The 71404-nt window shown below is 45.0% G+C and overlaps 1 protein-coding gene and 1 pseudogene across 5 annotated transcripts; one reads left to right on the top strand and one right to left on the bottom strand.

Annotated features, from left to right (window-relative positions):
- Positions 1–25213: 25213 nt before the first annotated feature.
- LOC127492705 (U2 spliceosomal RNA) lies at positions 25214–25338 on the bottom strand (annotated as a pseudogene).
- Positions 25339–34746: 9408 nt separating this feature from the next.
- On the top strand, positions 34747–64716 carry CCDC126 (coiled-coil domain containing 126). Of its 5 annotated transcripts, none has more exons than XM_089315396.1 (5): positions 34819–34956; positions 42855–43003; positions 43174–43326; positions 49181–49554; positions 62929–64716. In XM_089315396.1, exons 4-5 carry the CDS (start codon positions 49317–49319, stop codon positions 63111–63113), a joined length of 423 nt encoding a protein of 140 aa, XP_089171522.1. In that variant the 5' UTR covers positions 34819–34956; positions 42855–43003; positions 43174–43326; positions 49181–49316; the 3' UTR covers positions 63114–64716. The 5 variants fall into 5 exon arrangements, with proteins under 5 accessions (XP_069915757.1, XP_089171522.1, XP_051708787.1 ...); XM_089315395.1 differs by lacking the exon at positions 34819–34956 and adding an exon at positions 41099–41214; XM_070059655.2 differs by lacking the exons at positions 34819–34956; positions 42855–43003 and adding an exon at positions 39431–41214.
- Positions 64717–71404: the final 6688 nt, after the last annotated feature.

Below are 71404 nucleotides of genomic sequence, written 5' to 3'. Positions count from 1 at the left end.
TTTGTCTATGGAAATTTCACAATCCAAATTGTCATATACTCGGTTGGTGTCATTTCAGTTTTCCAGTTACAGTTGAAGGGAATGCTGTGTTCAAAAGTAAATATGGGGGCCAATGCTGTGGCGTAAGAGGTTAAGCCACCTCTGCCTGCAGTGCTGTCATCCCATACAGGTACCAGATCAAGTCCCAGCTGCTCCACTTCTGATCTAGCTCCCCACTAATGGCCTGGGAAAGCAGCAGAAGATGGCCCAAGTGCCTGGGCCCCTGCATCCATGTGGCAGACCCAGAAGAAACTCCAGGCTTCTGGCTTTGGATCAGCCCAGTTCCAGCAGTTGTGGCCATCTGGGGAGTGAATCAGCAGATGGGAGCCCTCTCTCTCTGCCTTTCTCTCTCTCTCTCTGTGTCTGAAAATCTGACTCTCAAATAAATAAATAAATCTTTAAAAAAATCAACATCTGGAAACTTTTTTAAAAAAAAAGTAAGTATGTTCAACTGAGGAAAAGATCTCGCTTAAAAAAAAAAAGATTTATATGAAAGGTAGAGTTACAGAGAGAGAGAGAGAGAGAGAGAGAGAGAGAGTCTTCCATCTACTACTTACATCTGCTAGTTCACTCCCCAAATGGCTGCCAACTCCCAGAGCTGGGGAGATCTGAAGCCAGGAGCCAGGAGTTTCTTCCAGATCTCCCACTGGGTGCAGGGACCCAAGGACTTGGACCATCTTCTAGTGCTTTCCCAGGCACATTAGCAGGGAGCTGGATGAGCAGTGGAGCAGCCAGGACTTGAACTGGTGCCCATATGGGATGCTGGTACTACAAACAAGTGGCTTTATCCACTATGCCACAGCACTGGCCCCAATCCCCCTTGCTTTTAAATTACATCATAAGTACATTTAGTTATCCTACATTTTCAGACTGATGAAGTGAGTTAAAAATAGTCCTTTTTCATTTTTCCTTTTTTGGTTCTGCTCCCTGCTTCATAGTTTTGGTTTTAAATAAAGAATAATGACTATGTTCAAAAATCATTTTATAACCAAGCTTTCCTATAAATACCACAATTACAGGAAATTATTCTAGTGTGTTCAAAAAATATCCAAACCCTTTATCATGGCCCAATTATCTGGGTTACTATTAATACAGTAAAAATGCTTGAACAATAAAAGAATCTGAAAAATTCCCTTGGAAAATGTGACTTTGTTGAATAAAAGATATTTCTGACTCCTAGACTTAATCTATATTGTATATACTTCCTTGAATTCTTCAATAAGTATCTCTAAAACTCCCTCTCTTATTAAATACACAAACATGTAAAAGCTGATTAGATAAGGTTATTTGACCTAATTTTTTTTGAAAGGAATAAAATAGCCATTCTAGGAGCTGTGCTGTAGCACAGCAGGTTAAGCTGCCATCTGCCATGCTGGCATCCCATATGGACACCAAGTTCTGCTTCCATCCCTGCTCTCTGCTAATGCACCTAGGAAAGCAGAAGATGGTGCAAGTACTTGGGCTCCTTCACCCACACGGGAGACCCAGATGGAGTTTTGGCTCCTGACTTCAGCCTTTCTGGCCATTTAGGGAATGAACCAGAGCCAGTGAAGGAAGATTCTCTCTCTCTCTCTTTCTCTCTCTCTCTCTCTCTCTCTAAATCTGCCTTTCAAATAAATAAATCTTTTTTTTAAATAGCCATTCTGTATTGTTTACAAGACATGTGTTTTCTTATGTAGAGAATTGCATGTACTTATAAGTTATTTTACTCTAAAAAATTTTATGCTATAGCTAGAGAGCATGAATCTTACTGCAGAAGAAGTCAGTATTGATCTTGAGATCATTATTTCCATTATCTTCAGCCATTCATTGCATAAATGGTCACCATATACCTATTCTGCATCAATTACATGAGATACTGAGGCTACAGGAAGATGAATGAGCCAAAGTCAGCAGTGCTGTGGTTTGAGTGTGTCCCCAGGATTCACATAGTGGAAGCCTGGACCTCAGAGTGAGGGTGTACAGGTGGTGTAACCTTTAAGAGGTGGATGGGAGGTGATTCAGAGGTCACTGGGGGTGCTGCCCTCTTCTTGGAAGACCCTGGCAGTTCTTAGAAAAAGAGCAAGCCTGAGGCAGGTGTTGTGGCACAACAGGTTAAACCACCGCTTGGGTCGCCCACATCCCATACTGGACTGCCAGTTCAAATCCCAGCTACTACGTGCTTCTCATGCAGCTTTCTGCTGATGTCTCTGGGAGGTGTCAGTTGATGGCCCTGCTATTTGGGTCCCCACTTTCCATGTTGGAAACCCAGGTGGAGTTCTGGCTTCTGGCTTTGACCTGCTCTAGCCCCAGCTATTGTAGGCATTTAGGAAGTGAAGCAGCAGATAGTAGAACTGTCTCTCTCCCTCTGTCTCTGTCACACTGCCTTTTAATAAATCTTTTTTTTTTTAAGATTTATTTATTTTTACTTGAAAGTCAGAGTTACACAGAGAGAGAAGGAGGGGCAGAGAAAGAAAGAGGTCTTCCATCCGCTGATTCACTCCCCAAATGGCCGCAACAGCCGGAGCTGCGCCGATCCGAAGCCAGGAGTCAGGAGCTTCTTCCAGGTCTCCCACGCGAATGCAGGGGCCCAAGGACTTGGGCCATCTTCCACTGCTTTCCCAGGCCACAGCAGAGAGCTAGATCAGAAGAGGAGCTTTCGGGATGTGAACAAACTGGGCTGGGCTGAACCAGGCCAATGTCAGGAGCCAGGAACTCCATCAGGGTGTCCCATGTGGGTGGCAGGGACCCAAGCACTTGGGACACCCTTTGTTGCCTTCCCAGGCACATTAGCAGGGAGTTGGGTCAGAAGTAGAGCAGCCAGAGCTCGAACCAGCGCTCCGACATGAGATGCCATTATCACAGGCAGCAGCTTAACCTGTGCCACCACATCCGCCCCCAAAATATGTTTTTTAAAGAACCAGTAATAGGCCGGCGCCGCAGCTCACTAGGCTAGTCCTCTGCCTTGCAGCGCCGGCACACTGGGTTCTAGTCCCGTTTGGGGCGCCAGATTCTGTCCCGGTTGCCCCTCTTCCAGGCCAGCTCTCTGCTGTGGCCAGGGAGTGCAGTGAAGGATGGCCCAAGTACTTGGGCCCTGCACCCCATGGGAGACCAGGATAAGTACCTGGCTCCTGCCATCAGATCAGCGCGGTGTGCCGGCCGTGGCAGCCATTGGAGGGTGAACCAACGGCAAAGGAAGACCTTTCTCTCTGTCTCTCTCTCTCACTGTCCACTCTGCCTGTCAAGAAAAAAAAAAAAAAAAAGACAAATTTACTCAAGGGAAAGTAAGTTCAGAGATGGCTAAGTGCCACCAAACACATAGAGTGAACACGTGGCAGAGAGAGCAAGAATTCAGTTACCAGCTGGGTTAATACAGCATAAGCCAGGTAAGGGCCATGAGTGGGGGGTGGAACTGAGCTAACTTTGTGCAGGCTTTTCCAAACTGGATGGGCCTTCCTCTCTGCAGTGCTGTTAACTGGAAGAGAATGCAGAGCGCATGGGACCAAGCCAGCCTGAGATTGCAGGGGCTCGGGAGTCCCCTGGGAACCAGATCTGCTCTCAGGCAAAAAGCAAAAATTGCTCTGAGACCTGTGTCCTTGCTCTGTCAAGCCCCACTTCCTCATCACACACAAGATGCCACAATGGCCCTGTGTATGCTGAGCTCCATGTGGAGACACCGTGAAACCAGCCCAAAGGTCACCATGCATACTGAGCTCCACCCAAACTCTGCCCCAACTATGTATTCTATTAGGACACCATCTCCTACCGAATGTAAGGGCAGGGCGGCTTGGGTGGGGGCAGACACAGCTCTCTTTATGAAGGAAGCCTGCCCTCATTCACTTCTTTTTTTTTTTTTTTTTTTTTAAGATTTATTTATTTATTTGAAAGAGTTACACGGAGAAGGAGAGGTAGAGAGAGAGGTCTTCCAACCACTGATTCACTCCCTAGATGGTCATAACAGCCAGAGCTGTACCTATCCAAAGCCAGGATCCGGGAGCTTCCTCCAGGTCTCCCAAGCAGGCGCATGGGCCAAGGATCAGGCCATCTTCCACTGCTTTCCCAAGCCATAGCAGAGATTGGATCAGAAGTGGAGCAGCCAGGACTTGAACTGCTGCCCGTATGGGATGCCAGCACTGCAGGAAGTGGGTTTACCCACTACACCACAGTGCCGGCCCCCCTCATTCACTTCTAAACTTGTACTATCTTGTTAAATAAATCCTGCTTTCTTACTTGCACCTTATCTATATTTCTGCTTTGAATTAATCACTCATCCTGAGATAACAACTTAGAGTAAATCCAGCTGGGGATCCCTGGAGCCCATGTCGCAAACAGTAGGCTGAATTAAGGCCCTTTCCCACCCCTAAAATAGACAAATACAAATCTCTGGCACCTGTGAAAAGAGACTGTAAATTAAAGGATTATTTTCCATTTATTTTATTCTAATTTTTAAAAATATTAACATGTACTACACTACTTGGGCATTTTTATGGGGTACCGTGCAATATTGCAATATATGTATACATCATAAACTGATCAAATCAGGCAACTAGCATTTTCCATTTCCCTATCTTTTCTTTATGTTTGGGGGCCACCATGTCCTCTCTTCCAGTTCTTCACTTAAGGAATTTGAGGTGGTGATATTAGCCCTGGGTTACCCAGCAGGCACTAAACCACGGTGACCCATAGGAAAAGAGGCACTGGTGACTGAAGAAAAATGCTTCCCTGCTGGTTTTCAGAAATGGAAAAAGCAGCCCAGATCCAAGGAATGTGAGGAATGCAGCTCTGGATGCTGGAGGGGCAAGGAAACCCTGCTCCCCCTGAGCCTTCAGGAGCTCAGCCCTGCCAGCACCTCATTGCAGCCAGTACAACTGAGTTCAGGCTTCTGGCCTCCAAACTCTCCGAGGAAAAATGGGTTGTTTTAACCCACTAAACATGCACTAATTCATTACGGCAATCATAATGTACTCCTCCTCCAACCTAAACAAGTTGAACTACTTAGAACAGTTCTCAGAAGATGGACAACAGCAGGGTGCACAGAACAGTGGTCCTTGAGGGAGGGAAAGCAAAGGGGCCCTCCTGTTAAGACAGCTAGCTGTATTAGCTATATATATAATGTATATATTACTGTATTAGCCGATGAGTGTAAGAGTGGTCAAAGAAAATGAGAAGTTTTAAAGAAAATAAATTTGCGTGCAATGGAATGAGGAAACAAGTCCTGGAAGGGGGACCCAGCCTCTTGTCTGTCTCCCCCAGCCTGAGGTGTCCTTGCCTGGCCTTTATCAAAAAGAATTCACTTTATTTGAGGGAGTGATACAGCTGGCCCTACTGGACTGAAGGAGTCATTTGCTTCCCCAATAGATAAGAACCCTCATGGCCAGTACTGTTCAGAAGGGTTTGTTTAGGGGAATTCCACATCCAAACATCCCCCACTCAGACTTTCCCAGAAGAGGGGGAGGGAAGACCCATCCTCATGTCATAAAAACCCGTCTGAATGCAGACTGGGTATCAGCCCCTACTGAGACGCCTGCCTGGGCCATCAGGTGTAGCAGTTTCTGTCTCTTCACTTTTTCCAATAAACTAGGCTAACATCGCCTTCTCATCTGCTTGTTCGTCAGCCGCTTCCTTCCCCGTGGACAGAACAAGTTCCCCGGGTTTCAAATCAGCAGTAACACACAGTTGCCCCCAGATGATGGCATAGGAGTTTCTGAGCCACAGCACAAGGAAAGGGAACCTCAGCAGGGCCAGACCTTCTCGGCTGAAGAGGAAGAAGTGGGAGTTCAGGAAAGCTGGCACAGTGACCATCACCGTAATTAAAACAGCAACATTTCACAAAGGGACCACATCAAGTGCTGATAAGGATACATCAGCTGTTGGGAATACAAAGTGGCACAGCCCTTCTAGAACGTAGTTTGGTGGCTTCTTATGAAGTTAAGTCCCATGCATTCATCCTGGGACCCACCAGTGCCACTCCTGAGTATTTACTCAAGAGAAATAATAAACATATATAAATACAAAGTCCTATTCATGAATATTTATGTTAGCTTTACTCATAATCACCAAAAACAAGGCTAAGCTCCAATGTCCACCAACTGCTGCATGGAAAAACAAATGATGGTAACTCCATACAATGGCATGCTACTGGGCAATAAAAAAAAAATGAACTATAGCATGGACATTCCCTGTTCCTGCAAGGGTCACCCCTTCCTGCCCTGTGTCCTCAACCCAATAAAAACATCACAAAATGCTGAAAAAAAAAAAAATGAAATGAACTACTGATTCACCTACATCAATGATGAATCTTAGAGCTTTAAGCTAAGTGAGAAAGCCAGACACAGAAAACTCCCTCGTGTATGAGGCCACTTACAAGGCATTCTGGGAAGGGCAGAGTTTTAGAGAGAACCTGGATCCATGCGCGCCAGGGCCTGGGGAAAGGAACGAGTGATAAAGGGACACAAGGGAACTTCTGGGAGATGGATGTGTTCCTCAGATATCTTAATTACAGTAGTGGTTACACACATATGTATTTGTGAAAACTCACAAAGCTGTACACGTAAAAAGAATGCATTTACCTAAGAAGAATGCCTTTATACCTCTATAAATCCAACTTTAAATTTCTTTAACAAAAGATAGAATAAACACATTCTCATTTCCTAGGTGAAGATTTTTATGAACTTTACATTTTAAGTCAAATAAGCATGAAATATTTTAAAATAACTAGTCTAAGACTAGAAATAGAATGTGTCACTTCCAAAACTGTATAGGGAAAAGGAGAAATAAAGAAAAAATAATTTAAGAGAAAGCAAGAAAGGAGAAAATGCATAAAAATAGTATTGTGATAGTGTAATTTAAAATTAGGAAATATATATATATATATATATATATATATATGGTTTCCTATTTCCTGACACACAGCTTTGAAAGCCCTGGAGTCGCCCATGCACTAAGTGTCTCTGTAATGAAGTGAAAGATGGCTGGGACACCTGGATTGCCTCAGGATGGGGTGCTGGTTGCCTAGGGAACCAACCTTGTGGGACTTTCAGCTCTACCTTCAGAGAGAGGAGAGGGCCTAAAGGTGAAGTTGATTAGCAGTGGTGTAATCAATCATGCCCTTTTATAAAACCTCCTTTAAACTGCAGAAGGACAAGGTTTGGAGAGCATCCAGGTGCCTGGAGGGTGGCCCACCCAGAGTAGACATGGAAGCCCCCACACCCTTGCTGCTACCTCGCCCTGTGTATCTTTTGCATCTGGCTGCTCCTTTGCAGCTTTTAAAGTATCCTCTGTGTTAATAAACACATAAGCATAAGTAAAGTGCTTCTTTGAGTTCTGTGAGCTGCTCTAGCCAGTTACTCAAGTTAACCAAAAAACCTGGACAGGGGGTTATGGGAACCCCCGATTTACAGCCGATGGTCAGAAGCACAGATCACAACCTGGAACATGCAGACAGCATCTGATGTGCAGGGCAGTATTGAGGGACTTTAACCTGTGGGATGTGGTGGGTAGTGTCACAACCAAACTAAACTATAGGACACCTAGCTGGTGTCTGCGGAAAAACTGTACACTGTGTGGGAGGGGGAGGGGAGCCCCCATGTTGTGGTCACAAAATTTTCCAGTATTATGTATCAAATAGCAAAAAGAGCTGCTTGTTTTTAACTGCATCAAGCAAGGATTGCAATGGTTTAAAAATAATAGGATGGTTTAAGTAAAAATAAGATAGTGTAGGTAAAAATATATTAGTAATCACAATAAAGTAAATAAATTAAGCTCATCAGTTAGAAGGAAAAGAATCTCAGATTGGAGAAAAATAAAAGCATACAATTGCAGGCTGCTGACATACAGGAAAAGAAAGGTTCAAAGTAAAAGAATGCAGGAAAAATCCCAAGCAAATATTAGCCAAAAAAAAGTACACTGGTTGGCTAAAAAAAATTAAAAAAAAAAGAAAAAGAAAGTACACTGGTATCTTGATAGTTTATCAGTGTTATGAGATCATTATTTATTTTTTAGAAAGCTTTTATTTATTGCATACAAATTTCTTAGGTACAGCTTTAGGAATATAGTGGTTCTTCCCTCATACCCACCATTCTACCCCCAGAGATAATTACTTTAGAATCAGACAAAATAGACTTTTAAAGAAAAATTGGAGAGACTAAGAAATCTTCTTTCCACCCCCTGGTTCACTCTCCAAATGCTGATTAACAGCCAACATTAGGCAAAAGCAAGGAGCCAGGAGTTCCATACAAGTCTTCCACACAGGTGGCAGTGACCCAAGAACTTGGCCCATTACCTGCTGCCTCTCAGTGTCTGCATTGGCAGAAAGTCAGAATTGGGAGCCAGAGCCAGGATTTTGACCCAGTACAGGCTTGGAACACAGGCATCTGACAGCTAGACCAGATGCCTGTTCCCAAAACACACTTTAAAGGAAGGAAAAAAAATCCTTTGAAAAAAGTCACAACATAAGGGTAAAAAAAAAAAATTGCCCATTAGCTTCATTAGTTTATCAATCTATTTATATTTTATTTTTTATTATCATGGTTGAATTGTTTCAAAGTATCACATGTTATGGTGCTTCACACAAAAATATCTCACACACCTAAAAAAGGTTAAGAATGTTCTACTGAACAACAATAGCATTATCATGCAACAATGTAAAAATAACTCCCTAATTTCATCTCATATCCATTCAGTATTTCAATCTCTTCATGTTCCCAGAATGTCATTTATAGTTCATTTTTTTCACACATACTAGAATCCAGTAAAAGATCATTGATTGCATTTGGGTGTCTTATCTCTTAAATTTATTTTAATCTAACTATTACTCCTCTGCATTTTAATAAAATCCTATTTCTAGGAATCTATTCCAAAGATACACAAACAAAAAGCTTTTTAAAAACCTACATATATTTAACTGTCAACTATGCCTCAATAAAAATAGAAAAAATATGTATGTAAAAAATTGTTCTGGGCCCTACACTGTAGATAACAGGTTAAGCCACTGCCTGCCACGTCAGCATGTTCCATGGGCGTGGGCGCCAGTTGGAGTCCTGGGTGCTCCACTTCCGATCCAGCTCCTGGCTAATGTGCCTGGAAAAGCAGCAGAGGATGGCCCAAGTGTTCCGGCCCCTGTACCCATGTCAGAGACGTGGATAACATTTCTGGCTCCTGGCTTCAGCCTGACCCAGCCTTGGCCATTGCAGCCATTTGGGGACTGAACCAGAGGACAGAGGATCGATTTCTCTCTCTTTCTTTCTCTCTCTGTCACTGTGACCCAAATAAATAAATCTTTTTAAAAGTTCATAGAAAGCGGCCGGCGCCGTGGCTCAATAGGCTAATCCTCCACCTTGCGGCGCCGGCACACCGGGTTCTAGTCCCGGTTGGGGCGCCGGATTCTGTCCCGGTTGCCCCTCTTCCAGGCCAGCTCTCTGCTGTGGCCCGGGAGTGCAGTGGAGGATGGCCCAGGTGCTTGGGCCCTGCACCCCATGGGAGACCAGGAAAAGCACCTGGATCCTGGCTCCTGCCATCGGATCAGCGCGGTGCACCGGCTGCAGCGGCGGCCATTGGAGGGTGAACCAACGGCAAAGGAAGACCTTTCTCTCTGTCTCTCTCTCACTGTCCACTCTGCCTGTCCAAAAAAAAAAAAAAAAGTTCATAGAAAGCTATTCTCTTCAACACTATTTGTTACCAAAAAAGACTGGAAACAACTCATACATCCACTACTTGGGGACTGGTTGAATGAACATCTATACATGAATCCTGTTTATCTACAAGAATGAAAAGGATCTCAAATATTACTATGAAATGATTTCCAGAATATATTGTTAAATACACAAAGCAAGTTGGGGCCAATGTTGTGGCATAACAGGTTAAAATCACTGCCTATAAGGCCAGCATCCCATGTGGGTGCTAGTTTTGAGTCCCAGCTGCTCCACTTCCAATCCAACTCCCTGTTAATGTGCTTGGAAAAGCAATGGAAGATAGCCCAAGTTCTTGGGACCCTGCACCCATGTGGGAGACCCGGAAGAAGCTCCTGGCTCCTGGCTTCCACCTGGTCCATCCCTGGCTATTGCAGCCATTTAAGGGGTGAACCAGTGGATGGAAGATTCTCTCTCTCTGCAACTTTGCCTTTCCAATAATAAATAAATAAGCCTTTAAAAAATAAATAAATGTTATATATATATTTAAAGTCACAAAAAAGTATAGATTGGTAACCATTAGTAAAAAAGCAAAGCAATAATAAAAAGGAGACATCAATACAAATCACACATACAAATCTTATCTCTTAAATACAATTTAAGAAATAAGACAGTATTATATTATAAACAACTTTATGCCAATAAACCTGATAATCTGAAAAAAAAAACAGACAAATTTAAAGATCAACTTATTAAAACTAACACAGAAGTAAAATCTAGGAGTCAGTGCTGTGGTATAGCAGGTAAAGCCACCGCCTGCAGCACTAGTGTCGCATATGGGCACTGGTTTGACTGCTCTAGTTCTTCTTTTTTTTGACAGGCAGATTTAGACAATGAGAGAGAGAGAGACAGAGAGAAAGGTCTTCCTTTCTGTTGGTTTACCTCCCAGATGGCTGCTACAGTCGGCACACTGCGCCGATCCAAAGCCAGGAGCCAGGTGCTTCCTCCTGGTCTCCCATGCAGGTGCAGGGCCCAAGCACTTGGGCCATCCTCCACTGCCTTCCTGGGCCACAGCAGAGAGCTGGACTGGAAGAGGGGCAACCGGGACAGAATCTGGCGCCCCACCCGGGACTAGAACCCCGGGGTGCCAGCACCGCAGGCGGAAGATTAGCCAAGTGAGCCGCGGCACCGGCCGTGGCTGCTCTACTTCTGATCCAGCTCCCTGCTAATGCACCTGGGAAAGCAGAGGAAGATGGCCCAAGTGCCTGGGCCCTTGCACCTGCATGGGTGACAGGGATGAAGTTCCTGGCTCCTGGCTTTGGCCTGACCCAGCCCTGACCCTTATGGCTATTTAGAGAGTGAACCAAGTGTTTGGAAGACCTCCCCCGCCCACCTCTCTCTACCAGTGCCCCTCCTTCTCTGTAACCCTGACTTTCAAATAAATAAATAAAATCTAAATAGTTCTATGCCTGATAAAGAAAACAAGTCCATAATTTAAGACTTTTCCCAAAAGAAATAGCCAGGCTATATGGCTTCACTAGTGTTTTCTTCAAAGTAAAGAAGGAATGGCATTAATTTTATAGAGAATGAAGAAAGAACACTACTCAATTTATAAGCCAAACAAAATAAAACTTAAGACAATTATAGGGAAATAAACACTACTATTTTAAACTCTCTGAAAGAGGGGCAGGCCAGATACCGCAGCCCATGCTTGGAGGGCCTGGATTTGATGCCCAGCTCCAGCTCCCTATATCAGCTTCCTGCCAATGGAGACCCTAGGAGACAGCAAGACTTAAGTAGTTAGATCCCTACTGCCCATGCAGGAGACCTGGATTAAGTTCCTGCTCCCAGCTCCAGCCATAGCCCAGTCATTGCTGTTGCAAGCATTTGGAGATTGAGCAGGTAGATAGGGGCTCTTTCTGTCTGTCCTTCTCCCTCTCAAAACAAAGAACTCCCTACCACAAAACTGTAGTAAATTGATTCCAATAACATACAAAAAGAATAATACTTTACAATCAATTTGGGTTTACCTTAGGGCAAGGGAGGCTTAACTTCAATCAATGCAATTCACTGTATTAACAGAACAGAGGAAAAATGCACACTGAAGGGAATGTGGAATAGGAATCAAAAGCCCTTTATATCCAGATACCTGAGAGTTGTACAATAAATCTACAAGCAGAAATGAAAATGCAAAGCAAAAATCACATGATTATTTGCATTAAAATAGGTGGCAATTTAATTTAGAATGTTTTCAAAGTATAATTCTTCTATGGTTTGGACATTTCTTTATAATTAGCAATGAGTCAGGGTTTGGAAAACCAAAAGACTGGTCAAAGGATCATTCTACTAGTCCCTTTATTTTCTGGTTTGTTTGTTTGTTTGTTTTAGATTTATTTATTTGAGAGGCAGAGTTATAGATAGAGGAAGAGACAGACAGAGAGATCTTCCATCCACTGGTTCACTCACCAAACAACAGCCAGAGCTGGGCCAATCCAAAGCCAGGAGCTTCTTTTGAGTCTCCCATGTGGGCACAAGGGCCCAAGCACTTGGGCCATCTTCTACTGCTTTCTCAGGCCATCAGCAGAGAGCTGGATCAGAAGAGAAGCGGCTGGAATATGAACTGGCACCCATATGGGATGCCAGTGCCACAGGTGGAGGCTTAACCTACTATGTATGCCACAGCGCCGGGCCCCTATTTTCTGTTTTAAAGACTATATGCCGGCGCCGTGGCTCACTAGGCTAATCCTCCGCCTTGTGGCGCCGGCACACTGGGTTCTAGTCCCGGTCGGGGCACCAGATTCTGTCCCGGTTGCCCCTTTTCCAGGCCAGCTCTCTGCTGTGGCCAGGGAGTGCAGTGGAGGATGGTCCAAGTGCTTGGGCCCTGCACCCCATGGGAGACCAGGAGAAGTACCTGGCTCCTGCCATCGGATCAGCGCGGTGCGCCAGCCGCAGCGCACCGCCCGCGGCCGCCATTGGAAGGTGAACCAACGGCAAAGGAAGACCTTTCTCTCTGTCTCTCTCTCTCACTGTCCACTCTGCCTGTAAAAAAAAAAAAAAAAAAAGACTATATTTTGGGGCATGCATTTGGCGTACCAGTTAAAGATGTGCTTGGGATGCCTGCATCCCATACTAGAGTGCCTGTGTTTCAGTACCAGCTCCACTTCCAGTTCAAGGTTCCCACTAATGTGTACCCTGGGAAGCAGCAGGTAACGGCCCAACTACTTGGGTCCCTGCCACCCAGCTGGGAGACTCAGGTTGAGTTCCTTGGCTCCTGGCCTGGTCCTGGTCCACGCCTGACTACTGCCAGCTGTTGGGAAATAAAACAGCAGATAGGAGATCTCTGTCTCTTTTTGTTCTCCACTTTTCAAATGATTTTTTTTAATAAAAGAGGTTTTATTTTTATTTGAAAGGCAGAGCAACAGAGGGAAAGAGACAGCAAGAGCGGCCTTCTATCTGCTGGTTCATACCCCAAATACTATCCCACCCCCCAACCCCCCCCCCAAAAAAAAAAAAAAAAAACTACAAAACCAGGACTGGGCCAGGCCAAAGACAGAAGCCAGAAACTCCATCCAGATCTCCCACATGAGTGGCCAGGGCCCAAGCACTTGGACCCTCTTCTGCTGCCTCCCAGGGTGCATATCAGCAGAAAGGGAGATTGGAAGCTGAGGTGGGACTCAATCTCAGGCTCTCAGACATGGATGCCTGTGTCCTAAACAGTCTTAACCCACTGTGCTAGCAGGCCTGCCCCAGTTAAAAAATTTTAAGTACAAATATTATTGACCCCATTTAAGCCAAAAGCTATAAAGTGACAAACTCGGTCTGATTAAGCACAAGTCTGATAAATTAACCTATGCCCTCTAAAAGCTCTAACCCAATCATGTACTAGATATGGTTATTTTATTACCAGTCTTCTCCCTACTCTGAAAAATGCCTCTGGCCTGCTGTTTATGATTTAAAACAAAAGCTAAGACTAATAGTATATTTTGGATTTTCCATGTCCTTATTTTTCTTTCATTTTAAATAATTCTAATTTATTTGAGAGGCAGAGAGAAAGAGGAAAAGGGAGAGAGAGGGAGACAGTGCTTATCCACTGGTTAACTCCCCAAATGCCCAGGGCCCAAAGCCAGGAGCTGGGAACTCAACCCAGGTCTCCAATGTGGGTGGCAGGAACCACTTACTTGCTCCTCAGGGTCCATTATTAGCAGGAAGCTAGAGTCAGGAGCCAAAGCTGTGAACTGAACCCAAGCACTCTGATATGGGATGTGACCACTAGGCTAAACAATCCTTTCCTTACTTTTCTGTGAAAGTAGAGATTTTTACCACTTTGTCTCTCCCATGTGGGTATTAAATCACACTTCATGTTGCCCGCAGTATCCAAAATAATGACAGCAGAGAATAATGGAAAAGGTACGGGCTTTAGATATGGCCCACACCTACGGCTGAATGTTTTATCTACAACCAAAAAGCCTGCGTGAAAGATATATCAGCTGTGATGTATGCACACAGTGGGATAACCATGAGTTACTTAAAGATCTGCAAAAAATTTCATTATACCAAAAAAGAATATATGGTTTAATATTTTAAAAATAAATATATGGGGCCGGCACGGTGGTGTAGCAGGTAAAGCCTCCGCCTGAAGTGCCAGCATCCCATATGGGCACCAGTTGGAACCCGGCTGCTCCACTTCCGATCCAGTCATCTGCTATGGCCTGGGAAAACAGTAGAGGATGGCCCAAGGCCTTGGGCCCTTGCACCCTCGTCGGGGACCCGGAAGAGGTGCCTGGCTCCTGGGTTCAGATCGGCCCAGCTCTGGCCATTGCAGCCAACTGGGGAGTGAACCAGTGGATAGAGGACATCTCTCTCTCTCTCTGCCTCTCCTTCTCTCTGTGTGACTGTGACTTTCAAATAAATAAATCTTTATTTTTTTTTTAAGTTTTATTTTTTATTTATTTGAAAGACAGAGTTACAGAGAGAGGTAGAGACAGAGAGAGGTCTTCCATCTGCTGGTTCACTCCCCAGATGGCTGCAACGGCCAGAGCTGCACCGATCCGAAGCCAGTAGTCGGGAGCTTCTTGCAGGTCTCCCACGTGGGTGCAGGGGCCCAATCATTTGGATCATCTTCTACTGCCTTCCCATAGCAAAGAGCTGGATTGGAAGAGGAGCAGCCGGGACTAGAACTGGCACCCATATGGCATGCCAGCACTTCAGGCCAGGGCGTTAACCCGCTGCGCCACAGCGCCGATCCCTAAATAAATCTTTAAATAAATTAATATATGTATGTATAAAAGTACAAAGTAAAAAGTATAAAATGATTTAGAAACTCAATGTTTTATTTTGTTTTAAAGATTTATTTATGTGAAAGGCAGAGTGGCAAAGGAGAGACAGTGAGAGAAAGAGATTTTCCGTCTGCTGCTCCACTCCCCAAATGGCCACAACAGCTGAATCTAGGCCAGGCCAAAGCCAGGAGCCTGGAACTCCCCCCGCATCTCCCACATGGGTGGCAGGGGCGCACGTACGTGGGCATCTTCCACTGATTTTCCAGATGCATTAGCAGATGCTGCACTGGAAGATACAGATGCCAGCAGGGCAAGATGCACCTTCACTCGCTGGGCCACCATGTCAGCCCCTAACTCAGGCCAGACAAGCTGTGGGTACCCAGGTTTCATCAGGGAGCCAAAGTCCTTGCCTCCACAGAGCCTGGAACCCATGAAAGTCACTAATGTAATATCAAAGGCATCAGACCCACGGGGAAAAGCAGAAAGGGTGAGACACGAGTGCTCGCGCAGGCTGTTCTGGGAAAGTGGTCAGAGACGACTTACCTTACGCAGTGACATGTGAGCCGCCACACCTGAATGACACCAGGAAGGGGACCACGAAGACGTCCAGGAGTTAGGAAGGAGATGAGGTAAGAAATGAGGTTGGAAGGCAGCCAGGGGCAAATCAGGTCTTTACGAGTGGCAGTAAGAACTCGGATTTTATTTCAAGTGGAAATGGGAAGTCAGCACTGAGTGTTGGCGGGGGAGATCAGATACCAAAATGTCAACAGTAGTTATCCCTGGGTAGAAGGATTTCACATTTTTTCCCCACTTTTGCTTCTGTATAGTCTCCTTTTTTTCTGAGTAATTCCTATTTTCATCTCAAACAATAAACCCACCATTCCTCTAGCAAAAGTTCTTAAGAATCAGGGCTTTTGGGGCCGGCTCTGTGGCATAGTGTGCTAAACCTCTACCTGCAGCACTGGCATCCTATATGGATGCTGGTTCTAGTCCCAGCTGCTCCTCTTCCAATCCAGCTCTCTGCTACGACCTGGGAAAGCACCTGCGTGGAAGACCTGGAAGAGGCTCCTGGCTCCTGACCTCAGACTGACCAAGCCCAGGCTATTGAGGCCATTTGGGGAGTGAACCAGTGGATGGAAGATCTCTCTCTCTCTTTGTCTCTGCTCCCCCCACCTTGTGTAACTCTGGTTTTCAAATAAATAAATAAATTTTTTTAAAAATCCATATTTAGAAGCTAAATATTCTAGCAGTAGTGTAATACAGCAGTAAATTGCCTCTAACTGTTGATGTATGTACGCTCTGATACATAAATGCCATTTTGTTGTCACAGAACTACAATGAAACATGTAAACAAGTTAAGTTGAAAAGGAAATCTCTATTTAGGAGCAAGCATTTGTCACAGTGGTTAAGTTGCTGTGTGAGACGTCTACATCCCATCCAGAGTGCCTGGTTTGAGTTTTGGCTTCTCTACTTCCAATCCAGCTTCCTGCTAATGTGCAGCTAGGAGGCAGCAGGTGATAGCTCAAGTCCTTGCACCCTGTGAGAGATCTAGATTGAGTTCCAGACTTCTGGCTTTGGCTGTTGCAGGCATTTGGAGAGTGAATGAGCAGATCAAACTGGGACTTCCCAGGTCCCAGTCCCAGTCCCTCATGAACTTCTATTCTCTGGACTCGTTCTGTCTCTGTCTCTCTGCCTTTCAAATACAATGAAAAAAAAAAATGTATATATATATATATAAATACTTAGCCAGCCAGGTACTGAATCATGGATGGGTTTCTGAGAACTTCTGCTTTAAGGAAATCCAACTTTCCCCAAAATATTATATAAAGTTGACTTCTTCAACAAATGTTCACTGAGAGCACCTTAAATGCAGGCCTGGGCCTGGTGTAGGTGCTGGGAGACTGCAGGGAAGAAAATTAAAGTTGCTGATCTCAAACAGTGGGTATCCTGTGTTTCAGGCCATGCACAGGAAGAAGGAGGGAAACACCCTCTTAAAACATCCATCCTGTTTCACAAAAAGTATCCAGAAGACAGATTGAACTGTATTGAAAGAGGAAAAGTACTAGACAATATGTTAAAAGACCTAGTTCCTAACGTTGCCTCTGCCATCTGAATGCTGCCTTCTTGGGCAAGTCATATCACGACTCCGAGCATTCATTTCTTTGACAAAAAAAAAAAAAAAAAGAGATGACAATATTTTATGTATGTTTCTCAGGGTATTATAGCAATTAGGTGAGTTAATGTAAAAAATACTGTGAAAATTATACATATGTCAGCCTCTATGTTGTTTCTATTGATTGTATAGACTGTTTTGATTATTAGTTCCTATGTTAATCAGCTGTTGCTATAACAAAATTTGAGGACCCAAAGCAACTAACTACTTAAAGAAGAGATTTAGCTTATAGTTTTGGAGGCTGAAAATTCAAACAGCACGGCGTAGGCTCTGGTGAGGGCCATCCTTAGCTCTACACATCATGGTGGGAGACGGAGTGTGCATGTCTGTGTGTGTCTGGTTTCTGTGCTTCTTCTTATGAAGTCACTGGAATTGAGTCATGGGGGCTCTACTGGAAGAATTTTATTCAAAACTGTTCACTTTCCAAAGACCCCACCTGTAAGTTGGATTAAATTTTCCACTCCCTTAATCCCACTAACATAGGACTCTGGGAGTGAAACTCCTGAATGGGTTTGGGGAGATGGGAACGAACCATGTCTATCAGTTCCCAAGAGTCTGATCAACTAAAGAGCAAGTTTCCAAAGTGAACATCTCTCTCTCTTTCTCTCCATCCCCTGATCTCTGTCTCTGTCTCTCTCTTACGCACTCCTTCTCTTTCTCCTTCTTCGCCCCTTCCCTCCAGTCTGTTGGGTTTTTTTCCCAACAATCCCTTTCCTTTAAAAAAAAAAAAAAAGGTGAACAATGCCCTTTTGTGACTGAACTTTACCTACCTGACACCTGACTTGCTTAAGCACATTTCAAACATGGAGTAACCTTGCATTTCTGTGATACTGTACTTATCGTGGATGTATTATTCAGTACTATCTTGACCTGTTCATTAACTGCTTTCCTTGTTAGACTTGTTTTCTTAACCTCCTTGTGAAATATCAGGCATGGGCCTGTGCTGTGCCTGCCATGAGTTATCCAAGCCACCAGGCACAAACCTGGGCAGACAGTGCTCTCTAAGTCCTGGTTAACAGAGTGAGTGGATGCATGAGGTTGTTCATGCATCCTGTCTTATCAACAACTACTCGAGGAGCTAGTGGAGTTCACACCTGCCAGTTTTTCCTTCTTACCCTCCCTTTATATTCTGTGGAATCTGAGGGAGGTGTCTGACAGGATGTGGGTGGCAATAGATAGATCTAACCAGGACCAGAGGTTCAAGATCAAAGCTCTGCTCTGTTCTGTTAACAGAATTGGTCTGAGTGGTGTATAATGGGGAGAGTATCGGGATGTGTGAGTTTTATAGAATATTTTTTAAGATTTATTTATTTGAAAGGCAGAGTTACACATCTAGAGAAGGAGAGGCAGAGAGAGAGGTGGATCCTCCATCCTCTGGTCCACTCCCCAATCAGCCTCAAAGTCCAGAGCTACGCCAATCTGAAGCCAGGAGCCAGGAGCTTCCTCTGGGTCTCCCACATGGGTGTAGGGGCCAAAGGACCTGGGCCATGCTCCACTGCCTTCCTAGGCCTCAGCAGAGAGCTGGATCAGAAGTGGAGCAGCCAGGACCCAAACCGGCACCCATGTGGGATGCCGACACTGCAGGCGGCGGCCTCACCCACTGTGGCATACCACGGCGCCAGCCCTATATGTTTAAGAGACCATATGACTGAAGAAGCTCTTGGGATTGTAATAAATATATTAAAGTTAGGTAAGGCTTAAGCCTTAATATTAACACAACTCTGTACTATACAACATCTTGCAGGTAAAGTCCCTGCTTCTGGTGCTGGTTGGAATTCCAGCTGCTCCACTGCTGATCCAGCTCCCTGCTGATGGGACTGGGAAGGCAGTGGAGGAACCCAGGTGCTTGGGCCCCTGCACTCACATGGGAGACTGGGGGAGGTTCTTGGCCCCTGGTTTCAGCCTGGCCCAGCTCCGGCTGTTGTGGCCAATTGGGGAGTGAACCATCAGATGGAAGACTCTCTCTCTCTCTGCCTCTCCTCTCTCTGTGTATCTCTGACTTTCAAATAAATAAATCTTCTTTTAAAAAAAAGAATTGAATCAATTTAATCTAATTTAGAATATTTGGAAGATTTTACTTAACAAAAAAAGATTGGGGCTGGCACTGTGCCGTAGTGGGCAAAGCTGTCACATGTGACACTGGCATCCCATGAGTGCTGCTTTTAGTCCTGTCTGCTCACTTCCAGTCCAACTCTAGGCTAATGCACCTGGGAAAGCAGTATAAGATAGCCCAAGTACTTGGACCCCTGCCACCACCTAGGAGAACTAGAAGATGCTCCTGGCTCCTGGCTTTGGTCTGGCCCAACCCCAGCCTTTGCAGCCATTTGGGAAGTGAACCAGCGGATGGAAGATCTCTCTTTGTCTCTGTAACTCTGCCTTTCAAATAAATCTTTTTCTTTTTTTCTAAATATTTTATTTACTTATTTGGAAGGCAGAGTTACAGAGAGAAAGTGAGAGAGATCTTTCATCTGCTGTTTCACTCCCCAAATGGCTGCAATGGCTGGGCTGGGCCAGCCAAAGCCAAGTGCCTGGAACTTCATCCAAGTCTCCCACGTGGTGGCAGGGGCCCAAGCACTTGGGCCATCTTCCACTGCCTTCCCAGGCGCATTAGCAAGAAACTGCATTGGAAGCAGAGCCACCGAGACTTGAACTGGTGCTCTTATGAGATGCCAGCATTGCAGCCTGTGCAACGATGCTGTCCTCATAGAGGCTTTAATATCTAAACTGAGCCCCTTGTGCAAGGAAAAGAAGGACAATAAAGAGTTTTGAATGAGATGGCATTTATCACTTCATTTACTTACATGGGGGTGGTTTTGCATTTTACGAAGATAAACACGATGTAGGTAATTTTTCTAGTCAGACAAGTTACCAGGGAAAGTCACTATATTGTGCCTTCTGTTTGATAAAAATCCATCTCTCAGTGTGTGAGCATGACCCTGAGTCTCCTAGGAAGTTTAATGGCCATTACGTTCTTGATGACTTAAATGTTCATTGTTGCCTTTTTAAACTTATGTCTGGGAGATTTAATGAGTAGGACTTGGCTTTTGATAAGGAAAACCCATGTTTAAATTGGAGAAATATAAGAAGAGTTCCCAGCACAGGGGACAGAGAGTTAAAATACCTAATACCTGTTTTGATCCAAACTCTCTATTACACCTTCATAGTTCAGGAACTGCTTTTGTGGTTTCAGACCCTTCCTACACTCTGAAATCCCCCAAAAAGGGGTAGGTCAGGCCTCCTCTTCCCCAAGCAGGTCAGACTGCTCCCCACCAAACCCTTTGAACTGTGATGTGGAAAAATGGGACTGTCTGTGCAGGGTCAGACACCCTCCCACCCCCATGGACAGCACTTCCAGACCCGGGCCTTCCCAGCAGTGGTGGCCTGTACAGAGGCTCAGCACACTCCTCACTTGTCTGTCTCTTCTACTGTTATGCCACCACTTCAGGCTCTCAGGAAAGAGCCACCATCTCCCCCGAGCTTAATCCTGAGTTCTTTTCAAAGTCTCAGCACTACTTCCGGCCTGGGCATCCTGTTTAGCCTCAGAAACAAGAATGGAAGCAGGCCCTCCAACCCCATCTCCTCCTCCCTGTTCAGTTTCTAATGCTTTTCCTCAGAGATCACATGATTGACCTCAGCAATGTCTTTTTCTTTCTTTGATTTTAAAAATATACTTAATTTCTTTGAAAGGCAGATAGAGGGGCTGGCGCTGTGGCGCAGCGGGTTAACGCCCTGGCCTGAAGCACTGGCATCCCATATAGGTGCTGGTTCAAGACCCAGCAGCTCCACTTCCTATCCAGCTTTCTGCTATGGCCTGGGAAAGCAGTAGAAGATGGCCCAAGTCCTTGGCCCCTGCACCCACGTGGGAGACCCGGAGGAAGCTCCTGGCTCCTGGCTCCTGGCTCCTGGCTCCTGGCTCCAGGCTCCTGGCTCCGGATTGGTGCAGCTCCAGCCATTGTGGCTAACTGGGGAGTGAACCAGCAGATGAAAGACCTCTCTCTCTCTCTCTCTCTCTCTCTCACACACACACACTCTCTCTGCTTCTCTTTCTCTCTTCTCTCTCTCTCTCTCTCTCTCTCACACACACACTCTCTCTGCTTCTCTTTCTCTCTGTGTGTAACTCTGACTTTCAAATAAATAAATAAATATAAAAAAAAGAAAAGAAATGAAAGGTAAATAGAGAGACAGACTGCCCATCTGCTGGTCACTCCCCGAATGCCTGTTGGAACTTAATCAAGATCTTCTATGTTGGGGGCAGGGACCCAAGTGCTTGAGGCATCACCTGTTGCCTCTCAGCATGCGCACTAGCAGGAAGCTGCAACTGGGACTAGACCAGGACTCAAACCCAAGCTCACTGTTGTGGGATGCAGGCATCCCAAATGGTCTCATAACCACTAAGCCAAAAGCTCACCCCTGGCTATTTTTCTTGTTCGCTTGATTTTCTAGCCTTCCGGCTACCTCTCCTCCTCTTTTAAAAATTCATTTATCAATTTAATTGACAGGCAGAGAGAGAGAGAGAGAGAGATCTTCTGTCCACTGGTTCACATCCCAAGTGCCCACAACAACCAGGGTTTGGCTCTGCTGAAACCAGTAGCCAAGAACTCCATCTGGTCTCCCACATGGACGGCAATGACCCAAGTACTTGGCCCATCAGCCTCCCAGGCACATTAGTAGGAAATTAGATTGCAAGTGGAACAGCCAGGATTCAAGCCAGCTACTCCTATGTGGGATAGGGACATCCTAAGAGGTAACTTAACTAGCTGCACTGCAGTGCCCACCCCATTCTCCCTTTCTGTGTTGCTGAGGAAGATGACCCTGACCTCTGTGGAGCCTGGTGCTGTGTGGCTGTGGTTTTTCCCTTTGGTCTGGAAAGGCACGGCTTCCACTCTGGTTAAACACACTTGAGCAGCTGATTACATCTTTGATTCTAGCTCTCCCTTGACAGGTGAGTGGGAGGCGTATGGCAATACATCCCACTCCCAAGTAAATGGTTTCCAAGTTGAAAGTGCTGTAAAAAGTAATCCCAATTATTATTATGATTGTAATCTCTTGAGAACCTTCAAATTAACTTGCTCTTTGTCTACCAAGATGTGGGCTAGCACGGAGGTGATAGGAAAGCTTGAAACTAGCTTTAGAGGGGCCGGCGACATGGCTCACTTGGTTAATCCTCCGCCTGCAGTGCCGGCATCCCATATGGGTGCCGGTTCTAGTCCCGGTTGCTCCTTTTCCAGTCCAGCTATCTGCTGTGGCCTGGGAGGGCAGTGGAGGATGGCCCAAGGACCCTGCACCCGCATAGAAGACCAGGATCCTGGCTTCGGATCGGTGCAACGCTGGCTGTGGCAGCCATTTGGGGAGTGAACCAATGGAAGGAAGACCTTTCTCTAAGAAAGTAGCTTTAGATAAACCAGAGAAACCTCTGTCAGAGTCAAACAGTGATTATTAAGTATGAAGGGCCTTCAAAAAGTTCTTTTTGTGCATTATGGAAACCTGTGCACGAATTTAAAATATCGTTGCACCAAAATAAAATTAACTTTAAAAATATATTTTTTATGGCTGGCACCATGGCTCAATAGGCTAATCCTCCATCTAGCGGCGCCGGCACACCGGGTTCTAGTCCCGGTCAGGGCGCCGGATTCTGTCCCGGTTGCCCCTCTTCCAGGCCAGCTCTCTGCTGTGGCCCGGGAAGGCAGTGGAGGATGGCCCAAGTGCTTGGGCCCTGCACCCCATGGGAGACCAGGAGAAGCACCTGGCTCCTGCCTTCGGATCAGCGCGGTGCACTGGCCACAGCGCACCAGCCGTGGCAGCCATTGGAGGGTGAACCAACGGCAAAGGAAGACCTTTCTCTCTCTGTCTCTTTCTCTCACTATCCACTCTGCCTGTAAATATATATATATATTTTTTAATTTATGTATTTATTTGAGAGGCAAAATTACAGTCAGAGGGAGAGACAGAGAGAGAGGTCTTCCATCTACTGGTTCACTCCCCAAATGACTGCAGTGGCTGGAGTAGGGTCCATCCAAAGCCAGGAGCCAGGAACGTCTTCTGGGTCTCCCATGTGAATGCAGGGGCCAAGCACTTGGGCCATCCTCCACTGCTTTCCCAGGCCATTAGCGGAGAGCTGGATTGGAAGTGGAAATTGTGGGGAGCAACCCGGACTAGACTAAGTTACTGGAATTAAGACTTATTCTATGCATCTGCTCTCCCACAATATGGCGCTGAGAAGGGAGAAACAGCTTCTACACAGCTGCCTCCAGTTCAACCAATAAACTGTAGGACCTGCTCCTGATTGGAGGAGAGCAGCGTACTCGGCGTGTGGGTAGCAGAGTTGGGATTGGTGGAAGAGGACTATAAAGGAGGAGAGAGACAACATGCACCAGGAACATCTATCTGAAGGAACACCTGTGCAGCCCCCGAGAGAGCCGGCCGGCGGTGTGCCGCTCCCCTGCGGAAGTGGGGAATGTGGCAGGGGGAACCGCCCTTCCACGGAGGTGGAAGGGACGGTAGCCAACCCAGGAAGGGCCGAGCAGACAAAAGAACAGCGCAGGGTCCTGTGTCGTTCCTCCACGAAGACGGGGAGCGACAGAAATGTTAGTGGAGATCATAGTAGGGTTCTTGTCTTCTCATAAGAAAGAATTCAGGCGTGAGACAGAGAGCAAGGTAGCAAGGTTTATTGGGGTACAGCATCCATCAGAGAGGATGGGGGCCGGAGCCGCAGCTCACTAGGCTAATCCTCCGCCTTGCGGCGCCGGCACACCCGGTTCTAGTCCCGGTCAGGGCGCCGGATTCTGTCCCAGTTGCCCCTCTTCCAGGCCAGCTCTCTGCTGTGGCCAGGGAGTGCAGTGGAGGATGGCCCAAGTGCTTGGGCCCTGCACCCATGGGAGACCAGGATAAGTATCTGGCTCCTGCCTTCAGATCAGCGCGGTGCGGAGGCCATTGGAGGGTGAACCAATGGCAAAGGAAGACCTTTCTCTTTGTCTCTCTCTCTCACTGTCCACTCTGCCTGTCAAAAAAAAAAGAAGAAAGAAAGAAAAGAAAAGAAAAGAAAGGATGGGACAGAATCTGAGAGAGAGTGCCCAGTTACTCAAACTGGGAAAGCAAGGTTACGTGGTTAAAAGGAGAGAGTACACCTGGAGAGTACACCTGAGGCAGGCAGCTCAGCAGAGAGCTGAGAGCTGAGCGTGCGGTCTTTGTTCAGACTGGGGGTTTTTAAAGAAATTGGGTCCAGTTTTTCCCCTGCCTCTTTCCCATCCTGGACAAAAAAAAATTCCTCCCAGGTTTACTATTCAGTGCTATTAGGCTGGAGAGCCCACGTGGGCGGGCAGAGGCACTTCCCCTAGGGTGCCTGCCTTGGAGGAAGGCTGTGAGGGTTTTATTGCTCCATGTTATCAGGCCAGGCAGGGGTGAGGAGAGAGGATTGGGGGGGGGGCTTTCCTTGGGGGAAAGTTACCAGGGTTTGGGCGGGACTTTGCAGTGTAAATACTGGGCTGCTTCCAAGGTGAGCTTCTGCAGATGCTGTTGCATTCCTCTCAGGCCCCCCTCACACACACACACACATAGGCTAACTTCTAACTTCCCACCTAACAGAGCAGCAGGGACATGAACCAGCACCCATATGGGATGCCAGCACCGCAAGCAGAGGCTTAGCCTTCTTTGCCACAGCGCCAGCCCCTAAAAGCATATTTTTTTATAAAAAGAAAAAAAGAAAGAAATATTTTTATTTATTTGAAAGGCAGAGAGACAGAGATAGACAGAGAGATTCTCTATCTATTGGTTCACTCCCTAGGTACCTGCAACAGATGGCACTGAGCTGGGTGAGGCTGAAGCCAGGAGACTGGAACTCAGCTTGGGTCTTCCACATGGTTGGCAGGGACTCACGTACTTGAGTCATCACCAGCTGCCTCCCAGGATGCATTAACAGGAAGCTAGATCAGAAGTGGAGCTGGGACTTGAACCCAGGCATTCTGAGATGGATTTCCCAGGTGGCATCCTAGCTGCTATGCCAAATGGCTGCTCCTAAACTTAACTTTTAATTCCATTTTCTATGAACATTTTGGTATATGCAGTGCCCTGGCACTAGTGTGCTGGACAAGTAAGACAATTCATTCTATGATCATATATTTGTCGAGGGCTCCTGTCAGTGTTTGCAATAGATGTAATACAAGCTAATACAGGACAGAGGACATATCATATATTAAACCAATAAGAATAGATACTAAACTTGATCTTAGCCAAAAATCCAAAAAGCAATTACAGTCTAACACAAGAAGTAGGTTTAACATTCATGAATATTAGGTAGGGAGGTGCCTTTCTCCAAAGGGAGAAAGGAACCTCCACTGTGATACGGCCTTGACTAAACAAGTTCAAAGTTGGTGAACTCAAGGGGCTTCCATAGCCCAGACAGCTCATGGCAAGAGCCTCGGGTGATTGCTGACGTCATGAATAAGAGTGCCAATTGTTAAATCAACAACGGGAGTCACTGGGTACAGGCTCCCCACATAGGATCTCTGTCCTTAATGTGTTTTACTATGAAACTTAAAAACAACACTACTAGTCGAACAATACCCTATACCTTGTGCGGTTGTGTGAGTACAGTCTGTTGAAATCCTTGCTTAGTGTATACTAAGTTGATTTTCTTTATATGAAGGTGATTGAAAATGAAATTTGATGAAGAGCGGCATGGGAGAGGGAGTGGGAGAGGGGAGGGCCTCGGGAGGGAGGGAGGTGTGGGGGGGAAGCCACAACAATACAAAAGTTGCACTTTGTAAATTCACATTTATTAAAAAGAAAAAAAAGAAGTCTACCGCACAACCTCACCCACATATAGCACACTTTTTGACAGTTTCAACCCCAGGAACTTTCTCTCATAATTTTATTTTTATTTATTTATTTGAAAAGCAGAATGCCAGAGAAAGGGACACACACACAAACACCCACAGAGGAGAAAGAAAGAGAGAAAGAGAGAGGGAGAGAGTGTCTTCCATCCGCATTGTTCCCCAAATGCCTGCAACAGTCAGGGCTGAGCCAGGCCAAAGCCAGGAGCCAGGAACTCTGTCCTGGTCTCCCACATGGGCTGCAGGGACCCAAGCACTAGGATCATCTTCCATTGCTCCCCAGGTGCATTAGTGAGAAGCTGGATTGGAAGCTGAGCTCCCCCCATCCCCCATTCTTGTTCATTTAAACCATGACTGCTTCCCAAACACTGAGAAATACTAACATTTCAAGTGCCACAGTTCAGGCAGTCTTTGGTAAATCAATTTTATATTCCAACATGGACACCAGAGATAAATATCCTCTTTTGCTTTATGGAGGAGATGAGCCAGGACATTTATTTAAAAAGCAACAAATATCAGTGTCTTGTTTGTTACACTCAGCATCTATAGCTTAGAAGCCTTTGTATTCGCCAGGGGTGTGTGTGTGTGTGTGACAAATGATATTCTGAATGGGGCATGGACTCAGGAAGTGAATGCTGTCCTTGCTGGTTCCTGTGGCTGAATCACTCGTGAATCAGGTATATCGCACCAGATACCAGAGTGGGCTTTCCTGCTTACCTGAGCACTGAACGCTGAGGTTGAATGGGAACTTGTTGACTTCTAGCGTTTCCATTCTTCAATGTCATCTCCGTAGTCTCTTGTGTCCAAGTGGTTCCTAACAGGAAGTAAGAGGAAAAAGCAAGATATGGTAATTGTCTATAAAATATTTAAACAAACTCACTTAGGTACCAAGTCAAATATACAAAAGCAGTTTTAGCAAAAGATGAACTTAATGGTTAGGTTATAAATAGGAGCAAGGGACAGGGCTAACAAAGATAGCCTTGGGGAGATTTGCAGAAAATCTGTAATTTTCATGTTTATATTAGCACAGAGTGAAATAGATTAGAGGCAATTCTTGTTTCTCTTCCTCTGTCCTCCCATTAAGGCTATTGGTGTGGTTACATGAAGGGAGAAGTGATGTGTGTCAGGAATTTCTATGTATTGGAAAAAACCTGAACTTTTTGTGGGAATGAGAATTTGATCATCAGTCTTATTAAAAGGAAAAACAATGAAGGATGACAGCACCAGGATGCTGAAGTAGCCTCTTTGTGGACAATGTCTGGTTGTGTTGGGAGGTTTACTTTTCCTACCTATAATTTCTTACTTTTCTATACTTTGGTTACAATCACCAAAGAACTGTGAGTGTTGAAAAAGCAATCCAAAGTAGTTTCCTACTCTTCTCAGTCTCCTTTTACTTATTGATTTATTGTAAATTGACAATTATATTTGTATATATTTTGGGGGCACAAAGTGATGCTATAATTTGTGAATAATATGTAGAATAATTAAATAAACCTAACCAACATAAAATAAAACATTCCTGAATATTAGGTAACAAAACAGGCTCTTACAGACCAATACAGAAGCACTGCCCCACCTTAATACCTGGCAAGACTTCTCAAATTAAGTAGAAGTTGCTTAGTTTGCCATTTACAACCCTGCAAGTTCTTGGTCTCGCCTACCTATTTTACTTTCTCTTGTGTCTGTAGCAGGATTGTGTAGCCATGCTCTGCATAAGGACATTTTGGTCCATGACAGACTGCATATGAGACAGTGGTCCCCTAAGATTGTAATAGAATGAAAACTGCCTGTAGCCTAGTGATGTAGCTGTCATTGGAGCATGCTTCCCATGGGTTTGTGGTGATGCTGGTGTAAACTAACCTGCTGTGCTACCAGTCAAATAAAGAATATCCCGGCTCAATTGGTTAATCCTCCACCTGCGGCACTGGCACACCGGGTTCTAGCCCCGGTTGGGGCGCCAGATTCTGTCCCGGTTGCCCCTCTTCCAGGCCAGCTCTCTGCTGTGGCCCGGGAGTGCAGTGGAGGATGGCCCAAGTGCTTGGGCCCTGCACCCCATGGGAGACCAGGAGAAGCACCTGGCTCCTGCCTGAGGATCAGCGCATTGCACCGGCCGCAGCACGCCAGCCGTGGCGGCCATTGGAGGGTGAACCAAGGGCAAAAAGAAGACTTTTCTCTCTGTCTCTCTCTCTCACTGTCCACTCTGCCTGGCAAAAAAAAAAAAAAAAAAAAAAAATCCCACACATAATACTTGAGAATGATAATAAATGACCATATTACCAGTTTATGTATTCACTACCCTATACTTTTGTATCGCTACTTACACTGTATTTTTTATAATTGTACATCACATACAATTTTTAAAAAAATATTTATTTTATGGGCCGGCGCCGCGGCTCACTAGGCTAATCCTCCGCCTAGCGGCGCCGGCACACCGGGTTCTAGTCCCGGTCGGGGCGCCGGATTCTGTCCCGGTTGCCCCTCTTCCAGGCCAGCCCTCTGCTGTGGCCCGGGAGTGCAGTGGAGGATGGCCCAGGTGCTTGGGCCCTGCACCCCATGGGAGACCAGGAAAAGCACCTGGCTCCTGGCTCCTGCCATCGGATCAGCGCGGTGCGCCGGCCGCAGCGCGCCGGCCGCGGCGGCCATTGGAGGGTGAACCAACGGCAAAGGAAGACCTTTCTCTCTGTCTCTCTCTCTCACTGTCCACTCTGCCTGTCAAAAAAAAAAAAATATATTTATTTTATGTATTTGAAAGACAGAGTTACAGAGAGAAAGGTCTTCCATCCGCTGGTTCACTCTCCAAATGGCCACAATAGCCAGAGCTGAGCTGATCCGTGGCCCAGAGCCAGGAACTTCCTCAGGGTCTCCCACGTGCGTATAGAGACCCAAGGACTTGGACCATTTTCCACTGCTTTCCCAGGCCAAAGCAGAAAGCTGATTGGAAGTGGAGCAGCCAGGACTCGAACCGGCACCCATATGGGATGCTAGTGCTGCAGACCAGAGATTTAACCCACTGTACCACTGTGCCACAGCGCCGGCCCCCTAAACTGTATTCTTTGTACCTATAAAAAGGGCTGACTGTAAAGCAGTGTGCATGTTCTACCAGCAGCAACCTCGTGTGTCTTGTGTTTATTGTGTCTTTGATGGCTTCCCAGAGGTCACTGAGTGACCCCTACCACACAGGTTTGTGTAAGTGCACCCCTGTGGCATTTACACAGTGACATTGCCTTGCTGTGTGGTTCTCAGAAGAGACCCCTGCTGTTAAGCACTGCATGAAATTCTATCCCTTACCCTCCAAGTCATGTGCTCCTATGTTAGCTTTACAAACAACGAAATATCTAATTTTATTTTTGCTTGTGATCATTCATACTTAAAAACATAAAAATAAAAAACCAACCCCAGGTTCCAGATGACTTAATTTTAATAATGTATTTAATTGAATATATAAAAATATTATCAGTTAAACACACAATCAATATCTAAAAACCTTTAGAGATAGTTAACATTCTTGGTAATAAATGTTCGACATTTGGTTTGTATGTGACAGAGATGGCAACTCTTGATTCAGATTAGCACTACAAGTTCTCAAAAGCCAAATGTTGGGGCTGGCACTGTGACATAGCGGGTAAAGCCACCACCTGCAGCACCAGCATCCCATATGGATGCCGGTTCGAGTCTCGGCTGCTCCACTTCCAATCCAGCTCCCTGTTTATACACCTGGGAAAGCAGTAGAAGATGACCCGAGTCCCTGGGCCCCTGCCCCCATGTGGGAGACCCAGAAGAAGCTCCTGGCTCCTGGCTTTGGATTGGGTTAGCTCTGGCCATTGCGGCTACTTGGGGAGTGAACCAATGATGAAAGATCTCCCCTCACCCCCACGCTGTAACTCTGCCTTTCAAATAAATAAATCTTAAAAAAAAAGCCACATATCTTGTGATGACTGTATAAGAGGTAATCTTCCCCAGATCGGCCCATGTTTTATGCACATGGCCTCTCTTGTTTTTTCCCTTTGTGCCTGCTTACCATGCAGAGCTCTCCCACTGGATGCTTCTCCCATAAGGCAGACGCCATGTGGCTGTTTGTATACAGTTCTCCTCATACGCTCTGCCGTACCATATCATGACTTACTTGCTTCTGTGTCGGTAACACTTTAATGTGGTCATAATAAGAATAGCTAATATACCCTCAGGGCTTGCCATATGATAAGCAAGCACTGAAAAAAAAAAAAGCCTTTACACATCCACTCCTATTCTCATTTTATTAAATTTTTTTGAGATTTACATACATTTATTAGAGTCAAAGACCTCCAGCCAGAGCAGCATAGAGGGGGGCTTCCAAGAGAGGAAAAAAACCCTCTCGTTTTATTTTTTAAAGATTTATTTATTTATTTATTTATCCCATAGAATGACATATGGAGCAAGAGAGAGGGAGAGAGAGATTGGTCTTCCATCAGCTGGTTCACTCCTCAGTGGCCAAAATGGCAGGGGCTGGTCCAGACTGAAACCAGGTGCCTGGAACTCCATCTTGGTCTCTCACGTGGGTGCAGGGGCCCAAACACTTGGGATATTTTCTGCTGCTTTCCCAGGCACATTAGCAAGAAGATGAATCAGAAGCAGAACAGCCAGGACTCAAACAGGCACTCAAATAAGAGATGTTTCTGTTAGAAGCAGAAGCTTAACCTACTGTGCAACAACACCAGCCCCTCCTATTCTCATTTTCTTTATTTTTTGAAAAGATTTATTTATTCATTTGAAAGGCAGAATTATAGAATGGGAATGACAGAAAGAGATCTTCCATCCACTGGTTCACTCCCCAAATGGCCTCAACAGCCAGGGCTGGGCCAGGCAGAAGCCAGGAGCCAGGAGCTTCATTTGGTCTCCCACATGGGTACAGGGACTCAAGCACTTGGGCCATCTTCTACTTTCCCAGGCACGTTAACATGGAGCCGGATCAGAAGTGGAACAGCCTTGACTGGGACAGGCACCCATACAGGATCCCAGCATTGCAGGTAGCGACTGTAGTGGCCAAGCAACAAAGCTGGGCCCTCCTATTCTCATTTTAATTTTTACAATATCCTTATGAGGTATTCTCATCACTGAACTGAGGGTTAGAGACATCATGGAGCTCACCCAAGGTTGTGGAGTCTAGAATCTCAAGAAGACAAGCAGCCCTTAGATCATGCTCTTTCATTTTTAAATTGGGAAACATAGCACATAACAATACATATCCTAACGAATACTAGGTATTATAGTAGCTAATGAATTATTATAAAGCCCACGACTGTGGGGCCAGCACCGTGGCTCACTTGGTTAATCCTCCGCCTGCAGCTCCAGTATCCCATATGGGCGCTGGGTGCTAGTCCCAGCTGCCCCTCTCCCAGTCCAGCTCTCTGCTGTGGCCCAGAAAGGCAGTGGAGGATGGCCCAGGTGCTTGGGCCCTGCACCCGCATAGGAGACCAGGAGAAGCACCTGGCTCCTGGCTTCGGATCAGCATAGCGCCGGCCGTGGAGGCCATTTGGCGAGTGAACCAATGGAAGGAAGACCTTTCTCTCTCTCTCTCTCTCTCTCACTGTTTATAACTCTACCAGTCAAATAAATTTTTTTAAAGCCCACGACTGTGTAAATACCACCCAAACCAAGACATAGATTTGTAGAATTCCCACCATCTCTTCCCAATCTAAATTCTAGTCACATAGGGCTCTCTCATTACTTTTCTTCATAGTTTTTTGAAAAGATTTTTTAAGTAAGTACTTATTCTTTTTTCCTGTATTTTGAACCTTATAAAGATGTAATGACAGGGCCAGCACTGTGGCACAGCAGGTAAAGCTGCCACCTGCAGTGCCAGCATAGTCCTGGCTGCTCTCTTCTGTTCCAGCTCCCTGCTGTGGTCTGGGAAAAAAGTGAAAGATGACCCAAGTCCTTGGGCCTCTGCACCCACATGGGAGACCCAGAAGAAACTCCTGGCTCCTGGCTTCGGATCATCTCGGCTCCGGCCATTGTGGCCATCTGAGGAGTGAACCAACCGATAGAAGACCTCTCTCTCTCTCTCTCTCTCTCTCTCTCTGCCTCTCCCTCTCTGTAACTCTGCCTTTCAAATAAATAATCTTTTTTTTAAAAAAAAAAGATGTAATAACATACTATATGTGCTTTTGTGATACTTTTCCTTAACATTGTTTTTAGGATTCATTTATATTGTAGTGTAAAAATGGTTGCTTATCCTTTTTTCCATATTTCTATGTTAATTTATTCTCCCTATAGTAGAGTATGAGAATTCCCATTGCTCCACTTCTGGCCAACATTTGTAATTACCAGCCTTTTTTACTTTAGCTATTCTGGTGAGTGGTAGGACTCTCTCATTGTGGTTTGAATTTCCCTGTTTTTACATGAGGCTTACATGAAGTTAACGCTCATGTATTTACTGGTTATTTTGGTTTCTTCCTGGGTGAAGGAAGATGTTTTCCTTATGATTGCATCTCTTTTTTTTTTTAAGATTTATTTTTATTAATTTGAAAGATAGAGTTACAGAGAGAGGTAGAGACAGAGAGAGAGGTCTTCTATCTGCTGGTTCACTCCCGAGATGGCCGCAATGGCTGGAGCTGAGCTGATCTGAAGTCAGGAGCCAGGAGCTTCTTCTGGGTCTCCCACATGGATGACTTGGGCCATCTTCTACTGCACTCCTGGGCCACAGCAGAGAGCTGGATTGGAAGAGAAGCAGCCGGGACTAGAACCGGCGCCCATATGGGATGCCGGTGCTTCATGCCAGGGCTTTAACCCACTGCGCCACAGCACCTGCCCCTGCACCTCTTTATGTACCCTGAATACAAGACCTTTCTTGGTTATATGTGTTGTAATTGAACTTTGAGTTGTAGTTGTTTTTGAACTTTGAGCCTTGCCTTTTAACTCTTTTTTAAAAAGATGTATTTATTTGAGAGGCAGAATTACAGAGAAAGAAAGGGGGAGATAGAGAGACTTATTTTCCATCCACTGGCTCACTCCTCAAATGGTCACAGTGGGTGGGTCAGGCAGAAGCCAGGAGCCCAGAGCCTCCCTGGAGTCTCCCATGTGAGTGCAGGAGCTGAACCTTTGGACCATCTTCTGCTGCTTTCCCAGGCCATAGCAGAGAGCTGGATCCGAGTGGAGCAGCCGCTCTGCAATCATCGCCCATATGGGATGCCAGCAGCACAGGCAAAGGCTTAACCTGCTATGCCACAACAATGGCCCTGTGTTCCGTAGCATTTCCGTAGCATTTTAAATTAGCTGTCTAGTCTATGACAGGCAGACCTGCACACAGACACACACACCCCTAAGGAGATTTGTCTGGGATTGTTCGGGGTCTGTAGATAAATTCAGACACTTGGCATCTTTCAGTTTGGAATCCTAGCAGCTGTGAGCATACTGCCATCTTACTTATTTTTTGTCTTCTTAAATGTCTTTCAGTGTTTTCTTCATATGGAGTTTGCACTTCTTTTATGTATTCCAAGGTACTTGATACCTGTTTGGAGCTATGGTAAATGATACGTGGGGTTTTGTTTGTTTGTTTGTTTGACAGGCAGAGTTAGTGAGAGAGAGAGATAGAAAGGGCTTCCTTTCTGTTAGTTCACCCCCCAAATGGCCGCCACGCCCCGCGCGCTGCGCTGATCTGAAGCCAGGAGCCAGGTGCTTCTCCTGGTCTCCCATGCGGGTGCAGGGCCCAAGCACTTGGGCCAACCTCCACTGCCTTCCCGGGCCACAGCAGAGAGCTGGCCTGGAAGAGGGGCAACTGGGACAGAATCCGGTGCCCCGACCGGGACTAGAACCTGGGGTGCCGGCGCCGCTAGGCAGAGGATTAGCCTAGTGAGCCAGGAGGCTGGCCAAATGATACATTTTTAAACAGCTGTTTCTTTTCTGGCATACAGAAATAAATACTGACTTTTTTTTTTTAGAAAACTTTTATTTAATAAATATAAATTTCAAAAGTACAACTTTTGGATTACAGCAGTTTTTCTCCCCATAACCTCCCTCCCACCCGCAAACCATCCCATCTCCCACTCCCTCTCCAATCCCATTCTTCATCGAGATTCATTTTCAATGATCTTTATATACAGATCAACTTAGTATACACTAAGTAAAAATTTCAACAGTTTGCACCCACACAGATACACAAAGTATAGAGTACTGTTTGAGTATTAGTTTTACCTTTAATTTGCATAGTACAACACATTAAGGACAGAGGACCTACACGGGGAGCAAGTGCACAATGACTCCCATTGTTGATTTAACAATTAACACTCTTATTTATGAGGTCAGTGATCACCTGAGGCTCTTGTCATGAGCTGCCAAGGCTATGTAAGGCTCTTGAGTTCGCCAACTCCGACCTTTAAATACTGATTTTCAAAGACGCTGTATTCGTTTAAGCTTGTTAAACGTATTAATCGATACAATGTAGCTGTAGATTATTTTGGATTTGCCACATACGTAATTATAATACTCAAGATATGTGTGGCTTCCTCCTATTTCATCTGCAGAGCTTTTATTTTTCTTGCCTTACTCCACTGGCTGAGGCTCTTCAGTCGCAAAAACGGGCCTTCTCGTGGGCAGCGCCTTTGATCGCCGCTGGGTCAGGAGGCCTCAACTCCTGGGCTTTCGGAGGCCAGTTCCGCCCGGCGCTCCCCGCCGCCGCCTCGCGGTGCTCCCCGAGTCTCCGAGCCTCGGCGGTTGCCGCGCAACGGCGCGGCGCGGGCCCGGGAGGTGCGGCCGGGGGCACGTGCCACCTGGTCCCCGCCGCCGGACTACAACCCCCACAATGCCGCGCGCCCGAGCGGCCGGCCGCGCGGTGGGGGTGGGGCCGGGCCGGGAGGCGGAGCGGAAGCCGAGTGCGAGGGACGCGAGGAGTACAATCTCCGTGCGCTGGGAGCCACCCTCGTCCTGACTGCCCAGCCCCGGCCTTCCTGCATCCCGGCCTCGCGAGTGCGGGACGCGGCTGACGCATCGGCTCTCGCTGAGCTGCCCCGGTTCGGGAACCCGGCGGCGGCGGCGTCCGTGACGGGAAGCCCACTGGCCAGGTAGTGAGGAGGGGGCACGCGGGAGGTCTGGGCTCCAGGATGGCCCGGCTGCCCCCGACCGCGGCCGGCCCTCATCCCTGCCTCTCCGGCTCTGACAGCCGCGGCCCCGACCGCCGGGGGCCGAGACCCGGGTGCAAGCGGGGCGGGCTCGGCCGCGACTGCGGCAGCCGCGCTCACTTCTGTTGTTGACAGCTCGGCTCCGGCCGCCGAGGCTGGGGGCGCCACGGGGCCCCCTCCTCACGGCCCTTGGAGAACTCCCCGCCGGGGCTGCGGGGCGCTCGGAGCGGCCCGACTTCTCCGCGGGTGGACCGGACGCAGCGACGCTCGCCCGCGAGTTGGGATTCGGCAGCGTGCGCCTGCCCCGCGGCTTCTTCCCCGGGAGGGGGCTGCGCTGCCCGGGACTTGGCGTGGCCTGGGGACTCGGGGGCTTGGTGTGTCCTGTCTGATCGTCAGCACCCCGCTACTTCGCTGCCCTGGAGCGGCCGCAGAGAAGGCTTCAGCCGACGCCGCCGTCGTCCCTGGCGCCGCTGTAAGATGGCTGAGAATGTTCTTAGGAAATTGATGACTCCGCTCTTCTGCGGATCAGCCTTCGGGAATCTGGGCAAGGTCGGGCTCACCTCCCTGGCCCCTGGCCGCGGCCGCGTGTCCATCTGTCGCACCAGCACCTGGGTGTGCTGCAGACCTGCACCTGCGGCGGCCCCATCTCCACCCGTGCCAACTTTTTTTCTGCCTCTCCCTGCATTTTCTCCCTGGATCGTCCTTTTTTCCCTTTGGGGGTTTGTTTTCAAGCTGCGCTCTCCTGACACGTGGGAACCCGCTAAGGAATGGCTTGCGAAATCTCCCGGGAGCCCTGCTCAGCTTGGGTTGTTTGCAGTGTTGTTTGTTTTTTTTTTTTTTTCTCTTTGATTTTGGGCGATGAGCTTTTCTTCGATGAAATCTTTATGGTCCTGAATGGACATGTACTTTTCATTAAAAATGTCTGCTCCGTACTGCTTTGGGTTAGGAAACTGTCCTGGACAAGTGAAATAACATGCCCCGAATCAATGCAGCTTTTAAAGGTGCGGTTGGTTATAGAGGGGAACGCAGTGGGCTTGGTGGATTGATGTAGTCAGTGTCTTTAGTGACAGATGACTTTTTAAGAAATGCATGTGAGGAAGAAAAGGAGAAATCTAAAGAGTGTGTTTTATAGGATAGCAGAGCCAGAGTATGTGGGAAACGTAGTTACACTGTGGGAGAGGAGGTTGCTCTGAAGGCTTGTGATTCGCTGTGATATGTGTGGCCGAGATACTGGCCTTGAGGCCAAGGCTTCTGTGCAGGACAGAAAACTCCCGATCCAGACCCAGAGGCGGGCGACCTTTGTTCCTGTAACCTGAAGTTGCTTTCAGTCCTCAGTCTCCTTATCTCCTTACCAGTGAGCTGGTCTGATTCCAAGGACTTGCCGAGCTCAGACTTTGAGTGATAAGGGCTTTTAGAGATTCTTTGCAATGCGGAGAAGTAATTGGTGTTAACCCTTCTAGTCATCTCTTTGTGCCGCAGGGGTTTTTTCCTGCCCCAGGTCATGCAGGTCTCTCAAACTCCCCGGAGGAGAAACAGGCACAGGAGAGAGGCAGTCACTGGCTTCACCCCAGAGAACCGCACTGCTTTCTTAGTTCTCCCTCTCCCTGCTCTGATCTTTCTTCTGCTCTGAGCCCGCAGGCCTGTTCCGTCTGCCTCTTCCTCACTCCAGTCTGTCAATTCCCTATACCCATCTTTATGGTCGCTCTCTGCGAATCCTCCCTCAGCTGCTCCTGCCGGCTGCCCGCATTTCCCTGATCTCCCTTTGTAGGAGACCCCTGGCTAGGGTGCCCCGGGCTGGCCTAGTTGGCTGTGGAGGGAGAGGTGGGGTCATGTGGCACAAAGTGTGATTGGTTGAGGCTGTGGGCAGATCAGGCTCTCTCATTAAAGTGTCTAAGACTGCATAATATATTTTAGATTACACTTGTTTATTAAATTTGTAAAGTGTTTGAGAGGTAGAAAGACAGAGATCCTATCTGTTGGTTCACTACCCAAATGTCTGTAAGAACCAGGCTGGGCAGGAGCCAGACAGGAGCCAAAACACAGTGCAGGTCTCCTCTGTGGGTTGTAGGTTGGAGCCTAAGTGCCTGGGCCACCCCTGCTGCCTCCCAGGTCTGCACTGGCAGGAAGCTGGAGTCAGGAGCCAGAGCTGGAACCCGAACCCAGGAAGTGTTCCTTCTGTGTAACATTTTCTGTTTCTATTCCTGCCTTCCTTTATCCCTTTTCTTTTAGCTATTTTTGTAACCGTCCAGTGTTCTTGTCTTCTCCCAAATATGCCATCTAGAAATGACCCGGTCTCTTGAGATTCTTATTTCTGTATCTTAGCTGGAATTTCAGTGTGGCTCCTCTCAAAGCAGCACATCTTAAATCATGTACCTGATTACGGAGTAGATGGCTATGTGCTATGTTAATATTTTCCTGGTGGATATTAGCCTCAGGCAATAGTATGCAGAGAAAAGTATTTTAGGAATGAGTCTTCCCCCTGAAACTGCATTCCAGGGTCCAGTGTGTGGAGGACCCATTTCTGAGTCAGTTTTTGGAGAGGAGTGTCTGACCCTCTTGGCTGTGGTGAATGTGCTGTGTCTTTTTGTGGTAACTAGATGTGTCTCTGCCTGAAAGTCCTTTGGAGACTTGCAGGCAGTGGTTCTTGTACCACCTTTGGCTGAATGAGGGCATCTGTGTTCGCCAGCTGCTGCTGCTGCTGCTGCTGCTGCTGTCGATAGCTACTTTGAGCTGTAAGTCATAGCAGCACAGAAAGCAGGGCACTGGATAAATGCAAAAATTGCATCTGAAGCAGAGATTTTAAGATAGGATTAGGGGCGGGTGCTGTGGGGTAGCAGATAGGGCTGCTGCCTGCAGTGCCGGCTTATCATATGGGCGCCAATTCGAGTCCTGGCTGCTCCACTTCCAATCCAGCTGTCTGCTATGGCCTGGGAAAGCAGTAGAAGATGGCTTGGACCCCTGCACCCATGTGGGAGACCTGGAGAAAGCTCCTGGCTCCTGGCTTCAGATCAGCACAGCTATGGCCATTGTGGCCAATTGGGGAGTGAACCAGCAGGTGGAAGACCTCTCTCTCTCTCTCCTGCCTCTCCTCTCTCTGTGTAACTCTGACTTTTGAATAAATAAATAAATCTTTAAAAAAAATAGGATTAGCCATCTATTAATGTTTCCAATGATGCTCTGTAATATTTGCATAAAAATAAAAGGAACTACTTCATGATAGGTGTCATGAGATGCAAGAGATTTATATGAAGTCGCTATAGATTTGTGACTATCTGTGCATGTGTCTGTGTAAAAATAAGTCAGTAAATAAACTGAAAGAAAAGTTTGACAAAATATGTAGTATGTATATTCTAGTTTCTCTTTCATCTTGTTTTTATTTTTTAAATGCTTGTTTGTTTTTATTTATTTGAAAGGCAGAGCAAGAGAGAGAGAGAGAGAAATTGATCTTTCATTCCCTCATTCATCCCCAGAGGTCCACAACAGCCAGGGCTGGGTCAGGCTGCAGCCAGGAACCCGGAACTCTATCCAGGACTCCCATGTGGGTGGCAGAGACCCAAGCACTTGGGCCATCTTCCCCTGCTTCCCAGGCACATTTGCAGGGAGCTGGATCAGAAGCAGAGGAACCAGGCCCAGCACTTACACTTTGATATGGGATACATGCCTTCCAAGTTGTGGCTTAGCCTGCTGTGCCACAATGCCTGTCCCATATCTTGTTTTTCTGAAAAAGTGCTAGTTGCAAAATGTTACATTGATTTTTGCTTCCTGCTTTTGAAAAACTCTGGTGTCCTGGGCAGAAAGTGCAGACGCCTAATTCCCCCATTTGATGTTGGCTTCGGGTCAGTTTCCTTATCTTTGTCATGAAGGTGCTGTAGTTTAAATATTTGCTGGTTCGTTGTCTTTTCTCTGGTGATAATATTGGACTCATAGCCGTCTTTAGGGTGGCTGGGGGAAACCACTGAAACATTGCCTAAATATCTGGTTGTCTGTGTGGTGTGTTGGGCAAGTGCAGTAACCGAGCTTTGAGCAGCACTTCTGCCCAAAGATCTTGTAAAATGGAGTGGAGACAATGAGACCGGTAATAAGTATAAAAATGTAGAGAAAAGTTTACTCATGTCTGTTTTCTATTTTTGTGTTCCTTAACAAGGAATATTTTGGAGCCTGAAAAGATTGTATTTAAAAATTGGTTATAATAAGTTTTTGTTTTTGTTTGTTTGTTTTAGATTTATTTATCTGAAAAGCAGAGATACAGAGAGGCAGAGGCGAGAGAAGGAGAGAGGTCTTCCATCCGCTGGTTCACTCCCCAGATGGCCGAAATGGCTGGATCTGCTTCACTCCCTAGATGGCCGAAATGGCTGGAGCTGAGCCGATCCAAAGCCAGGAGCTGGGAGCTTCTTCCGGGTCTCCCATGTGGGTACAGGGGCCCAAGGCTTTGGGCCATCTTCCACTGCTTTCCAGGCCATAGCAGAGAGCTGAATCAGAAGTGGAACAGCCGGCAACCATATGGGATGCCAGCACTGCAGGTGGTGGCTTTACCTGCTAGGCCACAGCGCCGGCCCCAGTAACAGTTTTAATTTAATGCACTGGCAGGTTGATACCTAGATTATTTTTGTCCATGCTTCCTTCTCCCACTGCCCTCTTTATATTAGGAAATGCCAGTAGCACTGTGTTTTTCTGTGAGAAGACCGCTGTATGGCATCACAGCTGTTCCTGTTACCACACAGTGAGCTGCCGTTCTCATAAGGAAGGGGAACATGAAGTTTTTCTTTGCTTGTGGGTTTCTTTCTGTTCATTTTGGGCAGTTTCTGCAGCCCAGGTCATTCCATGCCGGGGCTGGGGACTTCTCATTCTCCTGTGTTTGTGCTGTGGAGAACAGGAGTACGGAATTTACTGCCTGCGCCCAGGATTCTGGTCAGGAAACAATTCTCCAGGCTCTTGTTGGAAGTAAATTGGAACCAGACTGTGCATTTCCTCTCCTTTGTCAAATCAACTACCACTTCCTCTGAGAGCTTCCTTGACCCCAGCGAAGGGTCACCTGCTGTTTTTCCTCACAGCACTTTTGTCAGGAGCTGAAAGTATCTTTTTTCTTTGCTTGCATATTGTCCTGGTGAGACTAGAGCAGTCTCTGGAAGAACATGACCCTGTCTGGCTGGCTGGCTGGCTTCACCTTTCACACTTTCAGTTCCTGGCACATAGTGGGTGCTTTCATAAATACCGTGAATAGACGAATGAACGTATGGCAGAATAAGTCCGGCTCTTTTGTGCCTGAATGAAGCTGCAGGTGGTGAGGTTGTGTTTCAGCCTGGGCTCGCGTGCACTTCTGGAAATGCCTCTGCCCGCGGGAGACCCTGTGTTTATCTCTGTTTTGCTTCGTTTCTTTTTCTGTTCTTGTTTTTGCCTTAAAAAAAAAAACACTAAAATAGTTTGAACTTTGTAATCTTTTGGTTTATGTGAGTAAAGCATATTTGGAATTTTAATTGGCCAACTTGGTAATTTAATTTAATAAGTAGGGTTTTAGCATCATTTCCCTAGACTGCCATGGCTTTTTTTGTTTTATATATATATTAATTTTTATTCTTTTACATTTTTTTTAAGTTTTGTTTGAAATGCAGTGGCAGGGGTGGGGGTCAGAGGCGTGCAGAGAGATAACATGGAGCTATCTTCCATCGGCTGGTTCAGGAGTATGGAACTCAGTCCAGGTCTCCCACTTGGATGGCAGGGGCCCAAGTACTTGAGCCATCACCTGCTGCCTCCCAGGGTGTGTATCAGTAGGAAAGTATATTGGAAGCTGGAGAGTTGGGACTTGAACCTGCCACTCATAAGGGTTGCCAGCATCCCCAGCAGTGACTTGACTGCTGTAGTACATCTCTACCTCGCGGTTATGTTTTGTTTTGTTTTCTTTCTTTTTTTTTTTTTTTTTAAGGAAAAAGGAACCAAAGTTCATTTACTATTATAAATCATCATTTACAAATACAGTCTTTCTAGTGGAGGTAAGGCAGGTAGTGTGGTATTTAGAGAAAAACAATGAGTCAGGACCTGAGTTCTGGAGCTGCGCAGGCTTTGTTACTAACTGGTTGTCTCCTTTTAGGTAAGACCTGCTCTGACTTGAGTTTCCTCATCTGAAATGTGAGGGACTGTCAGGCACTTTGCGACGGCTGCTGATGGCTCACCAGGCTCTGTGGCGCTTATGGCCTTGTTCTTAAGGTATGTTCTCTTTGCTCTGAAGGGACCTGGGGCTTAATCAGGGAGACAAGGCTCGCCCACAGGATTGGACAATGCGATGTCTAACATCATTTGGTACAAAGGACTGTGCTGTGGGAAGTAGAAGCTGACTGATGAAGCCATAATAAGGCAGTGAGAGTTTGAAAGCCTTCCAGCTGAGGGGACATTTTAGCAGGTTTGTCACGTAGTCTCCTTGGAGGCTACTTGGAAGGTGAACTGTCTTAAATATGCTGCTGTGTTGTCTTTTAGGGTTGAGTGACTCTTCAGTGACTTAATACCAATGAAATATTTCTTACTATTCAAAATCCTGAGTAGAAACTTTTCCAGGTCAGCATGCTCTTTTAGAGCTGTTATTGATAGAATGAGAGGATGTCAGGAAGCAAGCTGAGTAAATAAAAATACAGAAATGTATGGTTTAATTGCTACTGGACTGTGAGGCAGAAAGAGACTGGGTTGACTGGGGGAAGTGTTTTTGTAATTAATGAGAAATCGATTTGGTCTTTGGGGACTGGATTATGGAGGCCCATGAGAGCTAATCAGAAGAGTTTTATTTGGGTCTGTTAAAACATCTCACGTTGGGGCTGGCGTTGTAGTGTAGTGAGTCAAGCTACCTCCTGCAGTGCCAGCATCCCATAAGGGCACTGGTTTGAATCCTGACTGCTCCACTTCTGATCCAGCTCCCTGCTAATGGCCTGGGAAAAGCAGCAGACGATGGCCCAAGTGCTTGGGCCCCTGCCATCCACATAGGAGACCCGGATGAAGCTCCTGGCTACTGGCCATGTTGGGAATGAGCCAGCAGATAGAAGATTCTTTCTCTGTAGCTCTGATTTTCAAATAAATAAATACATCTTTAAAAACAAAACAAATTCTCACATTAACGGGGGTTATTTGAATTGTCGAGAATTAGTAGTATTATTGCTGAGTGCCTGACACTGATATTAATGTTCATATTATTGAGTAGTATGAGATGTCATTTAATCTTCACCTCTATTAGGCAAGTATTTTGGTCTCCATTAAGTACTTGTAAGTGAGGACATCAGGGCACAGGGTGATAGAATAACTTGCTCAAGTTTTAAAGATAACGTATGTCATTTCGTATGAAGAATGAGAGAGTACCTTGAGGCTGCCGGGGGTGATAAGAATGGCAGTGCTACCCTTTGAGCTAAGAACTAAAGGATGGGAAGAGACAAGACTCAGGAGGAGCATTCCACATTATATTGCAGCCCTAAGGTCAGGAAGAACTTTGTGTTTTGCCTGGTGTGGCTACGGTGTAGTGAGCAAGAGAGAAGAGGTGTGAGATTAGCACAGAGTGGAAGTGAGATGATGGCAAGCCTTGTGGGCTGTGATAAAAAGTTTGGATGTTATTCTGAGTGCAGTGGGCAACTGTCAGAGGGTTTTAAAGCAGGAGAACAATACGATTTTGTGTGTGTGTGTGTGTATGTGTGTGTGTAGTAAAACAATCGCAAAATTTACCGTTTTCTTTTTGAAAAAAGATTTTTGTATTTATTTGAAAGGTGGAATTAGAGCGAGCTCCCAGATGGCCTCAATGTCCAGGGCTGGGCCAGGCTGAAGCCAGGAACCTGGAGTCCAAGTACTTGGGCCGTCTTCTACTGTTTTCGCAGGTGTTATCAGGGAGCTGGATCTGAAGTGGAACAGCCGGGACTTGAACTTGCAGACATATGGGATGCCAGGTTCACAGGGAGCAGCTTAACCCACCCATGCCACAACACCAGCTCCTGAACCATCTTTAAGTGTATAGTTCAGCAGTAACGTTAAGTACATGCCAGTGTTGTGTATCTGTCACTACCACGTATCTCCAGAACTTTTTTTCATCATCCCAACATGAGATTCTGCGCCCATGAAATCATAAGTCCATTCTCCCCTCCTCTTAGCCCCTGACAACCACCTTTCCACTTTCTGTCTCTGGTTTTGCTTTTCTAGATGATCCATGTGAGTGGAGTCATACAATAATAGGTCTCTTGTGACTGGCTTATTTCACTTTGCATATGTCTCCTGGGTTCATCCATGTTGCTGAGTGGATCAGATCATCTCTTTTATGTTATGGATATCACTCTTTATGGATGTGTATATGCTGTGAGTAACGCTTCAGTGAATACTGACGTACAACACCCCTCTGAGTCCCTGCTTTCCATTCGTTTGTGTAAATGCCCAGAAGTGAAGTTCTGGATTAGAAGGTAATTTTGTGCTTAACTCTTTGAGGAGTCCCATACTGTTTTCCTCAGCAGCTGCACCTGTTTGTGTTCCCACCAGCAGTGGAGAAGAGTTTCAGTTTCTTCACATGCTTGCCAACACTTGCTTTGTTTTTAGTAGTCTTCCTCATGGATGTGAAATGGTATAGTGACTTTAATTTGCATGTCCCTAATGAGTAGTGATGTTGAGCATTTTTTTAATGTCAGAATATCTATTTCAATTGACTTTTTTAAAAAGATTTTTTAACGATTTAAAAGATTTTTTTATTTTTTTTTAAAGTCCCACAGGGGCTGGGACTAGGTTAGGCTGAAGCCAGGAACCTGGAACTCCATTCGGGTCTCCCACATGGGTAGTAGGCCCCCAGCACTTGGGCCATCTTCTGCTGCTTTCCCAGGTGTATTAGCAGGGAGTTGGATTGGAAGCAGAGCAGCTGGGGCTCAAACTGGTGCTCCAGTATGGGGTGAGCAGCTTAACCGGCAGCATCCCAGGGCTGGCCCTCGGACGTTTGTTTTTAAGAGTATTTTCACTGCTTTGAGGAGAGTGAATTGAAGGAGTTTGGAGAGTAGACTGGGAAGTCACCTGAGTAGCAGCTGTTGAAGTCAAGTTGGAGTGATGGTGCTCTCCAGATTCTTCACTTTGTTTATTTATTAAGATTTATTCACCTATTTGAAAGTCGGAGTTACATAGAGAGAGGAGAGAGAGAGAGAGATCCTCCATCTGCTGGTCCACTCCCCAGTTGGCTGCAATGACCGGAGCTACACCGATCCGAAGCCAGGAGCCAGGAGTTTCCTCTGGCCCTCCACATGGGTGCAGGGGCCGAGGGACCTGGACCATCCTCCACTGCCCTCCCAGGCCACAGCGGAGAGCCAGATCAGAAGCAGAGCAGCCAGGACACAAACCAGCACCCATATGGGATGCCGGCACCACAGGCGGCAGCTTTACCCACTAAGCCACAGTACTGGCCCCAAATTCTTCACTTTAATTCATCCTCCTTTATGCCTTATAGACTCCTTTTGTGTTTCCCATAGTTGGATGAGAACTTTCCCCTAGGAATCCTGAAAGTATTCAGTAATTAATGATGAGGGTTTTATTTTTTGCCTTAAAAACTCTAGAGTTGTTATGGTGAATTTGAGGTTTTGTTGATTATTTTTTAAGTGATTAGTAGACAATGTAATGGTCTAGAAGTTAAGATTAAAAGTTGTAGTCAGTTTTGATGGAGAGGGACTCTATAATAAGGACTATGCTGGGGCCAGGGTTGTGACTTAACTAGGTAAAGCCGCTGCCTGAGATGCCATCATCCACTATGGATGTAGGTTCGAGTCCCAATTTCTCCACTTCTGATCCAAATCCCTGCTAACACACCTGGGAAATCAGCAAGAGATGGCCCAAGTGCTTGGGCCCCTGCCACCCATGTGGGAAACCTGGATGAAACTCCTGGCTCCTGGCTTGGGCCTGGCTTAGCCCTGGCAGTCATAGCCACCTGGGGAGTGAACCAGCAGATGGAAGAACTCTCTCTCTCTCTCTCCCTCCCTCCCTCCCTCCGTCTCTCTCTCTCTCTCTCCTCCCTTCTACCCTCCCTCCCTCACTTCCTCTCTCTCCCTCCCTCTCTCTCTCTCTCTCTCTCTCTCTCTCTCTCTCTTTCTCTCTCTCTCTTTCTCTGTGTGTGTGTGTGTGAGATCTTAGTTACTTCTCCTGGCCTTGCTTGGAATTGCTTGTGGAAATGAACTGTTAGAACAGTTTGCAGGCCTTCTTGGGTTGCACCACGGAATTCTCCTGGGCTTTTGAACTGCTCAGCCCTTTGTCAGGCACCAGCTGGCTTTGTGCCATTGTTTAACTTGGAGAGGGCCCAGGGGTGTACTTTCTTCCATACCCACTTTATCCTTGCTGTCCTTTTGGAATTCCTTGCTGTAGAAGTGGGATTAAGTGCTCCTGACTTCTATCTCTTTGCTGTTCCCAAAAGCAAACCTGTCTCTGTCTCTCTCTCTCTCTTTTATAAAGATGTATTTATTTGTTTGAAAGGTAGAGTTACAGAGAGGCAGAGACAGATGCGGAGAGATTTTTCATCCACTGGTTCACTCCCCAAATGACCACAACCGCCGGAGCTGGGCTGATCCAAAGCCAGTAGCCAGGAGCTTCTTCCGGGTCTGCCACGCAGGTGCAGGTGCAGGTGCAGGTGCAGGTGCAGGTGCAGGGGCCCAAGGCCTTGGGCCTTCTTCAACTGCTTTCCCAGGCCATTGCAGAAAGCTGGATGGGAAGTGGAGCAGCTGGGACTCAGGCCAGGGCATTAACCTGCTGCTTTGCCTCAGTTTTCTCACCTATTAAGAGATAGCATATTATTAGCATGGGATTGTAAGGATAAAATGAGTTAATGTACATAGGTGCTCACAGTATCTTCTGTACAGACAATGATTGTGGCAATGGTGGTTGGCTGTCCTATAAATGAAGTACCTGTAAGAAAAAGAGGGCAGATTTGGTGCCGCTCACACGGGGTACCATAAAAAGTAGAAGTTCAGAAGGAGAAGAAAGGTCAGAGGAAGGGTGGGGGATCACCGCTCTTACCCAGAGAATGCAGGAGTGGCTGGTTTGGGCAAGATGCCAGTTCTTCACTCCCGCCTCACACAGGGCACCAAAATGTTAAAAAAAAAGAGGCATGGAACAGAGAAGAGACAGAATACAAACTCAAAGCCAGACTGAATTTATTCAGAGAAAATAAATCTACAGAGGTCGACGAACTGCCATCATGTTCACAGACTGCACACGTGGCAGAGGCCCCGACCCCAGCAGGCTGGGCCTTCTTATGTCTTAGCTGGGCTAGGGGTGGGGGGTGGGGGGCAGTAGGTGGAGATGAGCTTCTCCATACTGGTTCTTCAAGTTTGGGCCACCTGCTTCCAAACCTGAGGAAGAATGCAGGGGGTGGGGTAGGGAACAGTACAGGATGTGAGACTGAACTGGTCTTTTGAAAGAAGGCAGGGGTTACAAGCACCTAAGATGGCTGAGGCTTGTGTTCTTGTTCCATCAGTAGCTTCTTCACCCCTGGTTTTAAGGTTCTTCCTTTTGGTCTTGGAAGTACACAAATACACACAGTATTAGAAATATGAATATATATGGTATTAGAACTTTCTAAGCTGTCGTTTTAACCTTTATCTGCCAAAATACTTTGGATTCTGTGACCTCTATTCTCCAGTGATGTCACTTTGCTGGCTTTGTTGTCATGCCAACCTTATAACCAAGCCAGTTGTGACTGCTTCAGGACAGTCCCAGCTGATCCTTCTTCCTCTGGGTGCTGGGATAGGTGGTACAACATACAGGTCGTACTTGAGATGGAGGGGCCAGTAAAGATATATGAAGGAAGAATAAATTTAAATATGTAAAAAAAAAAGCTATAAAAAGTTTTGCTTGGAAATCTAGAATTCCATTTTCTGAACTCAAATTGCGTGTAGACTTTCAGGGAAAATGTGTTAGGGAGTGGGCATTCAGTCTAGCAGTTAGGATGCCAGCATCCTAACATCAGAGGTCTGGGTTTATCTCCTGGCTCTGCCTCTTGACTCCTGACTCCAGCTTCCTGCTGGTGCAGATCCTGGGAGGCAGTGTGTGATGGTTCAGATAGTTGGATTCCTGCCTTCCTAATGGGAGACCTGGATTGTGTTCCTCCTGGTTCCTGCCCTGGCTGAACCTTGGATGTTGCAGAAATTTGGAGGCGAGAGAGTGTGAACCAGCAGATAGGGGCTTGTTTCTAGCTCCATCTCTCAAATAGCCAAAATTAAAAAGAAAAAGAAAATATATTAGGATATGCTTACCTGATTTTGCTAATACATCAAAATTTAGTAATCTAATATGGATATTTATTAATGGTATTGTTTGCTTAAAGAACTTAAAGAACTAAAAGGGTTTATTCTGTATATGATAACTAAGGAAATAAGCAAATCTAGAAGGAAATTTGAGGAGTTAATTGCTAGTTTTTAATGCAACTATTCTGTTACAGTAAATAATATACCCAGCTAATGGTTTCTTCATACTAATCATGAGGTTTGGTAGAATATGTATACTTCAACAACAGTGTGTGAGTGATGTTCAAATCTCAGAGCCCCAGCATTTAGTAGAGGTGCATCAGGGACTGGGGAGTAGCTGGACAACAGAGTGGGAGTTTTCTTTTTCTTTTTCTTTTTTTTTAAGATTTATTTATTTTATCTAAAAGTCGGAGTTACACAGAGAGAGAGAGAGAGGTCTTCCATCTGATGGTTCACTCCCCAGTTGGCCACAAAGGCTGGCGCTGCACTGATCTGAAACCAGGAGCCAGGAGCTTCTTCCGGGTTTCCCACGTGGGTACAGGGCCCAAGGACTTGGCCATCTTCTACTGCTTTCCCAGGCCATAGCAGAGAGCTGGATCTGAAGTGGAGCAGCCAGATCTGGAACTGGCACCCATATATGGGATGCCAGCACTGCGGGCGGTGGCTTTACCCACTACACCACAGTGCTGGCCCCTGAATTGTTACCTTTATGCTGCACTATTTTCAGTCATGTCCTCTGCCTCTGAAATAAATAAAAATTAAGAAGAGAAAGAATTTCGCTTTGTTTGATGTAATCAAAGAATGTTCTTTACTGGGCACTTTGATTCATAGACATGATCTCTCTTCAGCTCTTTCTAGATTCCATAATTATCATTTTTATCTTTTTAAAATTTTTTGAAGTTTAATTTTTCAGTTTTCCCCTGAATTATACAGATATATAACTTTGTAATTTAAAATACAGAATTATAAATTTGGAAATACAGAAAAATATTCTAACCTCTTCAATTGTCATTGAATTATAACTGTTCATGTATATGTGGCATACTTTATAAGATAAAAACTTAGAGATTATAACCTATTTTTTGTCTTAGGTTAAACCATAAAGTTACCTCATTCCCAGTAGTAGTAGCTTTTAATGACATTTTCAAATGTTGACACAGACCATCTGTATTATACTAATTCTTTGTTTGTTTCTAAGATGTTATTTTATTTATTTGAAAGGCATAGTAACAGAGATATATCTTTCATCCACTGGTTCACTCCCCAAAATCTTGCAACAGCTGAGGCTGGGCCAGGCCAAAGGCAGGAATGAGGAACTCTGTCCTGGTCTCCCACATGGGTGGCAGGGACCCAACTACATTGACCATCTTCCACTGTCTTCCCAAGTGCATTAGGAGGGAGCTGGATGTGAAGTAGAGCAGCTGGGGCTCTAACAGGGGAGGGATGCTGTTGTCTCAAGTGCTGGCTTAATCGGCTACAACATTGGCCCCTATAGTAACTCCTCCTGGCATTCTCATTTTCCAAAATGTTTCATCTTTCCTCATGTCTAACTTTCATTTTGAGGAGGAGGAAGAATAGCTCCTCGGCATTTAAATTGGTGATGTGACTTGTATTTGAATAGACTCGGATCTCCTTTGTCCATGGTTTTAGTTAGAAATAATGAGAAGAAATCATTTAGAGTTTTTTTGACAATGGTGGCATTTTTTTCAGATATTTTTTATAAATTGACATTTATTTCTAGCTTAAATTTTGAAGAGATATATAAATGAAACTGAGAAAAGACCAGAAACTAATAAAAGATGAATCAGTAAGTCAATTTTTTCTTGGTGGAGGAGAAGATTGTCAAAGAAGATGATATAATTCCAAATCAAAAATACAGAATTTTTTTCTTTACCCTTGTCTGTTCTGTCTGTGATGTAGGTTGAGAGTAATTGCCTTTTTCTTCTCAGTTTTACAGAGTTAATAGAGTGGAGACAACCTTGCTGAAGATGAAGAATATACAATATTAGAGGAAATTTTTTTCTTCTTTCTTTCCTTTTTCTTGTCTTCAGTTCCCACTTTTCAATCAAGTCTGTTTCATCAGAAATGTTTTTTACAATCTCAAGGAAAAACATGTCCCAGAAATTAAGTTTACTGTTACTGATATTTGGACTCATTTGGGGCTTGATGCTGCTGCACTATACTTTTCAACAGCCCAGACCTCAGAGCAGTGTCAAGTTACGTGAGCAAATACTAGACTTGAGCAAGAGATACGTTAAAGCTCTGGCAGAAGAAAATAAGAACGTGGTGGATGTCGAGAATGGTGCTTCCATGGCAGGATATGGTAAGACAACTGTGGAGTGGTTCTGGTCCACTCTTCAGCCTTTCCCATGTAAATGTAGTCTTGTGGAATTGAACTCATTCCTTTTTGCATAGTAATTTTAAAAAGTAATTTTGTTGACTTCTTATTGTAAGAATTTTCAAATGCACTGAACAATAAAAATAATATGATTAAACACTCATATTCATCACCCAGATTTTACATTTATTAAAATTTTATAACATATTTTCTGTTTGAAGGATATTTAAAGTAAATTATAGAAGCTGTGATTTTCTTTAGTTAGATAGCTCCTTAAACATATCAAAATCTTTAAAAATGACCTTTTTTGGTATAATACAGTAGTGACCATTATCATACCTAGGTTCTATTTGAATTTCCCTGATTGTCCCAAAACAGTCATCATTGTAGGGCATCTGTTAATTCCCAAGAAGTAGGATTTGCCTGGATCTCCAGTGTTTATTGCTATTCTCCCTTTTATGTTCTGGGTTCTGCTGTGTTTGAAGTCCCTTACGCATGCCATGTTCTCCCTTTAAGACTTCAAAGAAAAATAAAACAGATAAAATTGGTTCTTTCTGGAACTGCATGTGTACATGAGTGTATGTATATTTTTATTTCAATGCTTATTCAATGAAAGGTTACACATCATCAATCAAAATGTATGGATTCTTACCATTAAAAGGGCAGTTCTTGCACTCCCAGCAGTCTTCAGAGTCCTGTTCCTCACAGCAGCCCATTTTGAAGTCTTTCCTCTCATTTGCTTGATTATTATGCATCTAAATTAAAATGCTCCATGAGCTACTTCTTGATTTTGTCCTTAGAGGCATTCTCTGTTAATTTCCCACTGTGCAGTAAGGATTAGCTCCCTTTTTCACCCAAAAATGGATTCTGCTTATCTCCTGGCTGCCTTGGCACATGCAGGTCCCTCTTGTCCTGACATTTTCCCTTCATAATTTTGGTTAGAATAATATTCAGTATGTGCAATATCATCATTAGGTTAAAAGTGTTCATTACTGAGCCATGGAATATATTCTGCTTACTTTTCCTTTCCTGTACAGTTGAATTTTTTCCCCTGGAGTTAATATGTATCAATATTTATCTGTGTAGTTTTCTACCCCATCTCTCCACAGTTATTTAAATATCCTCTCAGTATATTTAGACAAATTAAGTATTTCATGACTTTCTCTCTTTTTAAAGATTATTTATTTGAAAGTCATAGTTACAGAGAGAGAGAGAGGTCTTCAGTTCATTGGTTCATTCTTCAGATGGCCACAACAGCCTGGGTTGGGCCAGGTCAAAACCAGGAAATTCATCTAGATCTTAAACTTAGATTTACCCAGAGAGAGAAAAAAGTCAGTCTTCCATCCATTTGTTTACTCTCCAGATGGGTACAGTGGCCTATTAGGCCAGGCCAAAGCCAGCAACTTCATTCCGGGTCTTATACTTGACTTGGGTGGCAGGGTCCCAAGTACTTGGGCCATCTTCCATTGCTTTTCCATTAGCCATTAGCATGGATACTGGATTGGAAGTGTAACAGCTGGGACTTGAACTGGTGTCCATATGGGATGCCAGTATCACAGGCAATGACTTTACCCACTGCGCCACAGCGCCGGCCCAGACTTTCCCTGTCTTAAAGATGCTTTCCCAGGGGCTTCTGATTGACTCTATTGTAGACCCTTTGCTTTTTAGGTTTGCAGCAGTGAATTGTAGATTTCACTGTACTACCATCCTGGGGATTCCTGTGTGTTTTCTTGTGTTAAATTCAGTTTCCTAGAATTAAAAAAAAAAAAAAAAAAAAATTCCCTAGAATTCTGTAGCTTCTTCATTGGTTACCTACTGAAGTTAGGGGAATAGATCTTCTGGTAGGTTCTGAGAAAGGTGAAAATGAGTTTTAAGTCCCTGTATATTTGAAAAGATGTTTTTTCAAAAAATTATTAAAGATTTACTTATTTATTTGAAAGAGAGAGAGAGAGAGATCTTCCATCTGCTGGTTCATTCCCCAGGTGGCTGCAGCTGTGGGGGCTGGGAGCTGGGGGCTGGCAGGGACATTTCCATAGATGTGTGTTGACTGCTTACAGTGACTTCTGATATCAGACAAGACTGCCCTCACTTTGGGCAACGGCCTCGATTTTGGACATTTCATTCTCACTTCCACGTAGCTGGCTGTTCGCGTGGAGGTTCTAAATACCCCTCGTGTTTAATAATTTCCTAGAACAACTGCCGGAATTCACAGAAAGTATGCAGTTATATTACATGCAGCATAAGAGTGTTGTCTGAACCAGCCACAGAGAGACACAGGTAAGGTCAGATCTGGTGGGGTCCCAAGTGCAGTTTCCACTGACCTGTCCCTGCGAAGACAGGACACACAACTCTCCTGGGACATTGAGGCACATCAGTATATGACCATATGCAGAGGACTGCCAACCAGGGAAATTCCCTCAAATTCCAGTGTGCAGGGTTTTTTGTTGTTGTTGTTTTTTGTTTTGTTTTGTTTTGTTTCGTCTTTGTTTTGGGGTTTTGCAGTATAAGCACAGTTGATGGAATTACTGGCCACTCTGTCTCCAGCCCTCCTCCCCTCCCTAGAGGTTGCCTGAAAATCCCCAAGTCTCTGATCACATTGGTCTTTCTGGCATGGCCAGCCCCCATCCTGAGTCATCTCAGTAGCATAAAAATATCTAGGGCCTTTTCATTAATACAGACTGCAGGTGTGGTCCCGGGGCTTGCCATGACCAACAAAACCACTTATCAGTTAGGAAATGCCAAGCATTTGGCGATGCCTCCCGGGGGCCAGAGACAAAGACTAGGCAAATGCTGATTTCACAATACAGTATTCCCCCTTTACCTGCAGCTTTGTTGTCCACTTTGATTTACTAGTAGTCAACTGTAGGCCAAAAATATTAAATGGAGGATTCCAGAAATATAAGTTCATAAGTTTAAATGCCACAGTGTTCCGAGTAGCATGATGGATCTCACTGTCCTGCTGTGTTCTGCTCAGGATGTCTCTCATCCCTTTGTCCAGTATATCTGTTGTAGGAATGTGCTTCCCAGTTTTTATTCCAGGCTCTTGCCCCATATGAGGTAAGAATTCAAAGCAGAGACATATGCGAAGTGTAGTGATGAGGGCAAGGTTTATTTAAAGTGAGAGAGTGAGTATACACTCGGGCGTGAGTGTGGGTAACCCCATGAAGAGAGATACTGGCTGTTAGAGGGCCAAAGAGAAAGAGAGGGCTGCCCACAAGGAGAGAGCATGAAAGAAGGCCCAAAAGGGCCACCCCTGTGTCCAGCGGTCCTCTTTATGTGGTAGGGGGTGGAGCCTTAATCGAATACACAGATGAGGTGCTTCATGGTATCTCCACCTGGAGCTCAGCTGACGCAGGCTCATCACAACGCCTTCTCCCTGCTATGGGAGGAGACCTGGGTGCCTCTTGGGAAAGTGGGTGTACTGAATTGGCATGCAAGGAGGTGGCATTAAGATGCAAGGTTAGAGACAGAAAGTGTAGAAAAGTCTTCCACCTCATTTTTCCCTAACTTCCTGCCTACTCTGTTCCCTATATCATATCTGTGCTGTATGTGCTACTCGCCTGACGGTTGTTCATAGCTGTCCCAGTTGTGAAAGCGACAGTCCTAGAACGGAATTGCTTGTGGCCAAGGCACACTGACTTGGCCCTAAAACACAAGAGGAGTGAGTGATGCTGGTAATTTAGATTTGCCAAAGAGAAGCCAAAATTGCTTCCTGTAGGTGAAAAGGTGAGGATTCTTAACTTAAGAAGAGAAAAACATTGAGTCTGTAAAGATCATACTGTGCCTAACTTACAAATTAAACTTCATCAGAAGTATGTATACGTAATTCAAAACAGTATCGGCTTGCTACTATCTGTGGCTTCAGGCGTCTCCTGGGGGTCTTGGAACCTGTACCCCATGGACAAGGGGAAACTGTCATATCACTGGATTTTATTTTTTGGAGGTTATCTCCAAAATTTGGATATTTAGATCTTTCCTTGTGAGCTGGCCAGAGACCCTGGAGAAGTCCATACTTTGCTGGCAAGTGTGGAGTGTGGACCACTAAGTGTCTGGGTCCTGAGAGACAGGGAAAAGGCTAGGTGAGGAGGCTTGGTCTCAGGACCATTTTTCAGTGTGGTACCAGATCCTTAACTGCTTTATGCCCTTCGAGAATTAGACCTCAGATTTTCTGCAGTGGGGAAGCTTTTGGCGGGTGTCCAGAATTTAGGAATAAAATTGCTTCCTAGATTCCTGTTTTTAATGTGAGTTCCTCCTGTATCTCCATTTTCAGTAGTATGTGGTATAAAGTTCTTGTTTTGTTTTTTGGATTTTCTTACTTGAGATTCAGCCTTTTCAAAAAAGTCTGCTATAAATCAGTCACCATTCATCCATCCATTTTTCAGCTTCTGAAGTTTTGCTGTAATTATCTCTTTTCTTACTACCTTTGGTCTCACAATTTATGAGACAGCAAGAGAGAGAGAGAACTTCACTGTTTTGCTGGGGTATCCAGAGTCACCATAGGTTAAATGCCTGTGCGCAATTGATCTTCTTCTTCTTCTTCTTCTTTTTTTTTTTTTTTTTAAGATTTATTTATCTGAAAGAGTTACAGAGTGAAGTGGAGACAAAGAGAGGTCTTCCGTCTGCTGGTTCACCTGCCAAATGGCTGCAATGGCCGGAGCTAGGCCAATTCAAAGCCAGGAACCAGGAGCTTCTTCTGGGTCTCCCTCGTGGGTGCAGGGGCCCAAGTAGAAACTGCCTTCCCAGGCCACAAGCAGAGAGCTGAATCGGAAGTGGAACAGCTGGGACTTGAACCGGTGCCCATATGGGATGCCAGTGCTGCAGGCCAGGGCTTTAACCTGCTGTACCACAGCGCCAGCCCCTCAATTGATCTTTACCTGAGAATGTTCTGGATACTTTTTGCTTCTGCATCTTATGGTTTTCGTGAAGTGATGGGGACTGATCTGCATCAGCTCTTAAGGGTCAAATTTAGATGATTACAGATGAAAGAGTGAGTGTAAACTGAGATGAAGGTACAATATAGTTACAAATACAGAAATTCTATTGTTTTGCATTCAGTTTAGTCCAAGGACACTGACAGAAACAATGAAGAAGTGGATTCTTAAAGAAGAAATACTTGAAGGGCCAGCGCTATGGTGTAGTGGATAAAGCTGCCTGTTGCCGGCGCCGTGGCTCAATAGGCTAATCCTCCACCTTGCGGCGCCAGCACTCCGGGTTCTAGTCCCGGTCGGGCGCCGGATTCTGTCCCAGTTGCCCCTCTTCCAGGCCAGCTCTCTGCTATGGCCAGGGAGTGCAGTGGAGGATGGCCCAGGTGCTTGGGCCCTGCACCCCATGGGAGACCAGGAAAAGCACCTGGATCCTGGCTCCTGCCATCGGATCAGCGCGGTGCGCCGGCTGCAGCGGCGGCCATTGGAGGGTGAACCACCGGCAAAGGAAGACCTTTCTCTCTCTGTCTCTCTCTCTCACTGTCCACTCTGCCTGTCAAAAATTAAAAAAAAAAAAAAAAAAAAAAAAAAAAAAAAAAGCTGCCTGTTGTGCCAGCATCCCCTATGGGCATCAGTTCAACTCTCGGCTGCTCCTCTTCTGATCCAGCTCTCTGCTATGGCCTGGGAAGGCACTAGAAGATGGCCCAAGTCCTTGGGATCCTACACCCACGTGGGAGACCTGGAAGAAGCTCCTGGCTCCTGGCTCCTGGCTTTGGATCGGCTCAGCTCTGGCCATTGTGACCATTTGGGGAGTGAACCAGTGGATGAAAGATCTCTCTGTAACTCTTTCAAATAAATAAAAATAAATCATTTTTTAAGTGAAAATCAGACCTACCCACACATGCTGTTTTTTTTAATATTTATTTATTTATTTGAAAGAGTTACAGAGAGGAAGAGACAGAGGGAGAAATAGAGATCTTCCATCTGCTGGTTCACTCCCCAAATGGCCCCAAGGGCCAGAGCTGGGTCAATCCAAAGCCAGGAGCCAGGAGATTCTTCCGGGTCTCCCATGTGGGTGCTGGGGCCCAAGGACTTGGGCCATCTTCTGATGCGTTCCCAGGCAATAGCAGAGAGCTGGATTGGAAGTGGAGCAGCCAGGACTCGAACCCATATGGGATGCCAGCATTGCAGGCTGGGGCTTTAACCTGCTGTACCATGGTGCCAGCCCCCACACAGGCTATTTTAAGAATTGTGTTTCGAAACTTATATATGGTGGAGATATTTCTGTGTCAATTATAGTGCATCATTTAATGGCCCATGGTACTTAAGCAATTCACTGAAACTTTTTATATTTCTGATTATAAAAATGTTTATTGTAAGTATTCAAATGTTATAAAATATGTAGCACAGATAATTAAGAGTAGAGCAGAGAGTACTTCTGTAATTTGGTAGGGAACATACTTTTTTAGGGCTAAATAGTAAACATTTTTGACTTTGTTGATTATAGGATATCTTCTGTAATCAATGGACACAGCTATCTTCCAATAAAACTTTATTTACAAAGAGGCAGCTAATCAGCTAGTTTGCTAACATGTGTGTATATGCATATACCAACATACTGCTTTATTTAAAAAAAGGGACTGTATTAAGTATACTGGTTTCTAACTTATTTTTCATTTAATGTGAGTGTATTTCCATGCTATTAAGTATACTTGTAGTAGCTTATTCTTTTTAGCAATTTGTTTCATTTGATGAATATGCCTTTCTTTCACTTATTGTCTGATGATGAATTTGATGCTAGTCTTTTAATGTTTACTCCGTGCTGCAGTGTGGTTGAGTGTGTGTATGCATGTGAGAGAGATGAGGGTTCTTCGAAAAGTTTGTTGAAAGTGGAATTAAAATGCATTTATTTTTTTCCCAAAAATTTTTAACAAGTTTTTTGCAGTTTTTTCATAATAAGAATTATCCACAGGCCAGCGCCATGGCTCAATAGGCTAATCCTCTGCCTGTAGCGCTGGCAACCTGGGTTCTAGTCCCGGTCGGGGCGCCGGATTCTGTCCCGGTTGCCCCTCTTCCAGGCCAGCTCTCTGCTGTGGCCCGGGAGTGCAGTGGAGGATGGCCCAAGTGCTTGGGCCCTGCACCCCATGGGAGACCAGGAGAAGCACCTGGCTCCTGCCATCGGATCAGTGCGGTGCGCCGCCTGCAGCGGCCAGTGGGGTGAACCAACGGCAAAAGGAAGACCTTTCTCTCTGTCTGTCTCTCTCTCACTGTCCACTCTGCCTGTCAAAAAAAAATAATAATAATTTACCACAGACTTTTTGAGATACCCTCATCTGTGTCAGTGTAGGTGAGTGCATTTCATGTTTTTGTGATTCTGTCACAGGAGAGACAAAGGTGGAACTTTTGGGTCAAGGATATATATAAATTAAGTGAAATTTAATAGTATTTGTCAGATTGCCCTACAGAATGCATCCATCCATTTACATTCCTCTTTTTAAAAATTATTTTAGTTTTTTAGTTAAAAGGTATAGAGACAGAGGTCTTCCCATTCACTCTCCAAATGTCCTCAGTAGTTGGGAACCTAGAGTACAATCTGGGTTTCCTGTGTAGGTTCAATGTAAGCAATTCTCGGAAAATGTTATTTTTTGTATTTGTAATATATACTTGAGCCATAACTGCTGTATCCCAGGGTGTGCATTAGCAGAAAGCTGGGATTGGAAGCAGAGCCAGGACTCGAACTCAGGTGCCCTGGGATGGGATGCAGGTGTCTTCACTGTTGAGCCACGCTCCTGGCCCTGTCCTGCCGCCACTTTACATTCCTGCCACTTTCTCACCATGGGAAGGTGCCAGGGAAATTTTGAGCACATAGTGCATTCATTAGAAAAGAGGAAAAAATCTCAGATCTAAAATGGAAGTTCCTACCTTGAGAACATAGAAAATGAAACCCAAAGCCAGCAGAAAGAGGGAACTCTTAAAGAGCAGAAATCAGTGAAACAGAAAACAGAGAAAACCAGGGACACAAATAGCTTGTCCTTTGAAAGGGTAAAAAGAATTGACAAACTTCTCACCAGAATGAAAAAAATACAAATTGCCAATACTGGGGATGAAAAAGCAGACCCAAAGGTACGGGAGATACTACAGACAGTGGTACACATATAAATCTGGTAACCTAGGTGAAATCAATCAGTTCATCAAAAAACAAACTCCCACACTTCACCCAATATGAAATTGATAATTTGAATAGTCCTATAACAGGGAGATAGAATTTGTAGTTAAAAAAATCCTCCCTGTACCCCCACACCCAAATCTCCAGGTCCAGATGGTTTTGCTGAAGAACTCTATCAGAAGTTTAAAAGAGAATTAACATAGTACTCTGCAATCGTTTCCAGAAAATAAGAGAAGAAAGAATACTTCCTAGTTCATTTTACGAAGCTGGTATTACTTTAAAAAAAAAAAAAAAAGGTTTATTTATTTATTTGAAAGGCAGAGTTACAGAGAGGCAGAGAAAGAAAGAGAAGTCTTCCATCCATCTGCTGGTTCACTCCCCAAATGGCCCCACTGGGCCAATCTGAAGCCAAGAACCAGGAGCTTTTTCCTGATCTCTCACGGGACTTGAACTGGCGCCCATATGGGATGCCAGCCCTGCAGGCGGCAGCTTTACCTGCTATGCCACAGCACTGGCCCCTAGTATTACTCTTAAAACTAAGATAATATAAGAAATAAATGCTACAGATTGATCTCCTTTTTGAATACAGATGTTAAAAACCTTAAGAAAATTTTGACAGCACCGTTGTTACAGTAACCATATAGTTGTTTCTCATTCGTCCCGATTTTTCCTTTAATTGTTCTCCTTAATCCAGTAATTTTGCCTTAATGTCTTAATAATTCATGTCTCACCTCAGCTTGGTGTCACACTTCTGGTTTTGTTTTTTTTTTAAAGATTGATCTATTTTATTTGAAAGAGTTACATAGAGAGAAGGAGAGGCAGAGAGAGAGAGAAAGAGAAGACCTCTAAACCTCTTGGGGTTTTAGTTTCATTTGATGTTAATGTGCTGGCAACCCCCCACCACACACCCACTCTTCTATGCAGGCTTATCTGGCCAAGGTTGCTACTTCTTATATAAAAGGAGCTGACTGCAGGAATGAACAGAAATTCAATATGTATATTTTAGTCTTACTGTTGAAGGATTTAAAAACATATATAATTCTCTTGTTTCAAATATTTTATTACAACTCGAGTGAATTATTGGTCTTTTATCATGAAAAATTTCTAAAAAATGTTATGATAAACATCATATATCCGTCATCTAGATTCACAATTTAGTAACATTTTTTAAAAACTGCTTTAACATTTTTAAAACATCGTTAAAAATTTGAGTGGGGTCCATGCTGTGGAGTAACGGTTAACTCGCGGCCTGCAGTGCCAGCATCCCATATGGGCTGCTCTGCTTGTGATCCAGCTCCCTGAGAATGCACCTGGGAAGGAGCTGAAGATGGCGCAAGTGCGTGGGCCCTTGCCACCTACACGGGAGACCCGGACAAAGCTCCTGGCTCCTGACTTCCGCCTGGCCGTTGTGACCATTTGGAGAGAGAACCAGCAGATGGACAACCTCTCTCCCAATCTCTCTGTAACCCTGCCTTTCAAATAAATAAAAAATAAATCTTAAAAAAAAAGTATTTGTTTAAAAAACTTTTTTAAAGAGTGACATCCCATCTACTGATTCATTCCCCCAGTATCTGCAATGACTGTGAGTGGGTTAGGCTGAGGTGCAAAGCCTCGAGCTGAATCCAGGTCTCCTATGTGGGTGTCACTTGAGCCATCACAGCTACTCTCCAGGGTCTGCATTAGCAGGAGGCTGGAGTTAAGAGCCAGAGCTGGGTACTGAACCCAAGCACTCCAATATGAGACACATGGGCATCTTAATCCATGTGCCACAGTAAAGGCCTGCCCTTGCCAGCATTGTTTTTCCTATACCGGTTGACTGGTCGTTATGCAAAATGCTTGGGAACAGAAATATTTTGGATTTTGAAATATTTGCCTATACATTAGATATCTTGGGGGTATGGGACCCAAATCTCAACATGAAATTCATTTATATGTCATAGATACTTTGTACACATAGCCAGAAGGTAATTTTGTACATTTTTAGTGCACCAGCATTTTGACTGCAACCCATCACATGAAGTAATGAGTAGAATTCCCAGCATGTGCTGTCATGTTGATACTCAGAAAGTCTTTGATTTGGGCTTTTTGGATTAAGGGTGCTAAACTTGCAGTTACTTTGTCTTTATATACATATATACAAACACTGCTGTGTGTGTGTGTGTGTGTGTGTGTGTGTGTGTGTGTGTGAATATCATTTGAAAGAAATTGTGAGTGTCAGAGTTCATCCTTGGAATGCTTCTTTCTAAAGCATTTTTCCTGTACATTGTTTTCCTTGCATAGTCCCACTGCACCAGAATATTTGGGTGCTCATGAGAGCCACTGCTTGCGTGGTTTGACTTCCTCCACAGTTTATCCCTCATTATATTACATTCATGTTGTTAACTGAAATAATCCATCTTTTGAGAGGATCAAAGGTGAGAGATTATTCCAAAACCAAAGTGAGGGCATAAGCCTGGCACAGTCTGTATTGGGTGCTTCACAGCCTTCTGTTTGTCACAGGTTTGTGTGTGTGTTTTTTGTTGTTGTTGTTGTTTTTGTTGTTGTTTTGACAGGCAGAGTGGACAGTGAGAGAGAGAGACAGAGACAAAGGTCTTCCTTTGCCGTTGGTTCACCCTCCAATGGCCTCCGTGGCCGGTGCGCTGCAGGCGGCACATCGCGCTGATCCGAAGGCAGGAGCCAGGTGCTTCTCCTGGTCTCCCATGCGGGTGCAGGGCCCAAGTACTTGGGCCATCCTCTACTGCACTCCCGGGCCACAGCAGAGAGCTGGCCTGGAAGAGGGACAACCGGGACAGAATCTGGCGCCCCAACCAGGACTAGAACCCGGTGTGCCGGCGCCGCTAGGCGGAGGATTAGCCTATTGAGCCATGGCACCGGCTTGTCACAGGTTTTATACTTTTCTTTTTTTAACTTTATTTATTTGCATGCATCTCATATATACTTTTCTTACAGGGCTGGTAAAACATTGATTCAGGGCAAACAAGACAGATGTGTGCTATGGTTATCAGTCATATTAAAAATCAAAGAAGGACACCTGGTATAGTTAGAGATTTCGTTATTAAGCTGGTGTGCTGCTGTTATTTATAGGCAGGGAGAGGCGAACAGTGGGGTTCTTGGTCATTCAGATGATGAAGCGGTTAACCATTTTTCCTTTAGTGGCCCTACACTTATTTACTCCTAAAGGGCAGATGTTTCCTTTCCTGGGTCACAGTTCAAGTTTGTTGAAAGGTCAGGCTGAATCCGTGGAGTGGACTTCAGGATGTCTTCTCAGCAGGAGGAGCGTCCCGGTTGACTTAGGCCTCTGTAGTCACCTTTTCCATTCTGAAGTACACAGTATTTTTCTGTTTTGTTTTTGATAAACATATTGTAATTATCCTCTACCACTATCCACCATCACTACTCTCTCTGCTATGTTTTTATTTACATAAAAAATTTTTGGAACAAAATTTGCCATTTAACCATTTAAAAGTATACAATTTATTGGTATTAATAACATTTTGCAATGTTGTATAAGCATTACTGTGTTTTGCCAAAACTTTGCATCACTCCAAACAAGAAACTGTAACTATTAAGCAATAACTTTTTTAAAAAATTTAAAATATATATATATATATATATATATATATATATAGCTGGGTTAGCCAAACAATAACTGTTCCTCCCCGTGCCCTTGTTAAGCCCTCATCTATTTTCTGTCTCTATAAATGTGTCTGTTTTAGTTACTCGATGTCAGTAGTATCATACAGTGTTTGACCTATTGTGTCTGACTTACTTCACTTTGCATACTGTCTTCAAGGTTCTTCCATATTATAGCTTGGATCTGAACATCATTTCTCTTTATGGCTGAATACTACTCCATTGTATATGTACAGAACATTTTATTTATCTCTTCATCTCTGTCGATGGGCACTTGGGTTGTTTCCAGCTTTTGGCTATTTTGAATAAAGCTGCAGTGACAATTGGTGTAGTATCTCTGAGTCTTTGCTTTCATTTTTGGATATACAGCTTGGAGTGGACTTCCTGGGTTGTATGTAATTCTGTATTCCACATCTGAAAGAACTGCTAAACTGTAAACAGTAGCACCATCTTATTCCCGCCAGTAATATGTGAGGTTTTCAATGTTTCCATATCCTGCTATTTTCCCCATTTGATTATAACATCCTATAATGAGTGGTCTCATTTGCTGGTAGTATTTGGTGTCTTTTCTTTTGCATGTTGCCTATTTGCATATCTTCTTTGGAGAAATATCTTTTCAAGCCCTTTGTCCATTTTAAAAATTAGATGATCATTGTTTAAAAAGATTGTTTTGTTTTGAATTGAATGAGATCTAGATAGTAGGTCTTTATCTGATATAGAATGTGCAAGTATTTTCTTCCATTCTTTAGGTTTTCTTTTTATTTTCTTGATACTATCCATTGATGACTAGAAGTTTTTATTTTTTATGAAGTCTGATTTATCCTTTTTCTTTGATTGCTCCTGCTTTTCTGAGTAACAGAAGTTACCTGAGTTAACAGGATCATCAGCAAGTTTATCTGTTGTTAGATGATTTTTCTTCAGGTGATCATAAGTTAGGGCTTGTATTACTCTTTTAGTCCAAGATTTAAAAAAAAAAAAACACTAATTATAACTATTGAATGCTTGCTATGTTTGAAGTGCTTTAGGGAAACAGGAAAAAAGAGAATTGTATGGAAAAAATGCTAGGAATTTCATTCTTGCCAGGTAGATACCACTGAAGCCTCTTAGCCTTCCAGAGGGATTAGAAGAGACAGCCTGTCCCATCATTTCTCTGCAGAGTTTTCCGTCAGAACTGCCACTGGTACTTCTGCACTGGCTGGGTTCCTGGCATTTGCCCTGTTTCTGGGATCTCCCCACACTTCATTCTGTGAAGCTGTCAGGTTTCTTGTTTCTGCATTTCGTTAAATCTCTTCTTAGCTCATCTAGCTTTTTATACAGTATTCTTTACAAACTGCTTAAGAAACTAGGTAAATGGATTCCATACATAGGGACTGCTATTTTGAACCAGAGTATAAATGTGTTCTACTGCACTTGGAAAGCGAGAATTTCTCCCACATCTGCAACTCTGAAATTTCCTTTTGGAAATCTGATTAAAGTCATCAGTCCTTTTCTGCGTGTGGACGCGCCCAGCGCTCGCGCGGATTTTCTCTCAGATGACCCACTCATCATCTGCCTCCCCACCCCCAATTATAAAAGCGCAAATATTGAGTACCCTGTCAGTGTTTAATACAATGTACTCTGACTCCCCCCCGCCCCCAGCGGATCTGAAAAGAACAATTGCTGTCCTGCTGGATGACATTCTGCAACGCTTGGTGAAGCTGGAGAACAAAGTTGACTATATTGTTGTGAACGGCTCAGCAACCAACACGACGAATGGTGCTGGTGGGAATTTAGTGCCAGTCACCACCAATAAAAGGATCAATGCATCGGGCAGCGTGAGATAGCACTTGAAGATTCCGTGTGCTGCTCCATCCACTGTGGGCTGTATCCTGTCGCAGAAAAGCTTTGTAATCGCTGGTAGCACAGAGTAAGACTTGACAATTAAAAGCTCTACGTGTTTCTAAGGAACATGCTGGATTCATGGAACTCTAATTCTGTATATAAAGTTTTCAGTGTTGTTAGTTTGCTTTCAGGCAAGTCTCTTCAATGCTGTATTATATCCCTAGAGGGAATTTGACAACATGGTTGATGTAGGAAGCAGATAGGTGATCTTTGTATAAATCTTGTTTTTGAGATCAAACAGAGACAAAAACACTGAAAGACATGGATTTATTTCTGTAAAATATTTATTTAAGTATATGACATGTGTTTCAGACCAGTTGAGAATATGGTTATTGACTCATTCTGTCATTTGTTAATAGATGTAACAGACTAAGGCTATTAGAACACGTGCTTACGTCTAGTACTGTATTTTGTTACTTAGATTATGAGCAGAAAAAGGAAATATAATGTTGAAAAGGTTTTGAAATCATGACCCAAAGAATGTCTTCACTTGCACTATCCTTCAAAATAATGGAAGTTACTTAATGTATATTTTAAAAAATTACATTTGCAAGATTATAATCTTGTAAAGGGTAGCAGCCACTGTCCGAAGAGTATTAGTATTCTAAAAGTTGGGGCAATTTAATAACATTAATACAGCAATCTAATCTCATACTTAAAGTTTTCTTACTTAACATTGTGAAGAATAAGAGATATTTTTATGATGAGATTATAAATAACTAAAATATTCATGATTTTTCATATTCATGAATGTTAACTGAAAAGTTTAACTCCTTGAGTATCTGTGCTGTCAGGAAAGCACATTTCCATATTTGGGTACATTTTGCTTTCATTCTGTTGGTTGGGGAGGAGGGCACTGAGATTTTAGGGAGACCAGGACTCTTAGGACTTGATCAAAACGTATATAATAAAAGTATTTGTACTCCATTAAAGTGCTCGGGAAATGTTAATATTATACAAGAGTGTCCAGCTTTATGAAATTTTGGATATGTATTACAGGTCCATTAGATAACTCATTTTATACAATGACCACTTAAAATAATTAAGAACATTTAAACTATAAATTGTGAAGATTAACTGTCTTTTCAGGAAAACAGCTACTGTATATAGCACAAGAAATCCTAATCTTGGGTAATTCCAGTATAGAACACTCTATTTAAAATTTCCTTTAGCAAATTTAATTGCCATATGGTGCCCTATATTTCATAGTATTTATTCTCTATAAAAACTGCATAAGTGCAGCTAGCTTCTAGATTTAGACTATATTGAATTTAGTTTTGGATATTGTTCATTATTATAATGTGCTACCAAATGTAGTAGCAATAATTACAATATTTTATTAAAATAGCTATGAGAAAATATTGTTTCATGAAAGATGGTTTTCCAAACTGTCTTCTCTGTACTCAACCTTTATGTGAAGAAATCAATTATGTACTGTTGCCAGTAAAGTTCAGAGTAATTGTTGAGTCTCTCTATTAGATGTTTTTATTTTTTTGTTTTTGTTTTCAGGGATCAAATAAAAATATATTATTTGTATTCAAAAAATGTGTTTTTCTTTTATGATATTTATACATTTAATAAATGATAAATGATGAAAAGTAGTAATAAGGTAATTGTGAGTTATGTTTCATTAACTCCAGGTGACTTTTTCAAGAGTGATGTTGAAGGTGCTGTGGATTGGATGTGATTAGTGTGCTCAACTCTTGTTGAGAACTGGTCAGGCCTTTAAGGGATTAGGTGGTGAAGAGCCATTGCTGCAGAGGTAACTAGGTTACCTCCTGTGAGAATGAGCTCTGGCTCCTGTGGGACTGGATTAGTTGCTGTGGGAGCAGGTTGTAACCGAACAAGACTGCCCCTCGTGTTCTGTCTCTCCCACACCACCCACCGCCCTTTCACTCTCCTGCCATCTTAGGACACACACAGCCCTTGCTGTGTGGCCCCGATCTTGGACGTCCAGCCTCCAAACTGTACACCAATTGTCTTGTCTTTGTAGGTTACCCAGATTCAGATGTTTTTGTTTTGTTTTGTTTTGTTTTTGTTTTTTTGTAGCAGATGCAAACAGACTCAGGTTTCCAGCATGCCTGTCCTTTGATGTCTAGCCCGGGATAGGAGAGTAGGGTAATCTTAGTTGGGACAGTAAAACAGAGAGTATCATTAACAAGTCTAAAAACTTTCAAATACTATCAGAGTAATTTTTGGATTTACTTCACTCTACTGATTAAAAATAATTTAAATTTAAATAAATTTAATTTAGTTTGGGGATAGCTTAGGTCTCGCTAGTGTTTAAGAAACATGCGCTTGGCTGTGGAGATGGGGAAACTGTTGAGGCCCAGGTGCGGTCTTTCATGGACCATCTTCTTTCAAATGTTCAGAATCTGCCTCGTCTAATTATGTCCCAGGAGCCTCTGATTTGCAGATTGGGTTTAAGTGTGAGCATTTTATTTTTAATCAACACTGATAGCTATCAATATACAATGATATAATGAAACAGATTAATTTTTTGTTTCATAACTGAAAACCCTGATAGGTAGAGTTACAGACAGAGAAAGGGAGAGACAGAAAGGTCTTCCATCCACTGGTTCACTCCTCAAATGGCTGCAAACAGCTGAGGCTGGGCTGATCCGGAGCTAGGAGCCAGGAGCTTCTTCCGGGTCTCCCAGAAGAGTACAGGGGCCCAAGTACTTAGGTCATCCTCTGCTGCTTTCTCAGGCCACTGCAGAGAGCTGGATCGGAAGAGGAACAGCTGGAACTAGAACTGGCACCCAGATGGGATGCTAGTGCTGTAGGTGGAGGCCTAGCCCACTATGCCACAGCACCGGCCCCCAAAAGCCCTGATTCTTTTTTTTTTTTTTTTTGGCATTATATCTTTTTTTTGTTTTTTTTTAATTTATTTGACAGGTAGTTATAGACAGTGAGAGAGACAGAAAAAGATCCTCCTCCATTGGTTCATTCCCCAAGTAGCCACAATGGCCGGCACTACACCGATCCGAAGCCAGGAGCCAGGTGCCTCTTCCTGGTCTCCCATTCGGGTGCAGGGCCCAAGCACTTGGGCCATCCTCCACTGCCTTCTCGGGCCACAGCAGAGAGCTGGACTGCAAGAGGAGCAACCGGGACCAGAACTGGTGCCCATATGGGATGCCAGTGCCGCAGAGGATTAAGAACTTTTGCTAGGGGAATGGTAGGCTTATTGTTTGAGATGAAAATAGGAATAAATGAGGGGCCAGCACTGTGACGCAGCGGGTTAACAGCCTGGCCTGAAGCGCCGGGGTTCTAGTCCCAGCTGTTCCTCTTCCAATCCAGCTCTCTGCTATGGCCTGGGATAGCAGTAGATGGCCCAAGGCCTTGGGCCCCTGCACCCCGTGGGAGACCTGGAAGAAGCTCCTGGCTTCTGGCTCCTGGCTTCAGATCAGCCGTTGCGGCCAATTGGAGAGTGAAGCAGCAGATGGAAGACCTCTCTCTTTGTCTCTACCTCTCTATATAACTGTCTTTCAAATAAATAAAATAAATCTTTAAAAAAATAAGAATAAATGAGAATATAGAGAAACAAAAGTGGGAAAAAAGTCTGAAATCCTACCCAGAGATAACTACTGTTGACATTTTGGTATCTGATCTCCCCTGCCAACACTGCTGACTTCCCATTCCCACTTGAAATAAAATCCGAGTTCTTACTGCCACTCGTAAAGACTAGATTTGCCCCCGGCTGCATCCCAACCTCATTTCTTTTTTCTTTTCTTTTTTTTTTTTTTTTTTTTAAGATTTTATTTAAGAGGTAGTTAGAGAGAGAGACAGAAAGTCTTCCTTTCGTTGGTTGACTCCCCAGATGGCTGCAACGGCCAGAGCTGCGCCCATCCAAAGCCAGGAGCCAGGCGCTTCTTCCGGGTCTCCCACATGGGTGCAGGAGCCCAAAGACTTCAGCCATCCTCCACTGCTTTCCCAGGCCATAGCAGAGAGCTGGATCGGAAGAGGAGCAGCCGGGACTAGAACCGGCGCCCATATGGGATGCCGGGGCTGCAGGCAGAGGATTAACCTACTGTGCTACGGAGCTGGCCCCCCAACCTCATTTCTTACTTCATCTCCTAGCTGACTCCTGTTGGGACATAACTGATTTTACCTCCCTAGCTACAGACCAAACATGCATTGCCCCAGCAGCTCTCACTCCTGGACATCTTCGTGGTCCCCTCCCTGGTGTCATTCAGGTGTGGCGGCTCACATGTCACTGCGTAAGGTAAGTCGTCTCTGACCACCTTCCCAGAACAGCCTGCGCGAGCACTCGTGTCTCACCCTTTCTGCTTTTCCTCGTGGGTCTGATGCCTTTGATATTACATTAGTGACTTTCATGGGTTCCAGGCTCTGTGGAGGCAAGGACTTTGGCTCCCTGATGAAACCTGGGTACCCACAGCTTGTCTGGCCTGAGTTAGGGGCTGGCATGGTGGCCCAGCGAATGAAGGTGCGTCTTGCCCTGCTGGCATCTGTATCTTCCAGTGCAGCATCTGCTAATGCATCTGGAAAATCAGTGGAAGATGCCCACATACGTGGGCCCCTGCCACCCATGTGGGAGATGCGGGGGGAGTTCCAGGCTCCTGGCTTTGGCCTGGCCCAGATTCAGCTGTTGTGGCCATTTGGGGAGTGGAGCAGCAGACGGAAAATCTCTTTCTCTCACTGTCTCTCCTTTGCCACTCTGCCTTTCACATAAATAAATCTTTTTTTTTTTTTTTAACAGGCAGAGTTAGACAGTGAGAGAGACAGAGAGAAAGATCTGGTTCACCCCCAAAATGGCTGCTGCGGCCGGCACGCTGCGCCAATCTGAAACCAAGAGCCAGGTGCTTCTCCCGGTCTCCCATTCGGGTGCAGGGCCCAAGCACTTGGGCCATCCTCCACTGCCTTCCCGGGCCACAGCAGAGAGCTGGACTGGAAGAGGAGCAACTGGAACAGAATCTGGCGCCCTGACCGGGATTAGAACCCGGGGTACCAGCGCAGCTGGCAGAGGATTAGCCTATGAGCCGCGGCGCCGGCCACGTAAATAAATCTTTAAAACAAAATAAAACATAGTGAGATCCCAGTGGAAAGAATGGGCCATCAAAGAAGGAGGTACCTTTCTCTGAAGGGAGGGGAGAACTTCCACTTTGACTATGACCTTGTCTAAATAAGATCGGAGTCGGTGAACTCAAAAAGCTTCCAGAGCCTTGACAACTCATGACAAGAGCCTAGGGTGATTACTGACACCATAAACAAGAGTGTCAATTTGTTAAGTCAACAACAGGAGTCACTGTGCACTTACTCTCCATGTAGGATCTCTGTCCTTAATGTGTTGTACAATGTGAATTAATGCTATAACTAGTACTCAAACAGTGCTTTACACTTTGTGTTTCTTTGTGGGTGCAAACTGATGAAATCTTTACTCAAGATATACTAAATTGATCTTCTGTATATAAAGATAATTGAAAATGAATTTGATGTGAATGGAATGGGAGAGGAAACAGGAGATGGGAGGGTTGCGGATGGGAGGGAATTTATGGGGGGGGAGCCACTGTAATCCATAAACTGTACTTTGGAAAATTATATTTGTTAAATAAAAGTTAAAAAAATAAAAGCTAACCAAAGAATCATAAAAAAAATAAAACATTGAGTTTCTAAATCATTTTATACTTTTTACTCTGTACATTTATACATATGTTTATTTTTCAAAGATTAAACCATATATTCTTTTTTGGTATAATGAAATTTTTTGCAAGTCTTTAAGTAACTCATGGTTATCCCATGAGTGTGTGTATATCACAGCTGATGTATCTTTCACTCAGGCTTTTTGGTTGTAGATAAAATATTCAGCTGTAGGTGTGGGCCATATCTAACGCCCATACCTTTTCTTTTCTTTTCTTTTTTTTTTTTTTTTTTTTTTTTTTGACAGGCAGAGTGGACAGTGAGAGAGAGAGACAGAGAGAAAGGTCTTCCTTTTTGCCATTGGTTCACCCTCCAATGGCCACCACGGCCGGCGCACTGCGGCCGGCACACCGCGCTGATCCGATGGTAGGAGCCAGGTACTTCTCCTGGTCTCCCATGGGGTGCAGGGCCCAAGCACTTGGGCCATCCTCCACTGCACTCCCTGGCCACAGCAGAGAGCTGGCCTGGAAGAGGGGCAACCGGGACAGAATCCGGCGCCCGACTGGGACTAGAACCCGGTGTGCCAGCGCCGCAAGGTGGAGGATTAGCCTAGAGAGCCGGCCTAGCCCATACCTTTTCCATTATTCTCTGCTGTCATTTTAAAAAAAAAGTTATTTGAAAGACAGAGTTACAGAGAGGCAGAGAAAGAGAGAGGTCTTCAATCCGCTGGTTCACTCCCTAAATGGGCGCAGCGGCCGGAGCTGCGCCAATCGAAGCCAGAAGCTTCTTCCAAGTCTCCCTCGTGGATTCAGGAGCCCAAGGACTTGGGCCATCTTCTACTGCTTTCCCAGGCTCATTAGCAGGGAGCTGGATTGAAGTGGAGCAGCTGGGACTCGAACTGGCACCCATTTGGGATTCCAGCGCTGCAGGCAGAGGCTTAATCTTCTGTCACAGTGCCAACCAACCCCAAATACGGATTTTTAAACCACAGATTTCAGGGAGATGTCTGGAAATTTTAATTCAGGGGATCCTCAGTGAGGCCCAGGGATCAATCTTTCTTTTTTTTTTTTTTGACAGAGTGGACAGTGAGAGAGAGAGAGAGAGAGAAAGGTTCACCCTCCAATGGCCGCCGCGGCTGTTGTGCTGCGGCCGGCACACCGCGCTGATCCGAAGCCAGGAGCCAAGTGTTTCTCCTGGTCTCCCATGGGGTGCAGGGCCCAAGCACTTGGGCCATCCTCCACTGCACTCCCAGGCCACAGCAGAGAACTGGCCTGGAAGAGGGGCAACTGGGACAGAATCCAGCGCCCCAACCGGGACTAGAACCCGGTGTGCCGGTGCCGCAAGGTGGAGGATTAGCCTAGTGAGCCATGGCGCCGGTGAGGGATCAATATTTCTAAAATGATCCTTCAGTGAATTCAGTGAGCCACCATTATGGAAGCCTGTGGGTTTTGGTGTTTTGTTGTTATTGTTTTAAGACATTTATTTATTGAAAGGCAGAGGGAGAGGAGACAGAGAGTGCTATCATCCACCCACTGGTTCACTCCCCAAATGGCCTCAACAGCCAGGGCTGGGCCAGACTGGAGCCAGGAGTCAGAGCTTTATGTGGGTCTCCCACGTGGGCACAGGGGCCCCAGCACTTGGGCCATCTTCTGCTGCTTTCCGAGGTGCATTAGCAGGGAGCTGGATTGGAAGTGGAGCTGCTGCGCCCATACGGGATGCAGGAATCAGTAGCTTAACCCTCTGCACCACAATGCAGGCCCTGGAAGGCTGCGGTATAAAGCCTCTTATTCCTCTTTATTCTTTCTCCTCCATCCTGGACTGTGGGGAAAGACACAAAAGCAGACAAAAAGAGAAGACTAGAGAGGAACAAACAGGTGGCCCCAGAAGGGGGCTCTGGGAAGAGAACCTGATCCTGAGGACTTCCCAGGTTTCAACCCCAGTGCCTCATGAGCTTCCGTTCTCTGACCTCATTTATTCAGGGATTCACTCAGCAATGGTCAGGTGCTCCAGAAAAGGCAGTAAGCCGCTGGGGTCCCTGCTGCTGCGGTGCTGACGGCCAGTGAGGGGAGACAGAAAAAAAACCAGTGGACACTGCAGCTAGAGGAAAAGTGGGAGGTGGGGACTGTTACACACAGGGCGGTCAGGGAAGACCCACGGCACCTCCGGGTCCCGTCATAAACCTGCCTTCATTCACAACAGGACGCACTGGGCACCAGCTCCCCATGCAGGATCTCTGTCCTCAAAGAGTTGTATTAAGAGAGTTAACAGTAAAACTTGCTCTCAAAGACTTATTTCGTTTTAGTCTGTTAAGTGGAGGATATTCCTATGTCCCGTAAGTTATAGCTATGTCATTCTTGGGTGCTCCTTTAGAGCTAATTAAGTTTCTAAAAAAGAAGTGAAATTAACTTTGAGATGCAATGACCTTGAACAACCCTTGCCTTGACTGTTGAGGAAGTTTTTGTTTGTGTTTTGTGCAAATTATTGAACTCTACTTGGTATAGAGTTGGGCTTCTGTGTATACAGTTAATTGAAAATGGGTCTTAGTGCAGAATGGGACGGGGATGGGAGAGGGGTGGGAGGGCAGGTATGGTGGGAAGAATCACTATATTCCTAAAATTGTACTACTTATGAAATG

This window comes from Oryctolagus cuniculus, chromosome 16 (assembly GCF_051225735.1).
Source record: "Oryctolagus cuniculus isolate XC-2025 breed Fujian yellow rabbit chromosome 16, ASM5122573v1, whole genome shotgun sequence".
Classification (NCBI taxonomy): Eukaryota; Metazoa; Chordata; class Mammalia; order Lagomorpha; family Leporidae; genus Oryctolagus; species Oryctolagus cuniculus.
Note: the sequence above shows the minus strand (reverse complement) of the source record. Positions and strands in the feature narration are given on the sequence as shown.

What these genes read in the sequence shown, in the direction of transcription:
- CCDC126 (XM_070059656.2), top strand. Translation starts at nt 49,317, where the DNA reads ATGTTTTTTACAATCTCAAGGAAAAACATGTCCCAGAAATTAAGTTTA. An exon ending in TGCTTCCATGGCAGGATATG is followed by an intron (nt 49,555 to 62,928) that starts GTAAGACAACTG and finishes CCCCGCCCCCAG; the next exon opens with CGGATCTGAAAAGAACAATT.